The sequence below is a fragment of the Glycine soja genome, chromosome 1, assembly GCF_004193775.1.
Source record: "Glycine soja cultivar W05 chromosome 1, ASM419377v2, whole genome shotgun sequence".
NCBI lineage: Eukaryota > Viridiplantae > Streptophyta > Magnoliopsida > Fabales > Fabaceae > Glycine > Glycine soja.
This window is the reverse complement of record NC_041002.1, coordinates 2160769-2230254: the sequence shown is the minus strand read 5'-3', so window position 1 is coordinate 2230254 and position 69486 is coordinate 2160769. Positions and strand designations below refer to the sequence as shown.

General features: G+C 33.7%; 10 protein-coding genes and 2 pseudogenes across 12 annotated transcripts; 3 read left to right on the top strand and 9 right to left on the bottom strand.

The window, feature by feature from the left end:
- Positions 1 to 181: 181 nt before the first annotated feature.
- On the bottom strand, positions 182 to 2236 carry LOC114409213 (7-deoxyloganetic acid glucosyltransferase-like). The gene is made up of 2 exons (XM_028372578.1): positions 1562 to 2236; positions 182 to 1445 (listed from the first exon to the last, which is right to left on the bottom strand). The coding sequence occupies exons 1-2, from the start codon at positions 2133 to 2135 to the stop codon at positions 502 to 504; spliced, it is 1518 nt and encodes a 505-aa protein (XP_028228379.1). The 5' UTR covers positions 2136 to 2236; the 3' UTR covers positions 182 to 501.
- A 1611-nt stretch (positions 2237 to 3847) lies between these two features.
- LOC114406319 (probable inactive patatin-like protein 9) lies at positions 3848 to 4780 on the bottom strand. The gene is made up of 3 exons (XM_028369007.1): positions 4774 to 4780; positions 4213 to 4552; positions 3848 to 4055 (listed from the first exon to the last, which is right to left on the bottom strand). The coding sequence occupies exons 1-3, from the start codon at positions 4778 to 4780 to the stop codon at positions 3848 to 3850; spliced, it is 555 nt and encodes a 184-aa protein (XP_028224808.1).
- A 1223-nt stretch (positions 4781 to 6003) lies between these two features.
- LOC114409220 (probable histone H2A.3) lies at positions 6004 to 6871 on the bottom strand. The gene is made up of 2 exons (XM_028372590.1): positions 6578 to 6871; positions 6004 to 6448 (listed from the first exon to the last, which is right to left on the bottom strand). Exons 1-2 carry the CDS (start codon positions 6764 to 6766, stop codon positions 6230 to 6232), a joined length of 408 nt encoding a protein of 135 aa, XP_028228391.1. The 5' UTR covers positions 6767 to 6871; the 3' UTR covers positions 6004 to 6229.
- An 8022-nt stretch (positions 6872 to 14893) lies between these two features.
- LOC114409204 lies at positions 14894 to 16596 on the bottom strand (annotated as a pseudogene).
- A 1133-nt stretch (positions 16597 to 17729) lies between these two features.
- Positions 17730 to 18857, bottom strand: LOC114406308 (protein ALP1-like). The gene is made up of 2 exons (XM_028368984.1): positions 18747 to 18857; positions 17730 to 18545 (listed from the first exon to the last, which is right to left on the bottom strand). Exons 1-2 carry the CDS (start codon positions 18855 to 18857, stop codon positions 17847 to 17849), a joined length of 810 nt encoding a protein of 269 aa, XP_028224785.1. The 3' UTR covers positions 17730 to 17846.
- On the bottom strand, positions 18804 to 19502 carry LOC114400219 (uncharacterized protein At2g29880-like). Its single transcript, XM_028362595.1, has 2 exons — positions 19392 to 19502; positions 18804 to 19297 (listed from the first exon to the last, which is right to left on the bottom strand). The coding sequence occupies exons 1-2, from the start codon at positions 19488 to 19490 to the stop codon at positions 19019 to 19021; spliced, it is 378 nt and encodes a 125-aa protein (XP_028218396.1). The 5' UTR covers positions 19491 to 19502; the 3' UTR covers positions 18804 to 19018.
- A 2231-nt stretch (positions 19503 to 21733) lies between these two features.
- On the bottom strand, positions 21734 to 23973 carry LOC114409193 (7-deoxyloganetic acid glucosyltransferase-like). Its single transcript, XM_028372556.1, has 2 exons — positions 23390 to 23973; positions 21734 to 22910 (listed from the first exon to the last, which is right to left on the bottom strand). Exons 1-2 carry the CDS (start codon positions 23889 to 23891, stop codon positions 21967 to 21969), a joined length of 1446 nt encoding a protein of 481 aa, XP_028228357.1. The 5' UTR covers positions 23892 to 23973; the 3' UTR covers positions 21734 to 21966.
- A 2792-nt stretch (positions 23974 to 26765) lies between these two features.
- On the top strand, positions 26766 to 31172 carry LOC114409175. 3 transcript variants are annotated; one of them, XM_028372544.1, is made up of 6 exons: positions 26766 to 27178; positions 27259 to 28013; positions 28358 to 28490; positions 29605 to 29960; positions 30043 to 30158; positions 30798 to 31172. In XM_028372544.1, exons 1-6 carry the CDS (start codon positions 26858 to 26860, stop codon positions 30809 to 30811), a joined length of 1695 nt encoding a protein of 564 aa, XP_028228345.1. In that variant the 5' UTR covers positions 26766 to 26857; the 3' UTR covers positions 30812 to 31172. The 3 variants fall into 3 exon arrangements, with proteins under 3 accessions (XP_028228345.1, XP_028228329.1, XP_028228336.1); XM_028372528.1 differs by having other exon boundaries at positions 26767 to 27178; positions 29593 to 29960; XM_028372535.1 differs by lacking the exon at positions 30798 to 31172 and having other exon boundaries at positions 26768 to 27178; positions 29593 to 29960; positions 30043 to 30416.
- Positions 31173 to 34236: 3064 nt separating this feature from the next.
- Positions 34237 to 37713, bottom strand: LOC114409166 (annotated as a pseudogene).
- Positions 37714 to 41869: 4156 nt separating this feature from the next.
- LOC114409160 (KH domain-containing protein HEN4-like) lies at positions 41870 to 46948 on the top strand. Its single transcript, XM_028372506.1, has 7 exons — positions 41870 to 42698; positions 43612 to 44037; positions 44235 to 44510; positions 44928 to 45122; positions 45231 to 45310; positions 45755 to 45866; positions 46575 to 46948. Exons 1-7 carry the CDS (start codon positions 42120 to 42122, stop codon positions 46713 to 46715), a joined length of 1809 nt encoding a protein of 602 aa, XP_028228307.1. The 5' UTR covers positions 41870 to 42119; the 3' UTR covers positions 46716 to 46948.
- A 6120-nt stretch (positions 46949 to 53068) lies between these two features.
- Positions 53069 to 57384, bottom strand: LOC114409152 (probable glycosyltransferase At5g03795). Its single transcript, XM_028372494.1, has 6 exons — positions 57092 to 57384; positions 56691 to 57008; positions 55814 to 56100; positions 54985 to 55217; positions 53999 to 54156; positions 53069 to 53402 (listed from the first exon to the last, which is right to left on the bottom strand). Exons 1-6 carry the CDS (start codon positions 57206 to 57208, stop codon positions 53301 to 53303), a joined length of 1215 nt encoding a protein of 404 aa, XP_028228295.1. The 5' UTR covers positions 57209 to 57384; the 3' UTR covers positions 53069 to 53300.
- Positions 57385 to 62315: 4931 nt separating this feature from the next.
- Positions 62316 to 68696, top strand: LOC114409143 (kinesin-like protein KIN-14R). The gene is made up of 19 exons (XM_028372483.1): positions 62316 to 62676; positions 63143 to 63444; positions 63555 to 63726; positions 63824 to 63894; positions 63993 to 64176; positions 64421 to 64530; positions 64648 to 64747; positions 64860 to 64946; positions 65062 to 65238; positions 65375 to 65648; positions 65794 to 65955; positions 66075 to 66290; positions 66382 to 66419; positions 66533 to 66696; positions 66799 to 67050; positions 67340 to 67405; positions 67551 to 67625; positions 67733 to 67798; positions 68025 to 68696. The coding sequence occupies exons 1-19, from the start codon at positions 62511 to 62513 to the stop codon at positions 68529 to 68531; spliced, it is 3189 nt and encodes a 1062-aa protein (XP_028228284.1). The 5' UTR covers positions 62316 to 62510; the 3' UTR covers positions 68532 to 68696.
- The last annotated feature ends 790 nt before the right edge of the window (positions 68697 to 69486 follow it).

Here is a 69486-nt window from a genome sequence, read left to right as displayed (position 1 = left end):
TTGCCACCATTCTCCTTCCCATACTAATACTAATTTAAATTATAAATATTTAAATCTGATAAATGATATATATTAGTTCCAACACCATACCAGATTTTATAGATTTTGCAGCTTCTCATAATTAATGTCGTTTGTGCACCCTAATTAATATACCACAATCTGTGTTCTGTAGAATACCATATACTCATGTAAATATTGAACTACCATAATTAAATAAAGGCAAATGTTGTTCCAAACCAAAATAGTTACATAAGGAAACTTACACATGACTAAAAGGAATTCCAAAGATGATGTGGGCAGCACTTTGCAAGCTGCAAGACTAATTAAACCAAGTATAAATGCACATTAAAGCTGATTATAGAAGAAACCAAATAGATACGATTCTGTTCTTTAGTCCTTTTATCATTCTTTACTCTACCCGCTCCTTACATACTCCTAATTGCATGTGGCCACGGTTGCAAGAATAAACCTGAGCATGCAATTGTGCATTATTTTCAAGTATCAAATAATTTCTTGACTAATGGATCTTATGTACTGGATCAAGCCGTCCAAATTGGAATAAGAAGAACCACCGGAACTCACACTACGGTTAGCCAACAAAGCCACTTCCCGAGCAGAATTCAGAAACACCTCATTCCTGTGATCCATGAGATCATTGACCATGTTCTCTACAAGGTTCCTATCACATGCAACATCCTTCATATCCAACCCAACCTTACAAACTTCACTCACAAACCTGCTGTTAACATGCTGATCTCCAAAGCTAGGGCAGCAAATCATAGGAACACCAGCCGCCAGACTCTCCAAAGTTGAGTTCCATCCACTGTGGGTCAAGAACCCACCAATGGCCTTGTGGGCCAGCACCTCCTCTTGTGGGGCCCACCCCACAATGAACCCTCTCTCTTTAGTCCCTTCCTCCAGCTCAGCCGGTACCCGGTCACCATTTTCTTTTGGCCCCACCATGTCAGGACGAACCACCCAAAGGAACCGCTTCTTGCTATTCACCAAACCGTACCATATCTCAATTAGCTTCTCCCTTGTCATGGTGGCAATGCTACCGAAGCTCACGTATATCACCGATTTCAACGGCTGAGAATCAAGCCACGTCATGCACCTCTGATCCACTTCACCGACACAACTTGTGGACGGCGTCGTTTCGGTGTTGGACTCTTTTCTGGTGTTCAAGTGTGCGTGGAGAGGACCGATGGTGAAAACACGGGGAAACTGCAGACGCATCTGTGACAACACGGAACCTTCTAGATCCTCGAACGTGTTGAGTATGAGTGCACGTGCTTGAAGCGACTCACGTGTCTCCAAGGCCAAAGAATTCAAAGCATATACTATTTCGGATCCAGTCCCCCGACTGAAACTCGGGAGGTCTCGACAGCGGAACATGTTTTCCATCCCTGGGATACATGTTATCACGCGATCCATGTCTTCATCCCCTTTCAAACACAATCGATATTTATCAAAGCTATTTCTGAATTCTCATAGTACAAAATGTTGAAACAAAGTATGCTAAAGCTAAAACCAGAAAGAGTTAATATCTATGTTTATGTACCTGTGATTGGAAGTTGGTTAGACTGAAAGAGGTTTGGAACGCAGAAGTAAGTCCAGAAGCAGGAAGCGCTGATGGTGCGAAAATGAATGATGGGTATTCCAACCTGGTGTGCTACGTCTATGGTGAGGGCTCCGAAGACTCCATCGGCTATGAAGCAATTGATCTTGGGCTTTCCGGGGTCTTGGGAGAGAAGAATGTGTCTGATGTGAGGTTTTGCGTGCAAATTTATGGATTGAAAGAGGTCCACTGCGCTTTGTCCGGAACGAGGGTGGTGGTGAGGGAGGCCATCGGGGAAGGTCTTGAATTGGAGAGCGGGGTAGGTTTGTAAAAGAGCTTCCAGATCGCCGAAACGGTGGAGGCGGTGGTGGATGAAGTCTGTGTTGAGGAAGGTGATGTGGAAGCCATGGAGAGCGAGAAGCTGTGCAAGCTTCAACATGGTGCTGACATGGCCCTGCGCTGGACAGGGGAAGATGGCCACGTGGGTATCAGTTGTTTCTTCCGCCTTCATCTTTGCTCTTGTTGCGTTTTCTTTTTGTGCTTTGCTCATATATGCTTCATAAATAATGGGTATCATTGGTTAGAAAAGAAAGACAAAAGGAAAGAAAATGATTAAAAAATGGGGATGACTTTGAATATTGCTGATTAGGAACCAAAGATTCAAATAAGTTGTCACCTCGCCGGCCATTTGATGTTTCACGGATCAAAGTTTCATATATATATATATAAACTTAAATATAAATAAATTTAATTAATTTTATTCTTATTTAATAATATTATTTTTAAAATATTTTTCATTTAAAATGACGTGGTTTGAGTCAAATTCTTAAAGTTAATTTTGTTATCTTTTCTTCGGTAAGTATAGTGTTGACTTGCGTTATTACTTATGCTAATCAATTACATCGATTTATTCAGACCTTGTTAACTCACCACAAAAAAAAAAAAAAAAAATACTAGATTCTTCTTGCCTTAATTTTTTGACAAACCAATGTCACCATGTTGCAGTCGTAGATCATGCATCAATTCTTTTGAAGATTCAAAAATTCATACATGATTCATTAAACAGTAAGAAATGAAACCACATGAAATATTTAATTGAACACCATCCACAAAATAAACGATCTTTCATGCAGAGTGGATGAGACCTTCCAACGCTTTAGAATGATAGCACATCAAATATTTAAGTTACCCATTTACTCTTTATAGTTTCTAAACTTATCTATTTTAGTCCTTATAGTTAATAAGTGATTTTTTTAGTTCGTGTAGTTTACTTTTTAATTTTCAATAGGTGCTAATGTACTTTCATGTGAACCTTGTAGGCCTTGGATCTTCTTCATCAATGGGATCCTTTGCTTCTTGAATTTTAATGGCAGGAGACACCACTTCAAGGAGGTAGGAGAGTTGAGAGGAGACGTCACTTCAAGGAGAAGATGAGTCAAGAAAAAGCTCACCATCATAGGAAGCCATGGATAAGAGCTTGGAGGTAGGAGAAGAAGAATCGAGGGAGAAGGAGAGAAGGAACACAAAATTTGTGCATAAAAAGAGGTCTAAACTTTGAAGTATAATTCTCAAATGATTAAAGAAAAAAAAATGCACACACATGATCTTTATTTATAGCCTAAGTGTCCCACAAAATTGGAGAAAAATTTGAATTTCTATTCAAATTTCATTTAGATTTGAAATTGAATTTGTGGAGCCAAAATTTCACTAATTCACTAATTATGATTGGAGAATTTTAGTTATGGTTCAGCCCACTAGTCCAAGATTCTCCATTAAGTGTACTTAGGTGGCATGAGACATGTAAAGCATGAAAGGCATGCACAAAGTATGATTATATGATATGACAATGTGGTGTAGCAAGCAAATGCTCACCCCCTTTAAAATTTAATTGGATTGGGCTTCTCCCAATTCAATTAAATTTATTTTTCAACACACACATCAAATATTCACTTAATGCATGTGAAATTACAAAACTACCCTTAATACAAAAACTAGTCTAGGTACCCTAAAATACAAGAGCTAAAAAAACCTACATTTCTGGGTACCCTACCTACATTATGGAGTCCTAAATACAAGGCCCAAAAATAATGAAACATTAATCTAATATGTACAAAGATAAGTGGGCTCATACTTAGCCCATGGGTCCGAAATCTGTCCAAAGGCTCATGAGAATCCTAGGACCTTCTCTTGCATCTTTGGTTCAATCTACTTGGAGTCTTCTATCCAATGCTCTTGCGGGGTAGGATTGCATCATGGTCCCTACCGTTAAAATTGCTTAACGTCATTAAATTATTGTTGCCAGGACCGCACCTCGCACTGTCGACGACCCCTGGTCCCTTCACTCCCTTCCACTTCTCCTCCGTCGACAGAAAAAATCTCGTGCGCCGCCGTCGACGGTAGCTTGGTGATGAACAATTCAACAACAGCTTCCGTCACGCACGTCCTCAACAACAAGCGTGATTTCCCATCGGTGAACGACGTGGCAAATCTCCTCATTCTGTCCATCGAAAACAGAGCAAGAAGTAGCGTTCACTTCACTGAGGCCAATGCAATTTACTGAATCTAATTTCATTTTCTTTTAGCGTCCATATTTTTCCCCCATTCTCTAGAGAATCAAACAGTGTGATTAATGGCATACCTAAATCTTGACATACATAGTATGGTTCCAACAAAAGGCGTTTTCTAGCATCTGGTCAACGGTCTCGAAAACGCCTTCGAGCGCAATGTCAACCACCGTCGACGTTGAGCACTCGCCGGTGTTGTTCATTCTCTTCGCCTGAGCTTCGTTTTCGATGGACAGGACGAGGAGATCCTCCACACTGTTCACCGACAGAAAATCGCGCTTGTTGTGGAGGACGTGCATGATGGCAACTGCTACCAAATTGTTTATCACCAGGCCACCGTCGACGACGGCACACGAGGTTTTTTCGTTGATGGAGGAGAAGTGGAAGGGAGTGAAGAGGCCAAGGGTCGCCGACGGTGCAAGGTGCGGTTCTGACAACAATAATTTAACGTTATAAAACAATTTTAACAGTAGGGACTTATTCAGAATTAAAAGATAAGCGACAAGAACTAAAAAAAAACACTTATTAACTATAAGGACTAAAATGAATAAATTTGAAAACTATAAGAATTAAATGAATAATTAAACCAATATTTAATTGAACATCCGCCCTTTTATGATTAAATCAGCATCGTTGAATTTTTACTCTTACCAGCCATGGCACATTACAGGCCTAGGTTTGAGAACAACTAAATTGCTTAGGGTTTATGTACTCTCGGTTGGGGAATATATCTGATGCTAGAGGATTTCTGGTGTCTTATTTGTGACAGGCTTGAGAACAAAGCCATTATCAGAGGACACATACGTTTTCCAATCCTCTTTCTTCCATAAACAAAATATTGCCTGTATCAGAGAGAGCACATATACGTTTCCCATTATCCTTTCTTCAATAAACAACTTTAAATCGTAAAAAGGATATCAGCTTCTATTTAAAAAAGTAATTACAAAGCACCAAAGTTTCCCGCTACATAGTTAGACAATCCTTTTCATTTCCGCCACAAGGTTACAAAATCCTTTCCTTTCCAGCCACAAGATTTAGACAATCCTTTCCATTTCCGCCACAAGTTTACAAAATCCTTTCCTTTCCAGCCACAAGATTTAGACAATCCTTTCACTAGCCATATTCGAGTCCCCAGTTAAACACTTCGAAAACCAAAACATAACTTCTCAATCCCAAATCACACCCTCGTCGTTACTCGTTATATTTTGGTTTCTGAAACGCGACAACTAGTAAGTATGCATCATCTCCATAACCAAATGTTCTGTTTGTTATTTCCAAAATCAATTGTTCTGATAAAAAACTGAACTTATGTAACATTTCAAAAACAAAAACCAACTTTGTGTTTCTACATCACCAATCGAACATTTAAAAAACCAAAAACATAACACCACAAAAGCCCACCTTATACTTTCTTTTTTGAAACAGCCATATCCCGTTATGCACCATTTCCAACACCAGTTAAAACCTCGAACTGTTTAACATGGACCATAAAAAAAAACAACAAAAGCATGTTCATCGTCCGACATTACCAATCAATATTTCAAAAAAAAAAAGCATAAATATACCCCCAATAACACCCTCCTTTGTGTTCTTTGCCTTTGAAACACCAATACAAGCATTAATGTAACATTTCAGAAACTAATTGTTCAGATTTAAAAACTTTTGTACATAATTGTCCAAAATCAAAAACCAATTAGTTGCATTTCCAAATATGTAACATTTCAAAAAATTCAAACATTATCAATCCCACATTTCAGAGTTTCATTCGGAGCCGAAACTAAAATTCAAGCCACCAACAATGCTCATGCAAAATAAAAACCACACCACAAAATCTCTCAAAGCCTAATCAAACAGTTTAAATTGAAGTTTGATAGAATGCAATTAGAAATCAAATGCTAGATCAAGACTCAAAGGTGACATTAAAATAATTTAAATTTTGAACAACCTTTCTTGATGCGTAAGAGCATTCTTTAAACACATCTCTAACTGAAAACCTAACTACTACTACAAAGGGCACAATTATCATAACTACAAATAAAAAGGAAAAAAAAAAGAAGAGCAAACATAGAATCTAAATTCAAGAACTTTGTGAACAGTGAATCCCTATTTAAGAGTCATCGTCAGCAGCGGCACCCTTGGATGAGCCCCCAGCCTTCTTGGGAAGAAGAAGGTTGTGAATGTTAGGCATAACACCGCCGTTAGCAATGGTAACATCTCCGAGAAGCTTGCTCAACTCTTCGTCGTTCCTCACCGCCAATTGGATGTGGCGTGGAACAATTCTAGTCTTCTTGTTATCTCTCGCAGCGTTTCCAGCCAATTCCAAAACCTAAAACAATGTTCCGATCATTCAATTACTCAAAAACAGATACTTGAATCTCAAAACCCTAGATCTAATTACAGGGAAGGATAATTTAAAAAAACAAAGTGAAAATCGACAGGAAATTGCTGCAATTACCTCAGCAGCGAGATATTCGAGAACGGCGGCGAGGTAGACGGGGGCTCCGGCGCCGACGCGCTCGGCGTACTTTCCGGCCTTGAGGAACCTGGCAATACGACCGACGGGGAATTGGAGGCCGGCTTTGCTGCTCCTTGAGGTGGCCTTCTTAGCGGCGCTGGATCCTAGGGTTTTGCCTCTACCCGCCATTGATGAAGTGTGACCTAGTGATCGGCACGAACGAGAGGGTTCGAGATTTGAGAAGTGATGATAGGAACGAGTTCCGGACACCTAGAAGAAGTTATATACTTGAAGACTTTTTGCGGTTGCGAGGATTATATAGTGTGATGCGTGGCAATTCGACCAATGAGAGTAAACGACGCGGATCGATGGTGATTGCCGTTGGATTTCGGTGATTACGGACGGCTCCGATCATGTATTGATTGGATTAAAAGGAGATAGTGAGATACTGTTAATTACGTGATGTACTATTAAAAATTCCCCTCGTCTTATATACACACGTTTTTACAGTATGCAATTTTCAAATTTTAAAATAAATATATTTAATTTTCCAATTTTTAAAATGGCAATTTCTCTATTCAAATTTTAAAAGGTAAAATGTTAAACAGTTGTATGAAGGTATTAGTTAAAGAACTAGAAGTATAAATATTTTTACGAGAGATGAAAAATTGTATTCCTCATAATTTTTTTATGCCCTCACATGATTTATATAATAAATATTTTTTCTTTTAGTTTGTTAAATAATATCCTAATTTTAGTTTTTATTTTATAAATGTTGAATAAATAATAGTATGATTTAATATATATATATATATATATATATATATATATATGTTTAATAAAAAAATCATTTTCCACTTCCTAAAATCCCAATTTGCACCACCACTCCTTCTCTCACCTTGACTTCCAAATCTTTAATTTGTATCTCAGGAGAATACAAAACATAATATTAAACAACATTATCCTTATCATGTAGTACAAGTGACACTCCATCCTCATATGCATTCTTTGTCTCCAACTACTCCCATAAATCACTCAAACACAAAATAAGGTTAAAACTCTTCTTTGCACCCTTTAAGTCCTCTCGTAGTCCTATGCAAAATCTAAAAAAAAAAACACACTTAATAAGCTTTCTTTGTGTTTGAAACTGTTAAGTGTGAAAGTTTTTTTTATCTTGTAGAGAACGACGAGAGAACTTAAGACGTGCAATGTGGAGTTTCAACCTTACTTTGTTCTAGGTAATTTGTGGGAGTTATTAAGGGAATGGAGTGTATGTGGTGCTAAAGTGCCGCTTGTACTACATGATAAGGATAATGATGTTTGGTATTATGTTTCATATCTTTCTCAGATTCAATTGAAGATTTGGAAGTTGAATTGAAAGAAAGAATAGCGATGGTGGAAGGCAATTTTACATTTTTATTTTCGTTAAATATATATTAAGCCATATTATTAATTCAACAATTGAAAAAATAAAATTATATTGGTCAACGTTAACAAATTAATAGTCGATGTTTAAAATACAGTTAGACATAATTTGAGTCTTCTTGGCCATCGTAGCATTTCTAGCCAACTTTAGAACTTGAACATACCAAGTGTAAAATAAAACTTCCAAAAATAATTAATATCGGTTAAAGTAAATTCATCATTTCAATTATTCAAAGTTTATCATTGAAACAAAATTATTAACAAAAATTAGGTAAAATAAGCCCTAATTTCGAAACCCTAGATCCAGTGGCCACAAACACAAAAAAAATAAAATTGAAGGTAGTTAAGGACAATTACCTTGACAACAAGATATTCAACAATAGAAGCAATGTACATGGAGTGTCAGAATCGACACACTTAACATACTTGTTAGTCTTGAGGTATCAAGCGATACTACCAACAGGGCATTGTTGATCGACTTTGTTGCTTCATGAGATACCCTTTTTTGTAGCACTTGACATTGGTGAATTGGGGAGATATGAGGGGGTGAAAGAGTTTTGATGACAAAGGGATAAGCAAAAAGGGAGATATATGAAGCATGCCCAAGAAGTTGCTTGATTTATATAATAAATTATGTTGGAACTAGACCAATAAAATTGAACCACATGGATCAACTATGTATGTTGTTGGATTATGTTTGTAATGGATGACCAAGCAAATCCAAAAATTTGCTTGATTTATAATAAATTATACTGAAACTAGGCCAATGAAATTGAACGACATGGATCGACTATGTTGCTATTGGATTGTGTTGTAATGGATGATTGAGATAGGTTTGATATGAATTGGTTGACAGAGTAAAAAGGGTATCGAGGTATCGCAATATTAACTACGACACTAAAATATGTCACCATGATAATGTATATGGATATTGTCCTTCTTGTGTAATTGATAATAACTATTTTTTTTGGTAAAGAATTTGAGTAATTTGATAATTTTTGCTAAGATTTGAATAAATATAATATATATATATATATATATATATATATATATGTTTGTTATTAATTTTTTAAAATTAAATGATCATTAAGACTATGTCATTTTTTTCCAACGCAATTTAGGAAAAATATTCCTCATTGATGAACTTTGAAGCCTCGTAAATGTTTTCAAGTAAAATCCAAGAAGCTATTGGGTAATTTAATATAACAAATTAACTATGCACTTTTATGTTGAATAAATACATTTGATAAATCAAAAGGAACAATTTTTTTTATCAGCATCAAAGGAACAAATTGATAAACCAAATAAAGAAATTTGAGAAAATACTTCAAAAAATACATTAAAGAAAATACGACATGATTTTAGTTAAAGAAAAGATAAAATATGATAGATGTTATACTTGGATTACTTAATAACCCATTATACACATGCATCGTAGAAGTGTAAAATTCAACCCTTTGTTGTTTCTCTCATCTACCCATATATAGATATCACTAAGAATGGTATGTTTAGATGGGAGAAAAGAAATTAGATGAGGCCAGAAGCAACTGATATATATTTCACTGTTCCTACACCACAAGGATGCAACATTGTAAAGTTCAGTAATTTAAAAAAGAAAATTAAAAAGCAACACACAAATATTAAAATACTTGACTTATTCGGAGGAAGCCACAAATTTTAGATATACAAGTATCTGTAGGGAATGCAAGATATTTGTGCATGTACTTTATATGATTCAGGCTTTCATTAGTTTCATATTAGATGCATTTTTGTTCGGAATGACTTGACTTTCACAGTTTTGTAAGCTTTGGGTCACAATTTATGCTATTCAAAAGACTGTTGAATTGGTGAAAATCATTGCTGCACTGCATAAGGCATGATCTTTGACTAGTGTGGCTTTGGTTCAGCACATAGCAAGTGAGATTTAAGCTGCGAGAAGCGTTGGTGCAGCTGTGCATTTGTCAATCGCGTTTCCAGTCTTGGATATACCATTAACTTTCTCAACAAGATATAAGATTAACTTGATGATTGAGATTGGGAAGAAGTGATTAAGGGTGAAGGGAGAAAGGGGTTCAAATCTCTCTTATTCATCTTTCTAACAAAATTAACAAACTAACATTTGTCGATTATAAAAAAAAATCATCAACTTTGGCAATCCATCTCTTTGGTCTTGTGCCTCTTTAATAGTGTGAAAAAATCAGTGAGGATTCCATTAGTTGAATCTGTGTGTAGTATTATGCAGACGTGACAAAATCAGTGAGGATTGCATTTGTTTAGGTGTCAATTGTAGCTTTGCTTATGCTCGGTTTTGAGTGATATTTGTGGGTTTGGGGGTTTGCTTTATTTCTGACTCTTTTGCTTGGTGAGTAGGCCTTTCCCTTTAGCCTTTAACAACAATAATTTGGTTTTTTCAAAAACTATTAAAATACCAAATTCTACTTGGCTTCATTCTGTGATAAACCAATGTCACCATGTTACAGTCGTAGATCATGCATCAATTCATTTGAAGTGTAAAAAGTTCATAAAATGATAGCATATGAAATATTTAATTGACCATCATCCACAAAATAAAATGATTATTCATGCAGAGTGGATGGAGAGACCTTCCAACGCTAGCAGCCTAACAGAGTAACAGGATAACAAGGTAGAATTGATGATTAATTATGTAAGGATTCACATGTTAGATATTAATTAGAAAAATAATAATAACAAGTTTTATGAGCCTTAAATTGTGGAAGATGAAAGTTGTAAGGTTGTAAGTTACAAAGTCTTGAATAAGCAATTATGTGAGCATTCAGTATTCTTGAATAAACAAATTATGTGAGTGGTCACTCTATTTTAGTATAAATAGGGGATCATACTCTTGTATTTGGTGTGCCAAATGAAATAAAATCTTCTTCTTCTTCCAACAAAGTGGTATCAGAGCTTGAATTCTAGAGTGTTGAGAGAGAAACACTTTGTGAGTTGAGAGAGAAACGCTTTGTGAGTTAAGCGATGGCAAGCAATGGCTTGAGTATGTTTCAATTCCCTCGTCTTACCAAAGAGAATTATGATAATTGGTGTTGTCACATGAAAGCCTTGTTAGGTTCTCCTCAAGCCTATGAAGAAAGGTTCAATAGAAGACATGATGAGCCATTGGAGCAAGTCCTCAAAGCCAAAGCTTCTTTGAAAGAAAATGGAGGAGAAAATAGTCAAAAAGCACGTGGACGTGGTCGTGGACGTGGTCATGGCCAAGGAAGAAGAGGAAGAGAAGATCGTGATAATTTTGACAATAATGAATGGAGGAGCCATCAATCCACTAGAAGTTGTGGAAGAGGAAGAGGAAGAGGTAGAAACAATTATGAAAAAGCATATGAAAGGAGGTATGATAAATCTAATGTTGAATGTTTTAATTGTCATAAATATGGCCATTACTCTTGGGAGTGTAGAACAAATGTTGAAGAGAAGGTCAATTTTGATGATGATAAAGAAGATAAAGAAGTTGAAGAGTCAACACTACTACTATCACTTAATAATGGTGAGAAGGAAGACAAATGCTTATGGTATCTTGACAATGGAGCAAGCAATCACATGTGTGGATGCAAAGAGAAATTTGTGGAACTTGATGAGAAGGTGAAAGGAAATGTTTCTTTTGGAGATTCTTCCAAGGTGCAAATCCAAGGAAAAGGTACCATTTTAATTTCTTTAAAAGATGGTGCTCACAAATTAATCACGGATGTTTACTATGTTCCTAAACTAAAAAGCAATATTTTGAGTTTGGGACAACTTGTTGAAAAGGGGTATGAAATTCATATGAAAGATTGTTGTTTATGGCTTCGAGATCAAAATTCTAATTTGATTGCCAAGGTGTTTATGTCAAGAAATAGAATGTTCACTTTGAACATTAAAACCAATGAAGCAAAATGTTTGAAGGCTAGCATAAAAGATGAATCATGGTGTTGGCATATGAGATTTGGGCACTTGAATTTTGGAGCACTAAAATCCTTAGGAGAGGAGAAGATGGTGAAAGGGATGCCTCACATCAACCATCCTAATCAATTGTGTGAAGCATGTCTCCTTGGAAAGCATGCAAGAAGGAGTTTTCCAAAAGAAGCTAATTCAAGAGCAAATGAGCCTCTCCAACTTGTTTACACCGATGTGTGTGGCCCAATCAATCCTCCTTCATGTGGTAACAATAAATATTTCTTGCTTTTTATTGATGATTATAGTAGAAAGACTTGGGTTTATTTTCTAAAGCAAAAATCTGAGGCATTTGTAGCTTTTAAAAATTTTAAAGCTCTTGTGAAAAAGGAGAGTGGTTATGTAATCAAAGCTCTAAGATCTGATAGAGGTGGCGAATTCACATCAAAAGAATTTAATGAATTTTGTGAAAAATATGGGATTTGTCGCCCTCTAACGATTCCTAGATCTGCACAACAAAATGGGGTAGCGGAGAGAAAAAATAGAACTATTCTTAATATGACTAGATGTATGTTGAAGGCTAAAAATATGCCAAAGGAATTTTGGGCCGAAGCTGTTGCATGTGCCGTTTATTTGTCCAATCGCTCCTCAACAAAGAATGTCAAAGATCAAACACCACAAGAAGCATGGAGTGGAGTGAAGCCAAGAGTTGATCACTTGAGAGTATTTGGGAGCATTGCATATGCTCATGTACCCGACCAAGGAAGATTCAAGCTTGATGATCGGAGTGAGAAACATGTGTTCATTGGCTATGATGCAAGCTCAAAAGGCTACAAATTGTACAATCCAAACAATGGAAAGACAATTATGAGCCAAGATGTCGAGTTCTATGAAGAAGGCACATGGAATTGGGAGGAGAAAGAAGACACTTATGATTTTTTCCCGTACTTTGAAGAAATAGATGAAGAAGCCTTGACTCCAAATGATTCAACTCCAGCACTTTCACCAACTCCTTCAATCAATGAAGCCTCATCATCTTCTGAAGGGAGTTCAAGTGAAAGGCCAAGAAGAATGAGAAATATTCAAGAATTATATGATGAAACTGAAGTTATAAATGATTTGTTTTGTCTTTTTGTTGACAGTGAACCCTTAAACTTTGATGAAGCAATGAAAGACAAAAGGTGGAGACAAGCCATGGAAGAAGAAATCAAAGCCATTGAGAAGAACAACACTTGGGAGTTATCAAGCCTTCCCAAAGGTCATGAAGCAATTGGAGTCAAATGGGTGTTCAAAATCAAGAAGAATGCAAAAGGAGAGGTTGAGAGACATAAAGCAAGACTTGTAGCTAAAGGTTATAAGCAACAATATGGAGTTGATTATGATGAAGTGTTTGCACCGGTTGCCCGCATGGAAACTATTCGTCTTCTTATTTCCTTGGCAGCTCAAATGAAGTGGAGAATTTTTCAGCTTGATGTAAAATCGGCATTTCTAAATGGCTATCTTGAGGAAGATGTCTATGTTGAACAACCAATGGGTTTTGTCATCGAAGGTCAAGAAGGAAAAGTCTTGAAATTGAACAAGGCGTTGTATGGTCTAAAGCAAGCATCGAGGGCATGGAATACTCGCATTGACAAGTACTTCCAAGACAATGGGTTTGTTCGTTGTCAAAATGAGTATGCTCTTTATGTTAAAACTTTTAATAATGGTGATGTCTTATTTATTTGTCTTTATGTGGATGACCTTATCTTTACCGGCAATAACCCAAATTTGTTTGAAGACTTCAAGGAGTCCATGTCTCGTGAATTTGATATGACAGATATGGGACTCATGTCATATTACTTGGGAATGAAAGTGAAGCAAACGGAGAATGGTATCTTTGTCTCACAAGAAAGCTACACAAAAGAAGTGTTGAAGAAATTTCATATGCTTGATTGCAATCCTGTGAACACACCTATGGAAGGTGGCTTGAAGTTTTCAAAGTTTGATGAAGGAGAGAAGGTAGACTCCACGGTCTTCAAGAGTCTTGTGGGGAGTTTAAGGTATCTAACCAATACAAGGCCCGATATTTTATATGCGGTGGGAGTTGTGTGTCGCTTTACGGAGGCTCCTACCTCTCCTCATCTAAAAGCCGCAAAAAGAATTCTTCGTTACTTGAAAGGTACAATTGATTTTGGATTGTTTTATTCTCCCTCCAATAACTATAAGCTTGTGGGATTTTGTGATAGTGATTTTGCCGGAGATGTTGATGATAGAAAAAGTACTACCGGATTTGTATTTTTTATGGGTGATTGTGTTTTTACATGGAGTTCTAAGAAGCAAGGCATTGTGACACTTTCTACTTGTGAAGCCAAGTATGTAGCTGTAACTTCTTGCACATGTCATACCATTTGGCTAAGAAGATTGTTGGAGGAACTTCAGTTGTTGCAAAAGGAAAGCACAAAGATCTATGTTGATAATAGATTTGCACAAGAGCTTGCCAAGAATCCGGTGTTCCATGAGCGAAGCAAGCATATAGATACAAGGTATCATTTCATTAGAGAGTGCATTACCAAGAAAGAAGTAGAATTGACTCATGTGAAAATTCAAGATCAAGTTGTGGATATTTTCACCAAGCCTCTCAAATTTGAAGATTTTCGAAGATTGCGAGCAAGACTTGGTGTGCAGAAGAATTTTCAATTAAGGGAGGATGTTAGATATTAATTAGAAAAATAATAATAACAAGTTTTATGAGCCTTAAATTGTGGAAGATGAAAGTTGTAAGGTTGTAAGTTACAAAGTCTTGAATAAGCAATTATGTGAGCATTCAGTATTCTTGAATAAGCAAATTATGTGAATGGTCACTCTATTTTAGTATAAATAGGGGATCATACTCTTGTATTTGGTGTGTCAAATGAAATAAAATCTTCTTGTTCTTCCAACATCACATACCCCCATTTATTTTATATTTGCTTATGAAGTAGAGTAAGGATAACAAGAGAGATAGATGAGTAACAGCATGTACAACCTTGTTTTATATTTGCTTATGAAGTAGAGTAAGGATTCACATACCCCCATTTATTTTAAACATCCATTAACACCTCTCATTTCTCTCTATCTCTCATCCTATCATATCATAAATTTCTTCCTCCCACATTCCGTGTTTTTGCTTTTACCAAAACAGAACCTAACTGCATTGCAACTACACGTCCTGATCTGCTAGAGTGCTAGTATTAGCTATTTTCCAAGCAAGCTGATTTTATGTACTGAATCAAATCATCGAGACTGGAGTATGAGGAACCACCTGGACTGATACTCTTGTGAGCCAACATAGCCATTTCTTGAGCTGATTTCAGAAACTCCTCCTTCCTATGAACCATGAGATCATTAATCATCTTCTCCACAACTTTTCTATCACACACATCCTTCATATCCAACCCAAGTTTCCAAACCTCACTCACAAACCTGCTGTTAACCTGTTGATTCGCAAAGTAAGGACAACAAATCATAGGCACGCTAGCCACCAAGCTCTCCAAGGTTGAGTTCCACCCACTGTGGGTCAAGAACCCACCAACGGCCATGTGGGCCAGCACCTCCTCTTGTGGGGCCCACCCCACCATGAACCCCCTCTCTTTAGTCCCTTCCTCCAGCTCCGCCGGTATCCAGTCACCATTCTCTTTCCCTACCACCAAGTCAGGACGCATCACCCACAAGAACCGGTTCTTTCTGTTCACCAAACCGTGCCAAAACTCCACCAACTCCTCCCTTGTCAGAACCGTGGAACTTCCAAAGCTCACATATATCACCGACCCTTGAGGCTGTTCTTAAACAAAGGAATATCATTTCCTTTGGCTGCAGATTTTCTCACGTTCAAATGGTGGTGTAGAGTTTGGGAAAGTGAAGACGTATCTGGAGAGAACAGGTCCTCAAATGTGTTCAGTATCACTGCATCTGCTGCAAGTGATTGTTTGGTCTGAAACCAAACCCAGTCCATAGACAAGTTCCCCTCTGTACCTGGTCTGCAGAAACTTGGGAGATCTCTACATCGAAGCAAGTTTTCCATGCCAGGCATATTGCATATGATTCGGTACATGTCCTCATCTCCTTCAACCAGTTACATATCTTAATCGGTCACATTATAATTAACGATAAATACAATTTTCTGATAAGGAATAATCTGTTTTCCGTTCTTTAATTTCTCAGCAACAGAAATTGGTATATTGAAACATGACTTTTAAAATAATTATCACCAAAACCAGCACACTTATATGAGTTGTAATTAAATGATGGTATAAAACTGTTTTACAGTATGGTGGCACAACCTATGTTCTCTTAATATATACTAAATGGAATGCACAAATTTAAAAAAGGTACGAGAATGAATGTATGATGTAGCATCGTAGATATATATAACTAAGTAGGGTGAGAGAAACGAAAGAATTAATTAGCGTGAGTCCATATATACATACATACATCGAATGGGAAGTTCTTTGCACTCAAAGAGCTTTGGAATCCAGAAATAAGGCCAGAAGCAACACGCGTTGCTGGTTCAAAAATGAATAATGGAGCGTAGGGTAGGATTCTCAGAGAGCTTCAGCATGGACCCTACGTGGCCCTGCAATGGGCAAGGGAAGATGAGCGCGTGCGCTCCTTCACCTTCTGTCATTGTTCTTCTCATTTTCAACCATGTCTTTACTGCAATGCAACTCTAGTTAACATTGCCTTTGATATTGTACTATTGGTTAAGTCAGACGTAAAGGATTTTTACACAAATGAGTAATTTACATCATATATAAGTAAATCCAACATCATATTTTAATAAAAAAATATTAAAAATCAAATTTATAATTTTTTTCTTTTATATATATATATATATATATATATATATATATATATATATATTTATCTGATTTTAATTTCACTTCATAGTTGTAGTGTAGTCTACATGTCCTCCAATGTCAACAAATCCAAGACAATTTGTACGGTGCCTTCAATAATTTAAAAGGTTTTGAAATTGATAACTTTTAACATGTCATTTTTTTTTCAAATTAGTATTTAAAAAAGTTATAATTTTAAAATTTTAAAAAATAATAATTAAGAATTAGTTTTAAAAATAAATATAATTAATAAAAATATGATATTTAATTTGATTGATTAAAAAATTAATAGTATTAAATCTTTCCAGATTATTAAAGATACCATAAAAACTGTCCGAATACAATCGGCACAAAAAGACACTCATGTGAGCGCACGGGAAAGCTAATGATGTATATCACTCACGTACGTACCTGTCTTACTAGCCGTGGTTGATTCAACATCACACATTACTTAGCTCTGATTCACGGGACCTGTCACCATTTTCATTGTTAATAAGGTGGTCTTTTGTACTAGTCTATTGTATCGTGTAAAAACATAGCTTTGACTGAATTTAGGTTGAGAAAAATCTTATTTTTGGCAGCTCATGGTTGTGTTATACTTGAAGCAGTGAAGCCTACATTCTTGAAGTGATGATTAGGATTTAGGCCTGCTAAATTTGTGCAAATCAGTGGAACCAATTTGTGCAAAATTTGGACGCAGTGCTTCAATTGTATTGGATTGGGATTTTGAGAGAATATTTTGACAAAAACAATCTTGAAGATTTTAAAAGATTATGTGGGATTGTATTGATTTTGTGGGATTTTAAAAGATTTTTTTTAAAAGACTTTTTACAATCAGGATTCTTAACCCAAGATTTTAATGAATTTCTAACACAGATTTTTAAGATTTCAAAATACTTTATGGATTTTTAAGATTTTGAAAGATTAAACAAAATAATAACGGAAGTTACAAAAGTGAATGAAAAAGATGATAAATAAATTATAATGTTTGAATAAAGAAAATAAAAACGATAGAAATTTTAAACCTTTTAATAACAAAGTCATTATTGCCTAAAAAAATAATAACAAAGTGATTCTCACTTCATGTTCGCCTAATTATTAGCATTTCTCCACATATCTGAACCTATATTAGTCCTCCATATATTAGCATCTTCTCGTTCCTGCTCTTGTGTTTGAACAATGGGTTCATGATCATTGTCTTCGTAATTTGGTAACACTGAAGATGAAGATGAAGACTCGTCAGTAGGTTCCACTGGAAATTCATCAGAACGACATTCTTTGCGAAGAAAATTATGAAGTGCTGCACATGCCAACACAAGCTCTGCTTGTGTTTTAAATAGAAATGGAGGTTCTGACTTAAAAATTGTGAACCGCGATTTAAAAATACCAAATATCCTCTCAATCACATTTCTTAAGGATGCATGCCGAAGATTAAATAATTCCTTTTCATTTTTAGGGTCATTACCGTGACCTGCAAAATCTTGTAGATGATATCGTACACCTCGATATGGGGCTAAAAATTTGCGTCGATTAGGAAATCCACAATCCACCAGATAATACTTACCTTGGGGCACTTTAAGTCCATTCTTCCTTGCCAAAGCATCACTTAACACCTTGGAATCATGTGCTGAACCCTCCCACCCGCTAAGAACGTACATGAATTCCAAATCAAAGTTACAAGCAGCTAATACATTTTGTGATATATTTCCATGACGATCACGATAACTGCTTACATCTCGTCCTTTTACTGATGCAGGAATATGTGTACCATCAATAGCTCCAATGCAATCCTAAAGTGTGTGTATCAATAATCATAAATATTATTATAATAATCACAATTATAATTATAATTTTGTTATAAAATAATATGTTAATAATAGATGATCAAAATATTAATTATTCCCTAACTTAAAGTTTATCCAAGATGAGCGTTCTTCCGGTGATATCTTCAAGAAAAAATCCTTTTTTGCTTTAGTATTTAACAATTCAACTGTCTTGAAACGCGTTATGTCATCCAAATTTGGAATTTCTTTTATAACATCCCAAATAATACCCTCGAGCTCTATATCTCTATCTCTATCTTTTTCTCTTTTCTCCATCATGTTGGATATTTTTTCAAAATTCACAGCAATAGTCCCAATGCCAACAGAAAGATTTTCCAGAACGTTGCCTTGATTGTTGATCCCAACAGCGCTTGAACTCCCTCCATACTCGGATCTCCTTCGCTTGTGACAGTTTTGTTTTTCTATGGGAACCTCTGAATCTAAAGGGGGTGGGATGGTGGACTTGGTTGGTTTGGTGATGGAGGCTGATATGCTGGTTCATAGTTATTTGGTGTTATGAATGTATCACTATTAGGATCATATGAAAATTCTTCTATCCCAACAGTTCTATTTTCTGGCTCAAAAGTTGTTGCATCAGTATCATCTGGATCGACTGATATAGAATTATTCCCGCTAGAAACTCCACCCCCAACAACGATCTTCAAATACTCATAATCAACCATACTTTTTCCTCGAAGTTTGCTGTGACTTGGGTGGGACCAAAAAAAAAATCATTGTTAATATACTACAAATATTATAATTTACTAAATTTATAACTATTAATATATTTAAAAGATTATGAACTTAGCTCACCTTTAAGTAATCTTTCCATACATCCTCATGAGCAGTGAAAGTTTTTCCAATTGGGTCCCATCCAAAGCCAGAGTTGTTGCGCATAAGGGTTGACATCATGTTATACTGGTTTCGAAATCACTTCATCCGACTCAAATAATGACTATAAGTTTTAGGGAATTTAGTTTTTGCATTGAGTTGAGGAAGTATTATTCGTTCTACATTTTGTTTGCTAAGTGACCCATTGGCATCACGCAATCCCCTATTCATAGGATCCACCAAGAGGTGCAACAACTCATTGGTATCCTCCATAGTCCAAGATACATAATTATCTTTGTCTCTACTCTTTCCTTTGTTATTTTCTTGTGAATCCCCCATTTGATCGCTAATATATATATAAGAAACTAGTTATTTGACAAAAATAGTTATTGTTTCCTAATTGTCAAAAGTATAGTGACTATATCCCGAATAATATACAATTCAATAGAAAAACCAATAAAAAACTACCTAATAATAAAATAAGGGTCATGCTAACATGCGCACTTAGGGCACATGTTAAGGATACTTCCAATAGTAACTATGTCTTAAAAACAACAATTTTTGACTTTTAAAAAAGTAAATTGCACAATTTTCAATACAAAATTTCTATACATAATACACTAACAAGTGTCTTAAGGGCACATGTTAGCATTTTCCATAAAAATAATACTCATATATCATAAAATCATTTAAAAAAAAACTATTAACAAAATAACAATAATAATAACACAATAACAATTAAAAAATTATTAACACAATAATAATAATAATAAAACGCTGTCAAAAAAATAATAATAACACATTAATAATTAACATTTTAATAATAACACAAGAAAATAATAATAATAATAATGGACGTTGTAAAAAAACAAGTTGAAGAAACAGAAAAAAAAAGAGTTTTTTATTTTGATTTGCATATACAGTACTAAAAAAAAGCAATATGAAATCTTGATGCATATCAATTGCCATTCTTTTGATGCATATTCATTGCCTGAACTTTGAAAACAATATGAATACGAAATCTTGAGAAGCATATACAACACCCTTTTCTTTTGATTTGCGTAATATACATATAGTATGAACAATATTGACTATCGATTGCCATTAAAAAAATAGGTAAAATTGATTGAAAAGTTGTAAGAAAATGAACCTGGTAGTGGTTTGTGTCTTGTTCGGCAGGAGAAGAAAAAGTCTTTGGAAGATTATGAAAAGTCTCAAGGGTTTGGGTGAGATTGTTGGAGGAGTATTTTATGTGTATTTCTAACTAAAAAGTCTCTCAAAATCCATTCCACAAAAGAATCCATCAAAATCTATTTACTTTTGAATACCAAAAGACATTTTAAAAGTGGTAAGAAATCTCAATTGAATACCAACAGATTTTGTTGCCCTGAAAAAAAAATCTTTATTGTCTTAATTGAATACCACAAGATTTGTTTATATTTTATAAAAGTCTTGATTGAATACCACAAGACTTTTTAATCATAAAAAAGTCTTTTAAAATCCTTTGAAATCTTAATCCAATACACCCCCCTAAATCAGTGAGGACGAAAGAGGCTAAGGAGTTTTTTTCAATTCTAATATTGAAGTTAATACTATAGAATCTGGAAGCTAAAGGATTTGTGGATGAGTCATGTATGTTGTTTTGCTTTAATGTGGTCTATAGCCTTTTATTTGGGTGGCAAGAGACAAGTCATTTTCCTGTGATTCTACTTAAACTGGGAAGAAGTCATGAAGCAAATGTGAGATCCTAGTCTTGAATTGGAGCAAGCATCACTATATATATCTCTTGTATTAGTGGATAATTGGCTCAAATACCGTTTTACATCAACAATGAGTTCCTATTTCTTTTCCTTTCTATATTAGGGGTATGGATATAGGCTTTGCATGGTACTGGTGTAGATCTGCACAATATGCAACAACTCTAGTATATTTGTTCAGTTCCTAGCTGGTGCTTGAATGAGAATTCCTTGTGCTTCATTCTTTAGCATCCTCTCTCATATATTTTGCTTTAAAAAAAAAACTTAGATATTTTGTATGTGTGTGTTTCTCAATTCATGTTGAATCATCCGAAAATTGATTTTATATCTAGAATTAATTTTCAATTGAAATAATTTTAGATAACCTTGACATTGAATCAGAAATTATGTATTGAATTCTACTAGAAACTTATTTTTTTAATAAGAAAATCAAAGCATACACCACACTAAATAGTTATGGGATTTGAATCCATTTTGCTGGTCCTGAACAAACCAATTTTGGTTGATGTTAATTATTAATATTTTTTTACTATGAACGAAAAAAATTAGCAAATGGAATAACCCTTCTTGAAGAACAATTTTGTTGTTTTTGTTTTTTTGGTTAATTTGACTAAAACAGTGCTTAACTGCATTGCCTGCAATGACAAGTCCAAAAACAACTTGAGCCCCATCGCTGCCAAGGTAGACCGAAGCATCAGAAAGTATAACAAAAGAAATAGTGTAGAAACATCTTCAGGATCCCAAATTGGAAGTGAACCGTGCTTACTAGAAGAAATTTTAATCAATTCCGCTAGTATTAATTAATTTTTTTCCTTGCTAGCTGATTTTATGTACTGAATCAAATCGTCAAAACTAGAGTAAGAGGAACCACCAGGAGTAACACTCTTGTGAGCCAACATAGCCATTTCTTGAGCTGATTTAAGAAACTCCTCCTTCCTATGAACCATGAGATCATTAACCATCTTCTCCACAACGTGTCTATCACACACATCTTTCATGTCCAACCCAAGTTTCCAAACCTCACTCACAAACCTGCTGTTAATCTGCTGATCCGCAAAGTAAGGCCAGCAAATCATGGGCACCCCAGCCACCACACTGTCCAAGGTTGAGTTCCAGCCGTTGTGGGTGAAGAACCCACCAACGGCCTTGTGGGCCAGCACATCCTCTTGCGGGGCCCACCCCACAATGAGCCCCCTCTCTCTAGTCCCTTCCTCCACCTCAGCCGGTATCCGGTCATCATTGTCTTTCGCCGCCACAATGTCAGGCCGCATCACCCACAGGAACCGTTTCTTGCTGTTCACCAAACCGTGCCAAATCTCCATCAAGTCCTCTCTTTTCACAATCGTGGAACTGCCGAAGCTGACGTATATGACGGACCCTTGTGGCTGAGCTTCGAGCCACGCCATGCAGCTCCTGTCCACTTGGAAAAGACTGTTCTTAAACGTGGGAATGTCTTTTGCTTTGTTGGATTCTGCTTTTCTGATTTTCAAATGGTGGTGGATAGGGCCAATGGTGTAGAGTTTGGGGAAGTGCTGACCCATTTGGGAGAGGACAGAGCCTTCTAGATCCTCAAATGTGTTGAGCATGAGTGCGTCTGCTGCAAGTGATTGTCGGGTTCGGAACACTGCCCACTCCAGAAAGTTCCCCTCTGTGTTTGGTCTGCAGAAACTTGGAAGGTCTCTGCACCGAAGCAAGTTTTCCATGCCTGGCATATTCCTTATTATGCGGTCCATGTCCTCTTCTCCTACAAATTAAGTTACAAACTTACAATACGCCACACTATAATTTCTTCGTATGTATTTAAACCACATCACTGATACCAACTCCTGTTTTGATAGTTCCTAGTTGTGTCTACAAGTGTTGATTGAATGAATATACTATAATTCCTATTGGATCATCAAGATTGCATTGACCATATTTGCCCACGGGACGAAATCGCAATGCGACAACGACCAATATTTAAAACTACCATATAAATTAATAACATCTTCCGAAATTGACTCTATACTGTATATGTACAAGTAATTCGAGTAATTAGGGGGGGGGGGGGAATTAATTAAAAATGAATACAACTTTCTGCTAAAGAAAATTTTGTTCTGTATTCTGTAATTTCTCAACAACAGAGGTTGGAACATATACTGAATGGAAAGCACAGATTTAAAAATGGCATAAGTAGAGTGAGAGCTAGCGATGAATATTGAATCTAAGTAGAGTACTCCATACCTTTAATGGGAAGTTCTTTGCAGTCTAAGAGCTTTGGAACACAGAAATAAGCCCAGAAGCAACAGGAACTGACGGTTCGAAAATGAATGAGTGGTATACGTAACTCAGCAGCAAAATCAGAGGAAAGGGCACCGAAGATTCCATCCTGAATAATGCAACTAACTTTGGGAATTCCAGGACTGTGCTGGGACAGCAGAATGTCTCTCAAAAAGGGCTTGGCGTGCTGAGCCGTAGATGTAATGAAGTCCCCAACACGGTCTCCGAATCCAGGGTGCTCGCCTTCTTCATCGTAACAATCGGGAATGGTCTTGAAATGGAGCGTGGGGTAGCATTCTGAGAGTTCTTGAATGTCCCCGAAACGAGTGAGGCGAATGTGGATGTTCTCGGTATCGACAAAGGTGACGTGGATATTGTCTAGGGCAAGAAGCTCGGCGAGCTTGAGCATGGAGCCTAAATGGCCTGGCAATGGAAGAGGGAAGATCAGCACGTGTGCTTCTGCCATATTCAACAACTAATATCGTCTTTGTTGCACCTCAGATTACGGAAAAATATATTTTGTTGAGAATAATCCTACATGCTATTTTTAGTAAACTTGATAAATACTAGGTAGTGATTTTTAAGAAGATCTTTTAAATATTTTGATTGCTCCAATATAAAATTTAATATATTTTGACACCCCAAATGTTAGTAGACACATGTTGTCCAATGCCGACAAATAGAAGAATCGACACTACACCACTTACGTATCTTAATGTCTTTCTGGTCCTGTTGTTATCATCTCTCCACTGCAGCCATCCAACCAAATTAATCTTAAAGATTGATTTTATGGGTTTTTTTATTTATTTATATGTTATTTAATTTTTTTATTTATATCTAATGTGAAATTTCACTTACACTGATTATTATTTGTTCGGTGGGACACGTTTCAAATCTTTATATATACGGTGTGAATTATCGTGGCATGAACCGCTGCCAATATCTCAAATCACCGAATTAGGACGGTAAAAGATCCTTTAATCAATACATATGAGAACAAAAGGGATGCCATTTTTTCTACACATATTATTCTTATACGCACCTACTCCTTTTCTTTCTGTTTCTATCACGTAAGCGATCTTATCACACATTTTTCAGTACCTTTTAACTATAAGAAAAAAAGATATATGGAGAAGACATAAAATATATTGATACCATGATAGATGATGAAATGTGATAGAAAAATTAAAATTGTTGGTAATGTGTTTGATATTAAAAAGTGTTTGAAATATAAAAACTCTAATTATAAATAAGGGGCACAAAAGTTATTTATGAATAAAAAAATATAATAGAATTCGGGATCATTCGACTTAAAATACTTTTTACTTGTTAGTTTTTTTCTATTTAAATTCCTTTTTGTCTTAAATAAAGCAGAAGTGTAAGGGTAAGCCATAAATTGCCACGGCCTAATTGCAGGTTAAATATTTTGGATATTTGGGCAAAGCAAAGGTTCAGGCTAATACTTTATAGTGGAGTTTATTTTTGAGTAATAAGAGAAGATATATGAGATTTTCATTTGACATTTAATTAATTTCATCCTGCCAAATTGATTTATTTTGAGTTTATAATTCATCACGTAGGTGTCCAATTTAATTTATTTTTAAAATAATTTGAGGATATAACTTTTTTATTTTATTTTTTTGCTATTATATATATGCTTAAGTCGAAATTGATCTAAGGTGGTCAAATTAATGACAAGCTCAAGCTTACATGTCGTGGATGATTCTTTTGGTGAGTTTTGTTACTTCGATATAGGTTTAACATGGTGGATGGACTTGGAAGTGTTAGCACTCTCGTAGAAACTGCAACTCAAATTAGAAGGGGCATAGCAAACTATAACAACATATATGAACATGAATATACGTGACTATGAGAGCTGCTATAGCTATAGTTTTATATGTGAATGTTTGGCATTGAATCAATAGTCTGGTGGATCTTGATGTTTCTTAAGGTACACAGGGTAGAAAGTGATATTACAGGTAAAGTTTACCACTAAGTTTGGGGTTGAAATCCACCATATTGCCCTAGACCTTGGATCCAAGATTAGCTTATTGCTTTTGAAAAATTCAATATAATTGGGGTGCAGGTGGTATAGTTAGGCCTTTTTGTTTTCTTTGGTTTCTGAATTTCCCTCTTGTGCTATTTCATTCTCTCCTTGGATACTCTTTTACTGACCCTAACAGTAATTCTCTAGTTCCCAATGAGCTTATTGCAAGCATTTTTGTAATGACTTCTTCATGTTTTCAGAAGGAATATTTTTACTTATTATAAAAAAAATAATATTTATACCAATAACAACAATCCTACAAAGATTGCAGTGTAATATTAGTTATATAAGTAGAATGAGATAATCAAATTAGAAGAGCTATCCACATCAAAATGTTTGTTCCTGAATTTTAAACACTTTTTTTTTTCCTATCATTGCATTAGCAAAAAATGTGACGGTGGCACGCCCATTAGAAGCCAACTTTGCTGTACATATAAAACAAAGCACAACTCATATCATTATGTTCTGGAAGTATCATGTCAACAATTGTTTATTTATGATTAGTCCGGAATGTGAAAACAGAAAGTATGATTCTTTTGATTGTTTATTATACTTGTTTTGTTTTTTTTTAAATTAAATTATTTATTACTTGATTTAATTAAAGAATTATTGTGTAACGTGATAAATTGTGATTGGTTGCTTGAGTAAATACTTTTACATTGAGAGCATTTTTTCTCTAAAAGAAAATATGTATGTGAGTTGTGTTAAATTTATCCTATTTGATTATTTCTTAACATAACTGCTCTCCCTAAACAAATGAATTATAGTATTAAATTTTTTAAACATATTATAAGTATCAAATATTTAATAAATTTTATGAAAATTAGCCTCTTTTAGAAAGAAAAAAAAAAGATTGGTGTCTTTTAATAGAATTTTTTTGAGTTATAATCACATTTTTTTATCTAAGATATTTTAACTCGAAATTTTATTTAAAGAATTTAAATCTAATTTCACTTGAATCAAAATAGGATTATATTAATATTTTTTTAATCATATTATAGGTACAAATAGTCATTAAATTTGATGATAATTAACTTAATCCAAAAAAAATAATTAATCTCTTTTAATAGAAATTCTCTTATTAAATTATAACCACATTTTTTTTATCAAAAAGATATTTAAACTCGGGATGTCATTTAAAGAATTTAAACTTAATTTCACTGGATTCAAAATAAGGTTAATAAATTTTAACTGGTATTCTCTAGTTAAGTTAATTATAACATTTATGTACTAAAATAATTGATAATTGATTAAACTCAAGTGCTAAAACTTGATTGGGCCAGCCCAGTTAGATGAAGTAGAGAGAGTCCAGTTAAAGGCGTTTGACCAAAAGGCTTTAGAGGGAGATTACACTACTCCGTTCGGCGGTGGTAGCAGCGGCGGCAATGGCTATGCTGGGGGAGGACGGTCGCGGCTACGAACTGGCACGGAAGCTTGACACGTGCGGCGTGTGGCGAACCTGGCTCGGCGACGCCACCTACGCCAACTTCGCACCCTTCCTCTCTTCCCCTTCCGCCTGGGACTCCTTCATCACCTCCACCACTCACATCCCTCTCCAACTCAGAGTCCGCGCCCTCCTCTTCGACAAAGCCACCGCTTCCCTCTCCCCAAACCCTAATCCCTCTCTCTCTATCCAACGCCTCAACCCTAGTTACCTCCAATTGCACGCCGACGACATCTACTTCACCCTCGACGCCGACTCTAAGGTCCTCCAAACCCTACCTCTTCACCATTCTCTTTCAATTCATTCTCCGTATTTACATTTTGTTCTTTCAATTTAATGCAGAATCAATCCAAGCCTTCTTCCTCGACTGGATCCAGGTATGTTGAATCTGAACTTCCGGAAACGTGGTATAATCTAGTAATTGAAAAGTACAAAGCTAATAAGAACTTGGTTTCCGGCGAGTCGCGTTCGCCGGCGGATATGGCTTCTTATATTAACTACGTTACTAATCATAAGAAGCGGCGCGTGGCGTTTAAGGAAGATGTGAACTCCGTTACGGATCACGCGCTGCAACCGAACGGTGGTGGTGGTTTAGTTGCTGATGATGATTCCCCGGTTTTTCCGGAGATAGCGTACGCGTTGAACTGCGTGCCTGATAGCGCGCTTCCGTTGAGTGAGAGAGTGGAGAATAATAGTAGTAACCAGAAGGTTGTGAAGGTGTTTAGTGTTCTTGATACCTTGCCTCCTATTGCGGCGACAAGGAGTTCCGTTATGATGGAGAGGCTCGGGGTTAGGCCTGATATTGGTAGTGTGGAGCATGGAGGAGGGGTGTCGAGTGGGAAATTTGGAGCTGAAGGGAATGGGAAAGTTATTGGGCCTGAGCAAGCAGCAAAATTGTCGCAGAAGGCGGTGGCACGGATTTTGTTGGGCGTGGGGTTTGAAGGTGCCATGGAAGGTTCAGTTGAGGACTTCTCTGAAGTGTTGAGTAAACGGATAAGTAAAATAGGATCAAATTTGAGAGTGCTTGCTGATAGTTACAAGAAACAGTGCTCGGCCATTGAGCTTCTGAAGATGTTGCTGAAAACAGTAGGGTTTAGGTGAGTTTAAGCACTTTGCTTGTGTTTAGTTTCATTACTAAATGTTTTTAGCATGGATAAATATGTTAATCTTACTGTGCATTAATATGTTCATGGCGATTGCTCTAATACTATAGTATTACTTTGTTTATAAACATTCAAGAAATAGAAATCTGCAAGGGGGAGGAAGAGGGATACATGATGACTAATTGTGGTGCTGTGAACATTTTGGTGGATAGATTTCTTGTGGTTGTGCAAGGATTTTTTAGGCAAAAATGTTACCCTGATTTATATGTTGCATTTAAATCAAGACATCTTAAACATGCAGCGGATGCATTTTAATATTTTCTGCTCTTTGCTCACAGTAATTTTACACCATTAGTGGATGTGGTTAAAGATGGCTCAAAGAATAATGTACAACAGAGTCAGCAACAAATTCATGGAATGCAGCCACAGCTACAGCAACAACAGCAGAGTTCCCTTCGGCTGCCTCAACAAGTACTTACATCTACTTCTTTGACCATTATTTAATCCTTTAAGTTACTTGTGTGATGCATGGACATGAACAAGGACATAAGCAGGGAGACATAGAATGTCCTTGTTTTGGATCCTTTGAGAACCCTTCGCTATTGTAGATGTATTTTGTGTTTCCTCAAAACAGAATTACCCCGTGCCTCTAGTTGAATTGTGATTTATTCTTTGTCTGGCCAGTGACCATTATTTATAGCATCCATCAAAAAATATTTTCTACATATCGAGTGTTATTTGAATAAAATTAGAAACGAAGCTATTAGAGAGAGGGTTGGAGTAGCGCCTATTGTAGAAAAGATGGTGGAAAATAAACTTGGGTGGTTTGGGCATGTAGAGAGAAGACCGGTAGACTCTGTAGTGAGGAGAGTAAACCAGATGGAGAGAAGACAAACAATTCGAGGCAGAGGAAGACCCAAAAAGACTATAAGAGAGGTTATCAAAAAGGATCTCGAACTTAATGATTTGGATAGAAGTATGGTACTTGATAGAACATTATGGCGGAAGTTGATCCATGTAGCCGACCCCACCTAGTGGGATAAGGCGTTGTTGTTGTTGTTGTTGAGTGTTATTTGAATATGAATATTATGAGACTGCGGTTCACATGCCATTTTTTTAATCTGTGGCCGCATATTTTTCAGTCATGTTCAATTTGTAGTACGGGGTGCTATATTTTATATATTTGTTCACGATCATTCATTTTGTTATAAGTTTTGTGATTTATTAGGTTAATTTGTCCTATTTGGGTTGTAGTTCTATGTTTGAGCTTTGGAGAAATACAGCAGACATCCCCCTTTCCTCTTTTTTTACCCTCAGCAGATGGTGATAACAATGATTTGACATTAGCCCTTTTATGCATTAGAAAAATGAATTTGCCATGCCCCTCTCACCAATTATGGTATCATGAGAAGGAAGAGAATTTGTGCTGAATTTTTTTTTGCATGCATCCTTTATGTGATCTTGTGATTGGTTGCATCCTATATTATCTGATTGATTTCGTTCATTAAGAGCTTTTCAATACATTCTCTTTAAGCTTGATTAATGATTCCAGCAATGTATTGTTAATGCGCAGCTTCAAATGCAGAGGCAAATGCATCCGCAGATGCAGCAGATGATTCATTCCCAAAATATGGCTTTTCATCAGCAGCAACATCAACAACAACAGCAGCAGTTTGAGAGATTGCGAAGGCGTGCAGCAGCAGCTACTCCTCGCCCTGCTATGGATATAGATAAAGAAAGACCATTGGTTCAAGTCAAGATTGAAAACCAAGACTTACCACTTGATGGTAATAATGCCTTCACTTCTAGACATCCTCAAATTCAGCAGTTTAGGCAGCAGCAGCAGCAGCAACAGATAGCTGCAATGTCAAATTTCCATCCTCAATCTGGCACTCAGTTCAGACACATGGGTTCCTTACAGATTCCTTCAATTCAGTCACCGTAAGTTACTTCAAATAAATGAATGCTGCTGTTAGGGTGACGTTTATCTTATCTTTATTAAGACTTTATTGTTTGCATATAGGAACACTAGCATGGTTAGAGCCCCGCCTGTGAAGGTGGAGGGCTTCTCGGAATTGATGGGTGGGGATTCTACATCGAAGCATGATCTGGAGGAAAATAGGCTGACTTCTCCCAACGGTAAATAGCCTTTTCTAGTAATTTGGTAAACGAGTGTGTGCATCCCCGGAGGTCCTATGGATTTGGTATGGTGTCAAAAATTGTCATGGCCTTCATTGTAATAGAACTTCTTCAGTTTATTTTGTCTAAGAGCTCTCACATTAGTACATCCCAGGAAATGTACACCATCAAACATCATGGATCAAATATATATTTAACGAACCAATTGTTCTGTAACATGTAAAAAATGGGTACATAATTCGAGTCTTCTTGGCCATCGTAGCATTTCTAGTCAACTTTAGAACTTGAACATGCCAAGTGTAAAATAAAACTTCCAAAAACAATTAATATCGATTAAAGTAAATTCATCATTTCAATTATTTGAAGTTTATCATTGAAACAAACTTATTAACATAAATTAGGTAAAATAAGTCCTAATTTCTAAACCCTAGATCCAACAGCTACAAAACACAAAAAAGAAATTGAATGTAGTTAAGGACAATTACCTTGACAACAAGATATTCAATAATAGAAGCGATGTACATGGAGTGTTAGAATCAACATGCTCAACATATTTGTTAGTTCTAAGGTATCGAGCGATACTACCAACGGGGCATTGGCGATTGACTTTGTTGCTTCATGAGATACCCTTTTTTGCAGTGCTGGCTCCTTGAGTTTTGCCTTGGCTTGCCACTGGTGAATTGGGGAGATATGAGGGGGTGAAGGAGTTTCAATGACAAACAGAGAAGCAAAAGGGGAAATATGAAGCATGCCCAAGAAGTTGCTTGATTTATATAATGAATTGTGTTGGAACTACACCAATAAAATTGAACGACATGGACCATGTATGTGGTTGGATTATGTTGTAATGGAAAATTGAAGCATGACCAAAAGTTGTTTGATTTATAATATTGTGTCGGAACTAAACCAATGAAATTGATTGACATGGATCGACTCTGTATGTCGTCAGATTATGTTGTAATGGACAATTGAGATAGGTTTGGTATGAATTGGTTGACGTGTGTAAAAAGAAAATCGAGGTATCGCAATATTAACTACGACACTAAGATATGTCACTCTGATAATATATATGGATATTGTCCTCTTGTGTAATTGATAATAACTATTTTTTTTAAGAATTTGAGTAATTTGATAATTTTTTGCTAAGATTTGAATAAATATAAAAGAAATATATATTTTTGTTATTAATTTTTAAAATTAAATGATCATGCATAATTTTATTTTGAAGGAAATCATGAATAAATATTTATTTAACCGTAAATTTGTAGTCTCCATTAAGACTATCATTTTTTTTCCAACGCAATTTAGGAAATATATTCCTCATTGATGAACTTTGAAGCCTCGTAAAAGTTTTCAAGTAAAATCCAAGGAGCTATTGGGTAATTTAATATAACAAATTAACTATGCACTTTTATGTTGAATAAATACATTTGATCAATCAAAGGAACAATTTTTTTTATCAGTATCAAAGGAACAAATTGATAAACCAAATAAAGAAATTTGAGAAAATACTTCAAAAAAGTACATTAAAGAAAATTTGACATGGTTTAAGTTAAAGAAAAGATAAAATATGATAGATGTTATACTTGGATTACTTAATAACCCATTATACACATGCATCCTAGAAGTGTAAAATACAACCCTTTGTTGTTTCTCTCATCTACCCATATATAGATATCACTAAGAATGGTATGTTTAGATGGGAGAAAAGAAATTAGATGAGGCCAGAAGCAACTGATATATATTTCACTGTTCCTACACCACAAGGATGCAACATTGTAAAGTTCAGTAATTTAAAAAAGAAAATTAAAAAGCACCACACAAATATTAAAATACTTGACTTATTCGGAGGAAGCCACAAATTTTAGATATAGAAGGATCTGTAGGGAATGAAAGATATTTGTGCATGTACTTTATATGATTCAAGCTTTCATTAGTTTCATATTAGACGCATTCTGGGATGACTTGACTTTCACAGTTTTGTAAGCTTTGGGTCACAGTTTATGCTATTCAAAAGACTGTTGAATTGGTAAAAATCATCGCTGAACTGCATAGAGGCATGATCTTTGACTGGTGTGGCTTTGGTTCAGCACATAGCAAGTGAGATTTAAGCTGCGAGGAGCGCTGGTGCAGCTGTGCATTTGTCAATCGCGAAAAATTTCAGTTTTGGATATATTATCAACTTTCTCAACGAGATATAAGACTAGCTTGATGGTTGATATTGGGAAAGAGTGGCTAAGGGTGAAGGGAGAAAGGGGTTTGAATCCCTCTTACTCATCTTTTTAACAAGATTAACAAACTAACATTTATTAATTAAAAAAAACATCAACTTTCGCAATCTTTAGTCGTGTATATACTAGCAAGACAACCTAAAATGTAAGTGTGTTTGCGATATGGTTTGTTTCAATTTGAATATAATATCGAATATGAACCAAACCAATATTTTGTGGTTTGATTTGAATTGATTTTTGCTATTTTTAATATTTTTAATTATCTTTAGATGATTTAAAAAAATATTTAAATTAAGTAAAAAAAGTTCACACTAGCACTACCAAACAATCAAAACCTCATTTAGACATTATAGTCCAATAGTAGCTAATAGATTCATATACATTTAAAAATTTGATGTGTTTTGACTTCTTGTAAATAAATTATATGAAGTAAAAATTAGAAATTAATGTTCCAGTCAACACACAAGTATAGTTAAGGTCATGAAATTGCACTTAGGATGGATTTGTGTTGTGCATGAAAAAAATAAAATAAATTACACTTAGAATGGATTTAATTCAATCCTATATATTAAAAAAAAAGATAAATAAAATATTTGCGTTTGATTCGATTTCACAAACGTCAACCCGCAATCCGAATCGATTTATTCAAAACTCAATCTGAACAAATTCAAAAAATATCCGATTAATTTTATTTTCAATATTTTTAGGCGATCTTTTATTTTTATTTTAGATCAGTATTTGAACTCCTATACTCATGTGTAACTAACTTTTGCTACCCTTTGCCGGTGTTGGTTGGTTCCTGTGCGTTAACGTTTGTGTTATTTGAACATAAATTTGAAGGAAAATTTTGCTGTGCATCATTATCTTCCTTCCCATTCATTCAAGAAACTAGCCTTTCTTTTAATCTAAAGAGATATTTTTGTACTTTGTAAGGTTAATCAATGCTTGGGATACCAAATGTTCTCTCGGGTTTCCAACCTAAACATTGTAAACTTCTCTCAACTGTAGCTTTCACACTTGTTCTTTACTTGAGTTAAACTTTGTTGGTATAGGGAAAATTAATTATTTTCATTGGTCCATTGGGGGAAAATTAATTATTTTCATTGGTCCATTGGGGGAAAATTAGTTTAAAATAGATGGTTACACAATAGTTCTAGATCCGGGAAAGCACCATGGTGATAAGTGGGCATCACTGACTCAAGGGCATGCTGGATTGCATGCTTCGTACTGTCAAGGAGATGGTATTTTTGGAATCAAAAAAAATTAAAACCACATATTGGTAGCATTATATAACATTGGCCGAATGAAATTTAAATTAGATAGACAATAGCAGATTTTATGATCTGGCCCATATATTACTATTTCTAATGCCCCACCACAAGAGGATACTTTATCATGCAAATTAGTATTCATTATTTTTAAAATTAAATAACATCAATAGATATTAATTTTAAACTATTAAATGTGATTTATCTAAATTAATCATAATTTTTACATTAAAATGTGCATGCAGTGTGAGAAATCAATTCCTATGGTAAAACACAAGGCCATTAATTTATTATTTTAAATTCGAAATAATAAAAGAATCTTGAGAAATTTCTATATGCAAAAATTTTTCTTCAGTTCTTGCAAACTTTTAGATTTACTCCTCAATCACGTTGACAAAGTTGCACAAAAATAAGGTAGGTGTAGTTAGAAGAATTATGATAGTGGTTCTACCTCGCATTAATCCAAAAGGCATTCGCTGATTACTCCAACAGACAAAGGTAGGGTGCTAAGCTCCCAATGATACAGCAACTATTTACCTTTGAAATGGATTTGTTGAAAGAAAGGAATAGATCTGAATTGTATTTCTGACTTGTGTTCAAAGAGAGATTACATATGGCATTTATAGATTTCTTCATCGCATCAAAGAAAATAAAAAATAATGAAAATTATACAAATCAAATCAAATCAGCCTAATTATTAGGAATAAACTAAATTTTCCTAATTACATTTCAACACTCCCCCCTCAAACTAGTGAATTGTATTCCCGCAAGCAAGATCATAAAAGTTTGCTATGCTATGATAAAAGCCACTTGGTGGAATGTAGGGTAAGCTCTCACTGGAAAATGATTTCCTGAATCTTCTGGCAGTGGTTTCGATTGATCAGAGGTGCAACAGCAATGAAGACTACGCTAATTGGCTGTAATGAAGGCAGCCAGCCAATGATGGTGTCAAATGCTGCAAAAAAGACAGTGCAAAACTGGCACAATGAAAGGTAGCGAAAAGGCGGTATAATGAAGGTGCTAAATGCTGCAATAAAGGCTGTGAAAAAGGACCACCATGCCACAGTGAAGGCATCAAAAAACAGGTAGAATAAAGAAGCCAAATGTTGTAATGAAGGTAAAGAAAAGGAGCATATCAAACAGAAACTGAGTAACAGCCAAACCAGTGGATCTTTTGAAAGAGAGATCCAAAGACCACAAATAAGTTCAAAGGAAAACAGCCTGACCCAGAAGTAGCAAATGTCCATCAACAAACAAAATGAAACCAGCTGTGTAGAAGACATGGCAACGGCATGAGTAGGGAGCTCAACAGTGAGTGAAGTAGCGACGGGACAGGTCACAGAGGATTGTACCCCTCTGAGACCATGCTTAGAAAGACTTGAAAGGAATAAATCCGAATTGTATTTGACTTGTGTTAAGAGAGATTACTTATGGTATTTATAGACATCTTCATCTCACCTAATTAAGAAAATAAAATGGAATAAAAATTATAAAATCAAATCCACCTAATTCTAAGAAATGCAAATTAGCCTAATTATAGGAATAAATTAAATTTCCCTGATTACATTTCAACATCTACTTATACCAACAAATCTTTGACTGGAATTTATTGTTGAGCCTGCAATTATAGTTTTAGGAAGTACAGCAGAAAACCAATGAAAAAAATTGAAGGGACAACAATCAGTGGCTGCTTAAGAGAAGGGTACAGGTGCAGCTGCTTTTGGGGCAGACAAGTCTCATCTTTATCAGATATGTCCAGAGGACTGCAGCATAGCTACATCAATAAGTGAATAACTTGCTGTTGTGCCAAAAGCTTACTTATCAACCAAAAACAGTTTTTCCTCCTCTCTTGCCCATTAATACAATCATTACTAGCATTAAGTCATTAACTAAAGAAAAACCTAATAAAACATATTAGTGTTGTACTGAACGAGCTAATAGAAAACACACTTCTCCATAAATTTATATATGTTACCATATTAACTAGCATCCCAACCCCCCAAAAAAACCACTAGCAAACACATCCACCTTAAAAAAAAGGTTTGCGCATCATTAATTGTATCAATAAGTTTAATGACGAAAATTTCCTCGTTTATTTCAAACAAAGATCAATACCCTGGATTGTCACAAACATGTATTTATCTACAATAACAATAAAAACAATTTCATAGTTAATAGAAACTTGAAAACCATAAGTTGATTCTAGTTGAGTAGCAAAGAAGGAAAACACAAGAAATTATCAACACAAAAATAACGCACCAAAGTGTCTGAGATAAGCAGTGAAACTAAATTACGTATCTGTATTAGGGGCATTAGGTGATATGAATAAAGAATGCAATGTAAGAAAGAACATAGACAGTCACTGCCTCTCAAATCTCAATATTCTGCTGTTTGCTCTCAACCTGTGAGGTTGCCACAATTACCATTTGCTGTGACCATGAAAGTGTTACCGCATTTGAGGAAAGAGATGTTTGCAGCTCTCTTGCTGAGACAGAGTCAGTTTATTCAGAATGTATTACAAAATTTCAGGCGTTCCATTTGTACAACCTTATGCAGAGTCAAAAAATATCAATGGGAGCCCCTTTTCCACCAGTTCCATTCCAGGGAAAAATAAACAATCATTTTGTTAAACTCTATTCAGAGCCTGCATTAACATAGAGTATGTCTCAGAATGTAAATGACAGCCATTCTTCTTCATGAGATTCAGAAATTCTGAGCATTGATCAACATACTCTTAGCTAAACCATCAATATGAACTTTCCAAGCCACTTCATCATAATTATACCCACAACGTAGTAAACTACAAAAAACTGCTTCAGCCTTCTCTTTGTTCATTTGCTCAAACATCCCACAAATTAGAAGCTTATAGGATTCTAGATGTGCTAAATGACTACACTCCATCATAGAATCTAACAATGTCACTGCTTCCCCAAACATTCCCAACTTGCAACAACTACTTAGAAGAGAATTATGAATAATTTCAGAGGGAGAGATTCCAGTTTCCCTCATATGATGGTACAGACTGAAGGCTACATCCAAGAGTCCCACTTTGCAAAGTCCTTTAATAAGCTTGCTGTAAGTGTTAAGATTAGGCACACAGCCACATTCTGCCATTTTCTCAAAGAGCACAGTTGTGACTTCGAAATCAATTTTATTCCATATATCTGCATTATCAACAGAGATATTTGTTAAACTTACATTAAGCCCCACAGGATTGCTTCCTTCCTTCTTATATTTTTCAATTACTAGATGCTTCATAAGGATAGAGTATGTTTGATAAGAAGGCTCACAACTAGTATCAAACATGCATTTGAGAATACCAAATGCACTATCAAGTAGTCTCATACATCCATATGCATTAATTAGTAAGTTATAGATAAAGGAGTCAAGCAATATGCCTTCATTTTTAATCTTCACCACCATCTCTTCAGCCTCCTCTGATCTTCCTTGGCTGCAATATGCCTTAATAAATGCAGTATAGGTGACCACATTAGGCTGATATCCTGATGAAATGATTTGGTTGAGAATCTCATTAGCTCGGTCGAAGTCATATTCCTTCAGTACTTCCTCAACAAGAATAGTATAAGTATGAAGAGTGGGCTTCACATCAAACTTTGCCATGTCTTCCACTAACAACATTGCATCTTGCACTTTACCCTCTTTGCGTAAGCCATCAATCAATACATTGAATGTGATAAAGTTAGGCAAACATTCCTCAGTAAGCATCCTTTTGAACATTGAAACAGCATCTTCAATTTCCCCAGCTTTGCAGTATCCATCAATCAAGGCTGTATATACAAGCTCATTTGCTTTGAAGTGTTTTTCCTTGAGGGACTCCAAATCTGACCAGCTTCTCCAACTCTGCCCATTTATCCTCATCGCCTCCTTACAGAAGTAACCAATCAACACAGAGTAAGTATAAACATTCGGCTCACAGCCTCTTTCCACCATCTCCCCGACTCACACAACGCGCCAACGAGAACGGTATAAGTCCTTACCGTGGGAAAACAACCAACCTCCCTCATCCGCGGCCACAACTCAAGAGCCTCATCAAGCTTCCCATCCTCACAGAGCCCGTGTATGAGATTAGTATAAATTAGAGCTAATAATAATAATATAAAACAAATTTTCAATACTAGTATTAAACAATCATGTCAGCTGCACATTAAAAAAATCATTTAAATATTTAATAGAAAGTATACTTAATTATGTATATAAAAAAAGTATACTTAATTATAGATAAAAATAAAATTTTAAGAATTCAATTGACTGAATTAAAATACGTGAGATCAAAATTAATGTGACAAGTAAAATAAAAATCTATTTTTTAAGGTTTTTTCTGGAGTTAAATAAAATCTTCAATAAATTACATGTGCAATGTTTTAGATTTCATAAAATGGGGTCATGATTATCTTTCTAAATGTTAATAAGAAAAGGGAAATAGCTTAAGGATGTTTAGTGGATACAAGTTGCAATAAATCAAATGAGTTGGATTGGTGTGTATGGAAAAATTATTGTGGGGAGAGCGAACAATTTACTTATGAGTGTGTAACGAATTTTTTTTTAATCATATGCACAGTAAATAAATTTGCAACTTATGAAACAATTTTGTTATTATTTTTATTCTAAAAATATGAAACAATCTTGAAGTAAGATATTGGGACAATAAGAGTCACGAATAAATAACTAAATTTTTTGTTACAATTAAAATAACACAATATAAAAATAAAATTAATAATAGTTGACATAAGTGATAACATTTATATTTCTTAATAAGTTATTTAATATTTGAATTATGATATTAGACATGTAATAGATCATGTTTTCTATAATGAACACTTTTTATTAATATCAAGAAAATATTTTAATCAATATTTTAATTGTGCCTTTTCTTTAAGACCATATTGGTTTTTCCATTAAGAATTCGATTTGTTCACATTGATTTTTTTTTTAACTTTGAAAACCCATGATTTTGTAGCTTCAAGCATTAGTAATTACGTGATCAATGGTTTGGAAATTTAAAACTAGTAAACATTTTATCCAGATTGAAGTCGCATATTCTTACAAATTTTGATACATGATAGGGAAACACATCATTTTAGAATTCCTCTAATTTTATTTACCAGCCGAAGACTATAGCAATGTTTGCTGGTTCCTTTATTTGAAGATATTTGTTACCCTTTCTGTAATTGTGTCCATAGAGAGCAAATATATGCGAATCAAATTATTCCTGAAAATACTTTTATAAAACTTATATCAAATACGAGAATATGATATTTTCAAATTCATATTTTTGAAAATCTTTTTTCATAGCCTAAAACACACGCCTCCTTAGTATTTTATAATTGCGAGGTTCTCAATTTTTTTCAAAAAATAAAAAATCGCATATATAAAAGTTGCCAGTCGTCCTGTGCCGACCGTCTCATGTTCACTGTTCGCGTAGTGGTTTTCATTTTCCAACAATCTTCATTTCCAACCCAACTTTAATCATCCTAAACTATTAAATGGTAAATACAGGCTAGGGTACCTAATTTAATATTGTAAAGGAGGTAATGTATTTAAATATAAATGTTAATGAAAAAATTAACTAAAAATATTATATATTCATTTTCACATATGTACTGTAAAAAAAAATAAACTTTTGTAATATTTTTGGCCAACAATTACAATAACAAAAAAAATCACATATATTAACATTATAAAATAATTTTACATTATTATCAAATAATATATTATCATATACGATAAATTTGTTGACTTTATAATATTTTTTTAAAAAATCATATTAATAATGATTGATATGATTGAAAAAATTCGTTGAAATTGTTAGTTTAAAATTTTTCCAAAAAGTTAATCATAGGTTCTTCTTTCCATGAGAACAATAGGGTCATTATGCTTATTACTAAACTTGTTGAAGAGATAAAATAGAATCAAGATATATCTTATATCTTTTTTATCAGAGGTTGAATCAATCATCAGAAGAAGAATTAGGCCAAAAATTAGGATACATTATGAGAAAATAAAACTTCTATCCAAAAGAGGCAAATAAAAGGTTTTCATAAAAATTCTTGTAGAATCGAAAATGAAGTTTTCTTTCTGTAAATTAGTATATTATTATTAAAATCTGTTATTTTACACTTGCGAATTTTGTTTTCTAAAATGCGTTGCTTTCATTAAAGAATTCAAATTTTAGATATAAATAGTTTTTTTAAGCACATTCACTATTATATTGGTAGATGACAACACAATTCAAATTTTGTGTGTGCATAAGTTTCAAGTAAAGAGGTAGTGTCTCAGCGTGTGTTTGGTTACTCGCTAAATACCCAGTTATGTTTCCCAAGAACTGTAGAAGCTAGTTACTATTGTTTCAACATATAATGTATCTAGCTAGTTTTCAAAACTTGCAACCAAATGTATTGTTAGTTTAGTTAGGTTGAAAGTAATGGATAGAGATATCTTTAGATCATTAAGTTCTTATCAATAACATGTGTAGCCAAACTCAATTATCTAAAGATATCTCAATTTATTAAAAATATCATTAAATTCAAAATATACTTGTAAAAACCTCACATATATTTGACCTCAAAGAGATAAATAAAGCCTCAAACTTACAATTTATTAGCTGTGAGATGTTATTTTATTCAACTAATTCCTTAAAGCTATTGTTCAAATAACTAAGTATCTATATGTAGACAGAACATGTATTTAATTTTAAATAGTTTTAGTTTTACATAAATAACTTTAATTTTTGTAGTTAAAATTTAGGAAATGAGATGATGTTCCAGTTTAGGATAAAGGAACTTTTCAAGTTTAAATATACTACTTAATTATATAGAGACTTACATTTATTTCACTTAAAAACAAATGAATCAGAGGTTGAATTTGTGACTTGTCAAATGCTTGTTAAATGCAAGATCTTATTTTATTTCACTTAACCAATTTCCTAGGTATTAATTATCAATTTTAATTAAGAGTGAATATAAACTGTTTATAGCATGGTTTAAAAAAACGTTTATAAAAAAAATCAAATTAATCTAATCCAATTCCCTAAATTTCTTATACTTTTATTATTTCTATAATTTTATAATTTGAAAATATTTAATCAATACCTTTACGTTACCTTCTATATATTTTTTTTAAAATGATTACTAATTCTTCAAAAAAAACATTTGAAAAAAATAATGAAGTTACTATCTTTAAAAATAAACTAAACTGAAGATTATTAATGTCATATATATATATATATATATATATATTTAAAAAAGAAGTAAAAAGAATATACTAGAATTAATAGGATAAAATCATGAAAAACTTATTCAAGTCAAACTTTAAAATCTCCGTCACCCTCGTAAAAAAAAACCCCATGGACTGATTGACTTGTTGACGATTTCGTACAAGTTCGTTAGACAATGAACATAGTCGCACGCATTGGAGATTCTCACAACAATCAGATTTTTATTAACGGTTTCATTTATTTGACGTCCTTCACTTATTTTTATTGCTTAGTACATATTACATTCATCTTTTATTTATTTTTCTCCTCTTGTTACCATATGACTCTATAGTGTATACTTCAAAAGTGTTGTTATTTGATTACTCACTGTACCTTTCTGGTCGAATGATGATGGTCTTCATTGTTTTAATTTTGTTGTATTTATGTACTTTAAGGCCGGGAGACTGTATTTCTCTAGTCAAATATTGATCCTTGTCACTATCTTAAGCCTTGTGCATTTGAGGCATAGGAATTATGTATCTCCCTTTATCTTATTAGGTTGATCAATCTAAAACCCATTAGTTCCGATGCTAAACAATTTGATCTAAATATAACATTGTCATACTAAATCTAAAAAATCAAACAAATGATACTTTTTCACTTAAAAACTCTTAGACAAAAGCTAACCCGATCTAGCTATAGGAACACTCACAAATTACAAGCATTTTATCAATATTTTATTTTTTCTTACATATTACTAATAATATCAATTTATCTTCTCATCTCTCAAGATATTTTCCTTCTTATAATTAAACATCAATTACTATAGTAAGTTAGATGACATATATGAACTTTGCACGGCAGATTCGAGATTCAGATTCGAATTAGTAAAACGAAGCATTTTCCTTATCTCGAGAATTGGGTTTATTATTACAGTACACCCTCACATCATTCCATTAAATAGAAAATAGTAAAAAAGAAAAGAAAAAGTTCCACGAATCCTCAAAGTCACTTCCGCGTTGCTTCCTTTCCATAATTTCCATTTAATCACTCCACACACACTCTCTCTCTCTCTTTCTCTCACTCATCAGTAACCAAAAGGCAACCAAACCAAACAATGAAGAAACCTTAACCTTGTACCCCTCACTCGCTCCCCTTGTTGTCCCTTCCTTCCGATCCAAGTGAGTGACTCCACTCGCGGCGCGTGACATGAAAAAAAGATCCCACGCTGGAACCCACACGCCACGCAATGCAAGACCCCGCCACCTCCGACACCGATCACCAAACGACGCCGTCGCCGAAGCGCAGCAACACCACCACGACTAACCGTTCTAGCAAGCGCCCCGTTTTCAAGGTCCTCCCGGGGCAGATCGCGTTCCGCCTCGTGTGCCACGCGTCCACCGTCGGCGGGCTCATCGGCAGCTCCGGCTCCATCGTGTCGCAGCTCCGCCGCGAGACCGGCTGCAAAATCCACTGCGAGGACTCCCTCTCCTCCGCCGAGGACCGCGTCATCCTCGTCATCGGCTCCCTCTCGCCGCGAAAGGGCCTCCTGCTCGGCGACGGCGGCGAGGTCGAGGTCTCCAGCGCGCAGGAGGCCGTCGTTAGGGTTTTCGAGAGGGTTTGGGACCTCGAAGCCGAGAAAGGCGTTAATTCTAACAGAGCTGTTAACGGCGAGGTTTTCTCGAAGTTGCTAGCTCACACTTCGCAGATTGGTGCCGTTGTTGGCAAAGGAGGGAAGAACATAACGGCCATTAGGAACAATACCGGTGCCAAAATTAGGGTTTTCCCTCCTCCGCAATGCGCCACCAAAGACGAAGAGTTAGTTCAAGTAAGTTTTGCTGTTATTACTGTTAATCTGTTATTGTTAGAAATTGTGTTTTTAACGGTCAACGTCTTGGTTAGTGTTAATTTGGAATCAAAATCTTATTACAATGTGTGTGTGTGACTGAATTGGGATTTCTATTTGAGTAGATTGGATCTGATATGTCACTATGCCAAATGGCAATACTGAATTTGTTTTCATTTCTTAGTATCATTTAATTCCCCTTTAACATGGGAAAGCTAAAGGCTTCTTTATATTGTTCCTACATCTGGATTTCATCTGATACCGGGAGACAACACGTGTTTTTTTTTTTTTTTGGTATATATACGTATTGAATGCTTTCAATTGCTTTATAAAAGCATAAAAAATGATATTTAATTATTTATATTTCCGATATAATAAATTCTTTTTTTTTTCAATAATACTTTCTATTTTTTGTTTTTTTTTTTCTTGTCTAGTGTTAGGCATTTGCCTATATTTTTTATCGGGGGTGTTAAATTGCCTACAAAGGGATATAGGGTGTGTTTGGCCGCGGATATGCAAAATTGATTTTGAGGTGATATGATTTAATGATTTATATTTAGATATTTTTATTCTGAAAACAACTTGGTAGGAAAATTCAGTATAAAATTATTTTGTCCACCGTAAAAATTACTTGAAGTTTCTTCAAATTGATTAATTTTGGACTTAAGATCAGCTCCTCAATGTAAAGCCAAACATGTGAATATTTACCTAAAATCATGTTAACTGATATTTGGGCGTGATTTTTATCATCTAATGTGAATCCAAACATACCTTTTCATAGATCCTAGTTCAATGTTTGGGTTCATGAACTTCAGAAATAACACCATACCATTATCATTGAAAAATGACTATTTGAAATTCTTTTTCTTTATCGGGGAACTTGTTTGATTGACAGATAACTGGTGGAATTTTGGCTGTTAAGAAAGCGCTGATTTCTGTATCTCATTGTCTTCAAGATTGTCCGCCATTATGCAAAGTTCCAGTTACTTCTAGTACACCAACTGTTAGCTCTTCTGATAGGTTGTCCTCTGATCCAAATGCTGAACTTTTCCCTCACCTTAATTCATTGTTAACCTCCATGGAAGGTTTATCTATATACGAACGGACCACAAACTCTAATGAAACCTCTAACCGTGACTCAAAAGGTGCAGAACACGAAGTTGTGTTTAGACTCCTTTGCTCTAATAATGTAGCTGGGAGCGTAATTGGCAAAAGAGGGGCTATAGTCAGAGCTCTAGAAAGTAAAACAGGTGCTTCTATTATCTTTGCAGCTCCTTTAAGCGAGCATGCCGAACGCATTGTCACCATTTCTGCTGTAGAGGTCAGTCATATGAGAATGTTTCCCTATGCCACAACTAACTCATGCTTATAGTATTTTCAGTGTTTTTTGTGCCCTCTTTCATGTGCATATGTTCATGCAACAACATATAGTCACGCATTTGATAGATCTGTTTGAAAACACATTTTGGATTTTCATAATTTTTAATGTTGATTTAGCACTGGCTTTTTTTCATCCAGAGCCTTGAGTCTTGTAATTCTCCTGCACAAGATGCTGTTATTCTTGTCTTTGCTAGAATTATTGAAGATCACATTGGAAAGGGTTTTCTCCAAGTCTCTAGCATGGAATCACCTGTAACTGCAAGGCTTTTAGTTGCAACAAGCACGGTAAATTGCTTTAGTGGCAATGAAGGTCAGTTGATTTCAGAATTGAGAGAAGTAACTGGGGCTGACATACAAATATTGCATGGAGAGTCAGTTCCTAATGGTGCTTCAGATGAGGATGTGGTGGTGCAGGTACACTTATAAATTTATGTAATTCAAGTTGACTTTTTTTTTATCTTAAGGATTTTGTTGCCATATGCTGATGTCCTTTCATTTAAAAAATGAAAAAAAAAATTGTTGCAAAATTTTCAATTTAAAATTCTCTAATATTGAAGACAATTTCAGAAGGCATTTCTATAAAATATGTGGAAAATATCTATTACTTTCAGCAAAAAAAGTATTCATGTGTATCACTCTGCGATTGGTGGATTCTGATGCTTTTGTGTGCCGACATAGGTTAGTTCGTAACTGATAACAAATATCTTATCTTGTTGCACTGGGTTGAGGCATTTGAGCACTCAGAATAGACTGAGTTTCTTGTTATGGCTCCAACAATCTTTTGTTACTGTCTCCTAGTCAAGTTTATACTTAGAGAGAGATTTTGTGCAGATCACTGGAGAGTACAGATGTGTTCAAAATGCCCTATATAAAATTACTTCTAGAATCAGGGATAATCTTTCACCCAATGAGGTGGTTGCTGAAGCAAGACCAAAATCCAATTGGAAAGTGAATAAGGATCCTGTAAAGGGTAAACCTTTTGCCCGTGGAAAATCTGCTTTTCCTTCTGGAAGGTTTCTGCCACGGGTATTCTTTACCTCCTTTGTGTTCATTGCCTTCCAATTTCTTTTATAACTCTTCTAATTCTTCCAATGCTCATAGGATGAGATTGATTAGGAGTTTGTATATTTGTAGAATGCAGGGGTGCATGCTGAAACAATATTACAAAATGGAGAATTACATACGGATTTAAGTGAGAATTTGGAACGTGGGAGGTTAGTATAATGCTGCACGCCACAGACTACAATGGCTTGGCGTTATTTTTCACCTTTTCCTTTTTATTGTTCCTGTCTTGGTAAAGTTGAACATTTGATATATAGTAATTCTTGCCCTAAAATTTCTCTTTAGAGAGTTTTTGTGTTATTTGTGAATTGTGATAGTGATTTCGTGTAAAGAGATTAATATAGGTAGATGTAGAGAAAGGGGGTTGTATAATTAATGATTTTGTTTTTCAATTTTCATTCATTTAAAAAATATTTATATGGGTTACATTATTATATAAATATACAATTAGTAAAATCTTTGATTCCTAACTGCAACTACAAGTCAATAAAATAAGTGAAATTGTGCTGGATAGACAAAATGTATCAATTTGTTAAGATATCTCCTGGCATCTGATCTTTCTCTCATCCTTTGTGCTTGATAAAATCCTTTGACAGAGGAAACATGTTTGCTACGGTGACAAATACTACTGTGGAGATAATAGTTTCTGAACACGTCTTTGGTTCTGTTTATGGTGAAGATGGTGGCAATTTGGATCGAATCAGACAGGTGCTTAATTATTCCCTTAAGAAAGATATGGTGGATTATTAGGTTGAGGATTGTGTTTGGGTTTTCACTTTTTCTTATTAAACGATGTGATTTGATTAAAGGTGGCTTTTGATCAATAATTTTTATTAGGTAAAATACAAAGTTTTTTAAAAATAATAATAATAAATTTTGGGGTAAAAAACTGTTGGGAAAATCCAAGTTCCACATCGGTTAAAGATTAGATCAAGATAGAGTATATAAGTAGGAAACAATCATAATCCTATGAGCTAACATTTAGGGTTGAGTTAGGTCCAAACTCACATCTTAAGAGAAACTTTGACTCCATTTTGTTCCATTTGTTGGGAGCAATATTTTGGTTTGCATGCACTATGGTGGATTAATTGGCCATTGTCAAAATTCAGCTTTGACATCTTTATTTATTAATTGACATATATATATTTTTAAGATTGTAAACAGCAGAAAATTTTGAGTGAAGATGTTTATATCTATATTTGCTTTTGAAGCTTACATGTGCTTGGACATAGTCACCACCAAGATATAAACAAATTCAGATTTGCATTTTAGAACCCTATAAACAATATGAATCTTGTCTGTTATTATACTATTAGTGTCACTCTTCTATATAGCTAGTTGCTCTAAATGTTTCCAGATTGCTGAAATGGTTTTACAATGATGTTGGTATTAATGTGTCTAGTGTTCTGGGACCAGATTTCAGGTGCAATTGTTACGGTTTATGATCCTTCCGTTGGTACAAGTGGAGGGAAAGTTGTCATATCTGGGACACCAGATCAAACCTTTGCAGCGCAGAGCTTGCTTCAAGCCTTTATTCAAACGGGACAAGCAAGCTGATGGAAAGCTGCATTTCATCATCAGTTGGTGCCATGAATGGTGTACATAGATGTCACACGACAACCTTCACCTTGTGAATACGGATTCACTCTTTTTTCTTAAAGATAATGCTTACCTCTTATAGACTATAAACAGATTTTGTTCTCTTTCTCTCCCTCCTTCCCCCGCACATAGTCTCACTTTTAATTTAAGGTTCATCACAATACCATTTTGCTTCAAGACCCATTCATATTCATCCTCACCCCTTTTTCTATATATATATATATATATATATATATATATATATATGCATTGTTAATGTTAATAGAGTTTGCAGAAAAAAGGAAACTAAAAAGACAAGGATGATATTTATTTTTGTTTGGAAAATCAAACAAATGAATAAATAAATAATGAATAGGTAAGCTTATTCTGAAAACAATCAATTTAAAGTAAAAGATAACTTGCGTTTGCTGATTTTTATTGTAGTCATGCTTGTCCTCTATTTCTAACAATAAAGGATAGAGGAACATCGGGGATCCAAGGAGAAATAGGACCGTCTTATTCCAAAGACAACTTTATAAAGTCCTGTTTTTGTGTCTTTCTAGGGAACAATTTGGTTTACAAATTCAATTGAAGTTTATGTATGCTTTGTGAATTCAAATAACATCAATTAGATTTCATTATGAATAATTAAGATTTTTTTTTGAAAGAATGAATAATTATGATTAAACACACAAGTTATGTAATTTAAAAAAAAAGTTATTTGTCTCTTTTAAATGATCATATGAATTTAAATATTGATCATTTATGCATAATTATATAACTCACATTTACCATGCTCATTCATATATTAAAAATGATGATAGTGTAATACTATTTGTACATTTAAATTTTCTCTCACTATATTGAATTTTATCTACTCTAAAGCTTGTTCTAATTTATCTCATTTATTACTTTTTTTTATAGACATTTAATTTCATTGATGCAATAGTTAAATGAAAAGTTTCTATAAGTACATAAAATTGTAGATATTTTAAAGTTATTTAGTATTTTTTGAATTTTTTTTAACATGCCAACACTATTAATTGAAGTGACAAGAAACTTATTTTTCTTATTTAAAGTCTTAAGCTAAGTTATGTGAATACATAAAATTGTCTCCTAGAGCAGGCTTACTAATCCGGGACATAATGGGTTCAAGACCCTCCTCCATCATGGATTGGTGTGGAGTTAGCCTTGGTTTGGTTGAGATCAAATAGGAAGGAAAGAAGAAGAAATTTTCAAATTTTTGCGTGGATCTTACACTTATATGTCTCTTCCTTTAATTCAAATATTTTTTTTTTCATTCTCTTTTCTTTTCTCTAACCAAACAACCTCTTCAAGATTCTACAATTAGCAGTGCAGAGAGTTTGTCTTGTGATTCAATTTCTGTAACTGCTACTACAATGACTTTTGGGATGAAATTTCTCTTCATAATTATAACATAAACTTCTGTCTCTCCGAACTTGGAATTCCTTGGAAGATAGACATTTTATAGTAGGAGGTGAGGATGAAATTTCTCATCGCAATTATAACATGGCATCTTGTCTCTCCAAGCTTGAAATTCCTTAGGAGAAAGACATTTTATACTGAGAGGAGATTTCTTCACTGTGAAGCTTTGAGTCTTAAAAAAAAGGGACTAAAATGAACATTTGTAAAAACTTAAAAGACCATTTTGAACCTTCTTTTGTTGAACTAATTTGAGTCTTTAAAAAAAAGGGGACTAAAATGAACCTACTAAATAACATAAAGGATCAAAGTGAATTCACTTACCAACATTTTCACCATTTCCAGCAAGTATACCAATAGTGTCTTCTGCTGCTTCTGGAGTATGTTTATCAGAACTTGTAGTTCGGTTGTCAACTTATATACCACCCTTGACAGCATCTACGCACTCTTTATTGGCACTTATACAAGGATTCTCATTGACAACATCTAAACAATGTAACAACAATTGGTTGTTACACTGAAAGATAACTATCCTTTTCCTTAACCGGGTAGAAGCAACTACACCATGTTTTTGTCTCAAAAGTTCAAAGTTCGATCAAAGAGCTTTATAATGTCTGATGTAGCAAAAGAATGAGTCTGACTATGCGTTGGTTTAGTTGAAGCAATGGTTTTCTCATTTGACATTCAACATTGTTCTTCAAGACTGTTGCGGAAATGTTCAGTTGTACATACAGAATGCCAACTATATTTAGCAAATGTGAACCAAAACCTCCAATAGAACCCTCTTTGGCATTTGCTATAACATATGGTCGGTTTGATAAAAGAGAAAATGAGAAGAAAGAAAATAAAGAAGGAAGAAAACATGACTTACTAAGTATTTCCTTCTATTTAGTTATAGAAACAAAAATTTAAAATTTTCCCTGTTTTTATTTTCTTTCCAATTCAAATATTAAAATTTTTCTTTCTTCTTTATTTTCTTTTCATCCAATCAAACTTGATCGAAGAAAAATGAATGAATAGAAAGGAAAAGAGAATAATTATTTTCTAAACTATATTGTTTGATTTAATTTTTAAGAAGGACAGCAAAATACCATCTCGATTTCCCCTCCAATTTTGGGGGCTTTGAAGGAGAGGGAGAGTGGATTTAAAATTTTAAAATTTATTTATGTTTCTACTCAATCAATTTTTAGTCAATTTTAATTACTAAAATATTTTATTTTAAAATTGTTGATAATTGCTAAATAATTGTGAATTAATAGTGGTTAATTAGTCAAATTTTGGCCAAGAATTAATTATTTAGCAATTATTTAGAATTAAAAGTTGAGAAATTAATTAAGTTGAATTTCTGGTTGCAGATACGAAAAATGAGGATACATTAAGCAAAAAGGGCAACAGAAATGAAGAGAAAGAAAGAGTTCTGAAGCAAGCCCAGCCCAACACTTACGCTAAGTGCTCGTCAGGCGCTAAGCGAGCAAAGAAGGCACGCGCTAAGCGAGGCGTAGCTCGAAGAAACAGAAACCGTTACCTGCGCTAAGCCCAGCTACGCGCTAAGCGCGCGATTCAACAGAAACATAGGCTAAGCTTGCAAGGCGCGCTGAGCGCGCGATCCGAACGCACTAAGCACGAGGTGTCGCGCTGAGCGTGACTATGAAGACCCAAAGTCCACTTCAGCAACTATAAATAAAGAGTCCGTCCCAGGGAATCAATCATCCCGCCTCAGAGCACTGTTTTCAGCACTCCAAGCCTGAGCTCTCTCTTCCTTCTTTATCTTCTTTGTTTTTATCCTTATTCTTTCTTTCACCCCAGTTGTAAGCCCTCAATGGTCATGAGTGGCTAATCCCCTAGCTAGGGTCTGACAGGCCTAAAAAGCCAACGATGTACGGTGTGCCTCAAGAATTATCAATGCAAAGGGAATTTATTCCAGGTTTTTCTGTTCTGATTCTTTTCTTGTTATCTTGTATTTGTTCTTAAATTTCTTTTGGGTTTTATTCGTTCGGGAGAGGCTATTTCCTAATAAGGATTTAAGATTTAATGCATGCATTAGTTTTAGGGGTTATACACTTGGGAAAGGATAACACCTAATAAAACATCTTAAGAAAAGAATCCTTGGCATAGGAATGATAACTCACTGCCCATGCATTTAACAACATCTAGAACTTAACCTTAATGCATTTTAATTATTTGAATCTTCGTAAAGGCATTTGGGAGATAGGTAGTAGAAAATATCATAATTACATGCATCGTAGGCCAATTGGGTTTGTCCGGTCTTGACATCTTTATTATTGTCTTCCCGTTTAAACTATTTGATTTGGTAATAGCCACCTATTTCTGCATTTATTCTTGTTTTTTTTATTTTACTCTTATTTACAAATTGAGAAGTATTCGATAAAGTGCAATAAAAATCCCTGTGAAAACGATACTCGAACTTCCGAGTTTTACTACTTAAGAGCGATTTGGTGCACTTGTCAATTGTAAAGATAATTTTTTTAAAATCTCTTTCTTTAACAAGAAATGACTACCTCCCCTCCTCTCCTCTCAATCAAACCTAATGTCTTGTCAGATTCCTTTTTTTCCGCCATAAAGGCCCTTCCCCTGCTTAGAACAAATGTAATATAATAATATATCAACGTACAAATTCATTCTTTGGCATCTTAGATTCTAGTTAAGGTTCGACTTCTCATTTCTAACTCTAGAAGTCCTCTTCAATAATTTTTTTATAGTTGAATAGACTTTAGGTTTAATGATAAATTTTACTGCCTACTTTTCATCGATTCACAAATTTTATCACTTAATTTTTTTTATTTTAAATTTTAGTATTAAACTTTTATAGTTTTACAAACTTTATCATTAAAGTTCTCAACTTTTATGCATTTTATCACCACATTAATAACAAAATGATATTGTGTCACAAGAAATTGATAACAAAATGACATCATTTTGTTTTTTTACATGTCATTAGTAGTAAAATGAGTAAAAAATGATAATTTGGATGATAAAATTCAAAAAAAACTTAGGTAAAACTTAGGTGGTGAAATTTATGAAATAATAAAAATTGAGTGATAAAATTTACAATTAAGAGAAAATTATTTTCAATTTAATTCAATATTCTCCTAAATAAAAAGTGAATCATCTTAAAAATAAGGAGATATTTCTTAAAATTGTTCCAAACAGCCAACCTTGTTTTTTTTTATATTTTTTTTTTACGATTTGTTATTCTTGATTTTGAATGATATTTGATGTCATTAAATTTAATTTTATAACTTAATAATTCTACATGTGTTCCTATATATAAGAAATAAATTATGTTTTTTTTTTGTATTCTTGATTTGTTATTTTTAATTTTATTTATTAGACATTTATTAGATTGTAAGTATTCACATTAAATATGACTATCTCTCTTACAATATTTAAACTTAATAACATTTTTAGAATAAAATTTAAATTTATTGTGATATTAATTAAAAATAACTAATTTAACCACTTTTATAATTTTAATGGTTTGTCTAACATTTCTTATATATAAAACAGGAGGAATAACATATTTCATGGGTATAATTCAATCATTCAATTGCACTTAATACTATTAAATGTGATTCGATCTAATTCCTAACTAATAATGGTATTTTATAAGGATTTCATCGGGTTGGGTAAACTAAGTTGTAGAGAAACCAACTATGGTTATTAATTTGAGTATATTAATTTAGATTTTATTTTTTATTTGATTTTTTTATATATAATGCCACAAATTTATCTTCAACGTGATTTGCACGTTTATTTAATGGGACAAAATGAAACAATTGAATAACATTTACTAATAATTTGTTTAAAATATGTAAAATCACAACAACATTAATACATTAAATGTAGTATCTAATATGTGCATAAACATACAAAATAAAATTAAAATGTATTTTTTAACATGTGTTATTAACTTAATGTGATTACTTAAAGTGTGAAAATAAGTATTAAAATTGCTAAAGAGTGTTATAAATTTTACTTAAATTTTATTTTTGTATCTAACTTAAATCTGATAGTCTTTATTTAATGAAAATGAAGTATTAAACAACACTTTCTTTTTTTTTTTTTACAAAGAGCAATGCTTACTACTAATATGTTTAAAATATAAAATGTTATTCACCCAATGTGATTTTTCAAGTGTGAAATTGGCATGGATAATGGAGTGTAACAAATTTTATTTGAATTTTATTTTCTGTATCCAACTGATGCCAAAAATTTTATCTTGAATGTTAGTTCTTTATTTAATAGAAATGAACAATTGAATAACATCTAAAAATGTTTAAAATATACAAAATCACAACATGATTAATACATCAAACAAACTATATGTCTCATGCATGCACATGAGATACATGATAAAAGTGATTGAAGAGCAATATTTAGTTTGCCATATTACCGATTATGATTTGCCTAACTAAATATGAAAATACGATTCTAGTGTGATAATTTTTACTTGATTTTTTTATATATCCTTCTGTCAAATTTTATCCTGAATAGGTTTAATGTGATTGCCTTTAGAATCATTACAAATAAAAATGTGATTTGATCTAATAAGGATTCCATCGGATTGGAGTAAACTAAGCTGTAGATAAATAAACTGTGATCATTAACTACAATTACCACTGGTGCAAACTAAAAGAAAAATAAGTTTTTTTTTAATCCATGAAAATCATAGACATAGTGAAGGAATGTAGAAATAATCCACACTGCTTAACCAATATAATTATATCTATTTGCTAAAGTCAGGCTCAATTTTTCAACAAATGAACTCATTTATTTCCTAAAATATTCAACAAATCATAGCTCAGTTAAATATCATGAGTCAGTTGTTAACTTGTTATAAGCCATACCTACCCATGTTCTAGTTTGGATTTACTCTAACAATTGCACCTGCCTTAATTCAACAGCTTGGCCATGTAGTAGTTTCAACCCAACAAAGAACCTTACCACAAACAAATAACAAATTAACTGAAACGTTCAGGGAGCAAGAATATAGAAAAACATCTGCTGTATAAAAAGCTGTAATTGGCTATATTTACAGTGCTCTCTCAGTTGCTAAAATTGTATTTGTATACAAAATAAGAGTCTCTCAGAGTCTAAATATCAGTATTTGATCGTGTGATGGCGTAACCAGAGGTCATACATAACCAAATGGAAAGCATCAAATCTGATTGGGGGCGAATTCCATTGGAAGTGTTTCTGAACCTGATAAAACATGAAGCAACTTTATGTAAGCTCCAACAGAATTCAATTAGCAACGAAAATTCTACCGACCAAACAACCACTGGTGATAAAATATTTGGGCTCCATTTTCTCAGGGCCTTCTTAATTTATGAAAACATTTCTATTTTACTAATAATTAAAAAAATGCTATCTTTCCTAGTCTTTACTTTGTTTCTTGATTTTGAGGATTTGTATAGCAAGCAATAACCCCATAATGTTATTTTCATTATTTCTAACATAATCAAGAAATAAAAACAGAAAAAAAAATTCTAACCAAACATGCTGTTAATTTCTTTCTTTCTTTATTTTGGTTTACATTCTAAATTTCTCTTCTAACTTTACATACTGATAGCTTTTCAAACAACATAAACAAAGGGTTTTTCTGAACTATAATAAGAATTATAAGAAGTTCCAGAAAAAGAAAAAAAATGAAACTTGTAGCATTCAAAGGGTTTTTCCGAACTATAAACAAAAGGGTACAATACACACGTTTACATACCACACACAAAATAAAGGCAAAAACCTAAAATCTTTCACTAATATATAGATTCCATATAAAGTAATGAGAATATTTATACCTTTACCAAATTATTATGAAGGGTAACAAACTCAGCATCTGATATATTTTTGAGGATTTGTTTAAGCTGGTATACATCACTCTCCTTGAGTACAACAGCAAATTTGTTCCAGTCAAGAATATCATTGAAAGGAAGGTCATAGTAATTAGACAATATCACTGCAAAACAACATCTTCAGGTCAGTTACAAGGTTGTGTCTACATACATCCTGTTCCAAAAGCCAGAACATCATCTATTCAAACCAAGTTACAGTTCAAATTGCGTTCACAATATCATAAATGTACTACTTTTTGAGACCCAGAGTATACATAACAAGCCAAGATGAAGTATATGTGTAATCTGTTCACATGGGTTCTACTGAATTTGACCTTTATTATCACTATCCAATAAAGTATTTCAACATTAGCTATGGTGATTGGAGGGGTGGAGCTTGGGTGGATAGTCTTAAATTTGATCCCTAGGCACTCATGTATTCCACAATACAGCTTCCACTCCCTCCAACAGTCAAACAATATAAACTTCCACTTATTATTATTCATTCCAATGGACAAATCTGCCTTTTCATATTGAACTATATACATATATAGTTGAAGCTTATTAATTATTTGATTATTAAACCACCATATTTCAGACACTCAATCATCATCCCACAATAAAGTTGCAATTCTAGTCTTAGGAGTGATAAAACCAACCAAAGCTTAATCGGCTTATACAAGGATAGGATTTGCAAATGTTTCTTAATAGACACTGTTTAATTCATAGTTTAACACAAGTACAAAGGAATCTGAGCAACTAATGCCATACAAGAAATATGCAAAGTAAATCTACCAATTTCATACCATCCATAAAACCTGACAAAAATCACTAGGCAATAAGTATGCAGTTTATATATACTTGCACTGTCATATAAGTATACAGTTTTAAGAGGCTTAATATGCAACAATGAAATCAAAGGGGGAAAATATCATTAAAACGGATGATCTTACCAGGAATACACCCATAATGGATAGAGTCTGCTATCCGAGCACTATTAACCTGTGATCCACCAGGACATATACAAAACTTACTCCTGTAAAATCTCTTCTGGTACACTAGATGCCCAGTAGCCCTACTAATTCTATTGTTTGAAATATCAAGTTCTGTGTCATTTTCCCACACACGTGCAAGAATAACTCTGATTTTAGAGTTACGATGACCGGCCCAAAATCCAAGAGTAGTTCTGCAAAGCACAAATTTATCAAATTTTCAGAATCAATAAATATGCAAGTAGAATCCTTGTCTGTTGATCTTACAGATCAAACTACATATTATTGCATCATTATCAGTATTAATTAATCTTATGATATAATATCATCTAAGTGTCCCTACTAATTCTGTTGCCTGAAATACAGATTCCATATTACATTTCCATACTATTTTACATGAAACGAATATGTATTAAAAATCAGGTTCTTGGATAGGATAGCAACATTGAAAACCAGAAAAGCATTTCTGTACTCCATGGGAGTTATTAAGATCCACAGCATAGATAATTTTAAACCAGGTTACCAGAAGTCAGAAATTGAAGAGCAACTTAGAATATTATAGAAACTGACGACTTGTGGGTCATGAGTGAGTTTGTGATAAAGGCATTTATACATTCTGAGAATTATCAAGGAATTTCCATCCCTCTCATTAAGGGACCATAAAAAAATTAACACTTCAAAAGCAGGATGATAAGTCATTGAGCAAAATCCAATCCCCAAAACCTAATCTGCACCAATTTTTTCGTACAATCTAACTAAGTGGAGCAACAAATGTCTTAAAAAACTTTACCTGTTTTCTATATCATTCCCCCCAGCAGGAAGAGCAAATGGCTGTAGCACTTGAGGGAGAGCAACATCTTTATGCGGAATGAATCCAACATCATAGCTGGGGGAGCACACAGCTCGAATGGAATTCTTCACAAGAAACTCAAGTCCTTCTGTTGCCCTCACGCCAACATCATGACAAGTGACAAAGAAGTGATCAGCACCCAAGGTTCTGTTCCAATAAGGATATTTGGATATCAAGCTCTCCACATAGTTTTGTACAATTATCGTCATATTCTCATAACTCGTGCCCTGCATAACACGCAAACATGAGACCACATTCCACCCAGAAGCAATCACTTAACCATCTAATCCAAGCTAAAGATTGTCTATCTATCATTTTCATTAATAATTTCTTTTACAATTTTGAGTTTGGGCCAAACTCAACTCCAAATATGGGTTGCCTCCAGTTATATACACATTATTGTGGCCATAATACTAGTAAATGTGGGATTCCAGCGCACACCCCTCATACTGAGGATTGTGATATCTTGTGCGTAAAGTTTGCAAAACTAGACATTTGCAGATGGTCCGCTAACAGGTGACCCAATAAACCCAATGAAAAATTATTTGGATAAGCTTTGATGCCATCTTAAAATTTTGGGTTTGGACCTAACATGCTAACACAACCCAAAAGCTAGCTAGCTCATGAAGTGAGAGTTACCCTCACTTATATTCACTATTGTACCATATCACTAGTTAATTAATGTAGGATCTCCAGCAATTTCCTTTTTAACTAAAGTTCCACATCTACTACTCACTAGTAATGCATGCATCTAACATTGTACCATTCTCCCCAGATCTCAACAAGAGAGAATGCAGAAAGGGGAAAAAAAAAATACCTTGCCACGCATCTTGTGACACGAGATGGGAATGAAGAAGAGGTGTGCCTCATCGGGATTTTCGGTGCAGAAGCGACTCTCTCTGATGTTCTGGAAGAAATAGCCTTCGCTGGCGTACTTTCCGGTGAGCTTCCTCGGCGTCTGGTAGAACGTGTTAGGATCCCCATCTGGGTATATATAAACCTTGAACTTCTTCTCCATTTCCTCATAGTTCAGCTTGAACACGCGCGGCGAGTGGTACGTGTCCGGAACCTCTTCTTTCTCTTCTTTCTCGCTTACCGGCGCATCGTTGAGGTTCTCGACCGAGAGCTTGGCAACCTAGAGCAAAAGGGTAATCGAGAAAACGGTGAAAAATGAGAAATTTCAAAATGGGGTTGGAGGAAAAAGAGAAAAAGGGGTACCTGGGGTGTTGGGGTGGAGTATTTGAGAGAAAGGTAGGTGAAGGAGAGAAGGGTGAGGATTGCGAAGAAGAGGAGTGAGCCTCGCAGAGAGAAGAAACCTTGCTTCACGGTCATCATCACTGTATAATAAGCTTCGATTTTGATCTGCGATTTGAAGGGTTCGATTATAGGGAAGAAGCAGATTGAGATGGGTTCGTTGTTTCCTTGGAAATCTGTGATATGAGGCTTGGAACCTTCCTTACTCGCAGTACTCTATCATTTTGCTATGCTAATGCTGCGCTGCCTCTGCCTCCTCTAATTTTCTGTTTTTAGAGGTTACATGACAGTTAATTCATTAACACTGGCTTAATTTTAATTTTATTTTAAGATTATTTATGACATTAAATAATTTAAGGGATGATTAATAAAAGATTATTTTTAACAAGTATATCTTATTTTATTGATAATTTAATAAATACATCCATTTTTATGAAAATAAATATATATCATTAATTGATAATCACTTCACTATTAAATGTTTACATCAACACAGGTAGGATTGTTGTAACTTAATTAAAGATTTTAGGTTTTAATTTTTGAATATATATTTATATTAAATATTTGAAAAAAATTAACCCTCATAATAATATTATTTGACTGAAATAAAATTGCTTTTAATAGCATGTGTTCAAACAAACAATATATATATATATAATTAATAGACCTTACAATTAAAAAAAAAACCCTTAATGATAAAGTAGTCCTATTTAATTATACTAATTATTTTGAATTTAAGTCTTTAAGATGCGGATAACTTAATTAGAAGATACAAGTAATATCTATCAAATTTTATTTAATTCCAACGAATGATATTCTCTGCTTCTAGATTTGCCTGTTGACATTTTTTTTTTTTTTGCCTTAAAAAAACATATATACCAGTCTTGGTGTTGATTTTTGTTTTTTCCCTCTCCTCTCGGGCGGATAGGTAGAGAAAGGTGTGTATTCTCACTTGAATAAATAAGTATATGAAATTTCAAGTGACTCTAATTCAGGTTAAAATACTAACGAGTACCTGAATTAATCAGTACACGAGTATTATTAAGTTTAAGTATATCCAATAAAAGAAATTAAGTATATAATTATGTTAAATATCTATAAAGAAAATTTTATCCTTCATAATTTTTGTTTACTCAAAACAATTTTTTTTAATAGAAGATACGTATTGTTTATAAAAAAAAAGAAGTTTAAAACAAAAAGGAAGAGTTGAGTTGCATGCATTTAGTAATTTTTTTTAGGAGAAATCCATTAAGTCATTAACCCAATAATAGAAGGTGAAAAAGGAAAATTAAAAATAACTAGTACATGTTAGAAGCGACCCCTAGCCTTTAATGTTACTAGTTAGATAGTGCTCAAATTTGTTTCAAATAGCTTCCACATAATTTCCTCCAATTTTATTCTTGTTGGATTTTGCTTTAAATTCGTGGACATTGGGCATCTTTGAAAATAATTGCTTCTCGTTTTTTCCAATCTAGAGTGCCGAGTCTCTGAAGCAAATTAACACCTCCTCAACTTTGATGGCGAAAAGAAATATAGTAACAATTAAAAAAAAAAAACAATTGTATCTTCAGCACATTAGTTAACAAAATTTAAAAATTAAAAAAAATATTTTTATTATAAAAAAGTTATATTATTCATGATTTTTTATGTTCTTTTGTGATTTATATAATAAATATTTTTTTTTAATTCTTTAATCAATATTCTAATGACATTTATTAACAATATCCTTAGAAAAATGGAAAGGTCCATGAGGCATCTTTAAACTGGGCAGCTTTAATTGCAATTAAGCACAGTGATGAGCAAGTTTGTTGGGGAGGGGTTGATAAAAAAAAAAGGTTTTAACTACCAAGGAGTGTAAAAAGGATCCAAGCTATACATAAAAATTGAAATCATCAGTGGATGATGTCTTTCACCCATTGGTGAAAAATGGCAAGGGAAAAGGAATAAGCACATTGATCCTAGCAAATCTGCATCATAATGTTTCAACCAAAGAATCTGGTATAAATTACTCTTTGAAGCACTAACTGGGTACAATTAGCAATTCAGTACTACGTGATCATTCTCTTTAACCTCTACGGACGGGGAAAAGAAGTGAACAACATGGGTGGAGAATATTGAAGGTCGTCCATTTTCATAATTATAAAATAGAAATATGATTCCAAAACTAACACAAAGTGAACTTGGGATTAGTGGAGAATATTCAAAGTCCATTTTCATAATTGTAAAATAGAAGTATGATTCCTTAACTAGCACAAAGTGAACTTGGGATTAGTGGCAGATCATCAGTAAAATGTTTTGGGAGAGCCGATCACTAGATATTATCTTTTTATTGATTAATTTTAGTTATTAATTTTTGTTAAAATATTAATAGAGATTCGAATCTATATTCTTCCCTCCTCCCCCTTTCAACCCCCTTCCCAACCACCAATCACTAAATACTAACTAAATTGGTTTAACTAAAATTCATATTAATCATATATAATTTTATCAAAGTTTCAAAATAACATCAATGCAAAGTAGCAATAACGAAAAGATGCCTGAAACAAAATGAGCTTTTGGGCTATAATTAAGCTACCTTTTATGCTAAACTGATGAATGTGTTGATACTTGAAGTGTCTTCTGATTATTAGAAGCAAATGAGCCCTGTAATCATATAAGATATGACCAAATGAGCATTCCCCAATGGCAGTTGTCTAGCAATTTTTTATTTAATTTTATAGATTTAGATCCTCTCATATTATAGAGTAACATAATATAGATACGTTGAAGAAAAAAACATATCGTTTATCATATATAAGAACTTATAATGATAGTTGTAGAACCCGCTAACTATATTTTATTGCATAATAAAATATTACTTCAAAAAAAATATTATATTGCATAATAAAATTCTTTATTCACCCTCAACTCTCTAGCATCTAGAGTAGAGTGTTAAAATCCTATTTTGAGTGTGTTTTTTAACAGTGGTCTAATGGTCTATAGAAATTTGGGTATATGACATGAGGCCCAAAAAGAACAAGATCCAACCCAACAAGTACTGTATTCCATAGTAGATGTTGACGGCATCGTTAAAGAAAATACATGACCTAGCCCAAGCAAGCATCCATGAATAATCGCGTATTTAACACTTTTTTGAACCTCATAATTATAACGAGGAGTCATATAAGGTGGGTTTAATATTTTAAATCATTTTATTAAAATTTAGGGAAGAGATGACGTCTTAATTCATGGCAACAAAAATCTTCGGACTCAAAAAGTACTGACAAAAGTATAAAAATAAAAAACTATATATATTTATATTTATCTTACACTAAGATGAGTGAAAACTTATTATATATTAAGTTTAAATACTTTTTTACTCCTTATAATTTAGTATTTTTTTATTTTTGTAAAATTATTTTTTTGTCTTTAGTCATTGTAAATTATGTATTTTGTTTTTTATTCTTATAATATTTTAGATAATATTTTTTTACTGTTTAAAATATTTTAAGGATGAAAAACAAACATAATTTGTAATTACTAAAAAAATAATTTTACAAGAAAAAACATAAAAATGTTAAATTAACTGAAAAAATATTTAAACTTATATATTATATGCAAAATCATATTTTATTTCACTCAACTAATTTCTTAGAGTTATAAGATGGATTTCTTGTTATTGGGTATCAATAAATATATATTTTTTATATTAAAAAATTAAAATTGATCTCAAATCTCTTAAATGAAGTCTAGAATTATAACAGTGTAGATACAAAAAGTAATAATCGAAAAAAGAGAAACTACTAAAATAACATAAAGACTAGAAAAACAAGAGAGATGATTTTTATTTTCATACTTATTATTTCTTTCTTCTTTAATTTTCTTTTTTAATCCAAAAACATCAAAAGTGTGTGTTTAGAATATAGATTGAATTAATTTTATATTATAATCTGTTTAAAGTTTTGTTTTCTATTATTTGGTAATGTTGACAAAAAAAAGAAGATTATAATATATTACAAAAGAAAATTGTTTTTTATTATAATATATTAAATGCTAAAATATTATTTCCTAGTTAAATTTTTTTTTTCTATTTTTATCCCATATTAACTAATTTATTAATTTTAATACAAAATAACTATTAAAAAATTCCTTAAAAAATATTATATAATTTGATAATTTTAGAAAATCCAAATAAATAAATGATCCTAAAACCGGTTTTCACCTAACATATTCAAAACATAAAATTTCTTATACAAATTAACTATTGCAAACATTTGTTTTTGTAATTTTACGATAGAAATTGAATATTTAGAATACTCAAATAAATAAAATCTTAAAACTACTTTTCACCTAACATATTCAAACATAAAACTTCTTATCCATTATAGATTATAACAATATATCTAATTGATTGTGAAATAATTTTTCAAAATAATTCAATTCAAACACATGCTAGTGTCAAATATGTTAAAATAACACATTTATTGATTTTTCTTTTGTTTAAACCAAATTTAAATTTTGACCCATTTAAATAGACCAAATGTACATATTTTTATATAATTTAAAACAAATTAACAGCTTATCTTAGCGTTTATTTTAATGTAAATGTGTTATTTAAAACATAAGTAATTTTTGCCTTAAAAAACATAAGTAATTTTTTATTATTGAAATACATATTCAAATTTTTAAAAATTTCTAATTTGTTATACACAACTATAACATTATTTATAAGATGGATTGATAAAAAAACAAAACTAGACTGTTAAATTCATCTTTAAAGTATTATTTTCGTTCTTAATTAGTTTTTAAAACAAAAAAGTACTTAAATAGTCTTTAGGATATTAAAAATCATGTTAAGCAGTTGCTCAAATATTTTAAATTTGTTCCTAAACTTTACTCTATATCAAGTTGGAAATTAAAGGGATAAATATTCAATATTTTTAAAAATTATTTAAATTATTTTAGAGACAATTTAAGAAAAATGGTAATAATTTAAGGCAAAAATGATGATTTACTCTAAAAAAATTTGTTTAAACGTTATCAAATATATTATTTTTCAAATTTAATACATGGGCTCTAATTACTTTTCTACTAGGAAAAAAAAAAGACTTTACCATAAATAATTTTCGTATTCTTCTAGTTTACCCGATAAATTGGTAGGTTCTGTTCGAATTTCTCTTCAAGCTGAAAGGTAAAAAGGAAAGAAGAAAGGACTATACTTCAACTTCAACGGTCGGTTAATTCAAAACTTATCAACGGTCACCAAATTCAAATTTGAAGGATCCCATTCCCATCCCTCGCCACGGTTCGAAGCACTGAAATTTTCTCTTTGCCACGGAACCAGCCCTCTCTCTCTCTCTCTCTCTAGAAATTCCTTCTTGATTGCCAAGCCTCCATCTTTCACATGGATCCGACTCAATCGAACGACGTTCAGCAATACCCACAAACCCTAATCTCAGAGCCTAAAGATTCTCCAATGCACGACGCCAACGAGTCCTTGTTCGATTCGATGGTTTGCGACTCCAGTTCAAGACTGGTCCCAACTGGGCTTACGAGATCTGGCAACGCAGGTTAGAATATCACAAATTCATAAAATGGGCTTTATGGTTAGGACTGTGACTAGAAATGAAAAATAGATTAGAAAAGGTTCCATTTTTCCTCTTTCTAAGTTGAAATTTAGTGCTGCTACCTTTACCCTTTTCCCAATTACCCTTGAATCACCCCTTTCAACCGGATTTCAAACTCGTTCTGTTTATTTTCTCTAGTTACATAACAGTTGCTGGCAATTGTGTAGTGAAGTATTAATTTTGGGGATTTAGAATTTTGGATTAGGGTTAAGTAAATTGTAGTTGGGATTAGTTTAGAAGTGTAGTGCTAATCTGATTACACGGGTAATTTAGATCAAACTTTTGAATTTTCAGTGAAGTTTACAGAAAAATGCAAAACACTGTGTTCTAAGTATTGAGACAGGACTTGAGGTGTTTATGCTTATGTAGATCGAATGTTTAATTTTAATATTATGTCGTTTTGAAGCAGAAGAGGAGTGTTTCATGTTTGTAAATGCGGGAGGGGATGCTTTTAGTGAAGCAGCTGGTGGAATAACGTTCCTGGGTGACACCTATTTTGATGGTGGCAACGTTATGCGTACCAATGAGAAAATAGTGGAGGGTGGAGACTACCCATTTATCTACCAATCAGCTCGGTTGGGAAGCTTTTGTTATAGGTTTGCTAATCTTCCTCCTGGAGACTACGTTGTTGATCTTCATTTTGTGGAGATCATTAACATAAATGGGCCAAAAGGAATGAGGGTGTTCAATGTATACATCCAAGATGAAAAGGCATGTTTTTCTGTACAAGCTAGAATATTTTTATTTTTATGCATTTATATTTGAAAAATTTATACAGGTAAAGGCTTCAACCCCTTTTTTTTATTGAAATAAAATGGCAGGTTCTATCTGAATTGGATATCTATGCAGTTGTTGGAGCCAATAAGCCATTACAGATGGTTGATTCAAGGGTGTCTGTTAAGGATGATGGGGTTATTCTCATAAGATTTGAAAGTATATCTGGAAGCCCAGTTGTTAGTGGGATTTGCATTAGAAGAGCAACGAAGGCGTCAGGTACTGTATTTCTGTTTAATGTGCTTGAATTGTTTGCCACTGGCCTAGATGGTTACTCAGCAATTTGCTGTCTTTTTTTGTAATATTTTTCAAACAGTTCCACAAGTGACAAGTGATTACATTAAATGTAGCTCCTGTGCTGCACAGATTGAAATTCCTTCATCACAGGTTAGAGGTGTAACCTAGTTGATAAGTGGCAGTTTGAAGTGCAAGTGTCACTGACTCACAACATTTTGCTTTTTCTGTTTTTCATTGGAATGTTTCAGATGAAAGTTATGCAGGCAAAGTCTACAGCAAAGTACAAGAGCAAGATAAAAGAGCTCACAATGCAGTGCGATCTCAAGGCAAAAGAATGCTATGAGGCATGGATGTCATTAACAGCAAAAAATGAGCAATTGGAGGCAGTCCAGATGGAACTTGACAAAGTGACATTTAAGTTACTCACAACTGGTAAGTTTTGCAGGGTTCCCTTCAAGAGCATGGAAAATAGAGTCTTAAAAATACTTAATTTTTAACTCGTTTATGAGATTCATTAACATGTGTTTGTAGTAATTTCGAGATCTGATGATTATTTCATTTTCTATTTGCTATGCATAGTTTATGGTCTTAATAAATGTAATGCAGTAAGATGCACTTGCATCAATGGCATCACCTTATATCTGATTCCTAATTCTATTGCCAATTTCCTTGGCAGATCAAACTGTAGAGAAACAAGCTGAAAGCCTGAGGAGTATTTCTAATAGGTATGAGCTTGATAAGAAGAAATGGGCAGAAGCAATTAACAGTTTACAAGAAAAAATTAAGGTAATTGATGAAAATTCAGGAAGGAGTTAAACTTGAAGTTATTATCAATATTATTATTATTATTTTTTATTCTCAGAGGATAACTTAACTTACATTTATGCTAAATTTGTTTTGCAGTTGATGAAGAGTGATTATTCAAAACTTTCCTTTGAAGCGCATGAATGTGTTGATTCAATCCCCGAATTAAATAAGATGGTTTTTGCAGTTCAGGAATTGGGTATGCTTTAGTTATATTATTTAGCTTCCAATTTTGTCAATGTAAGTTTGCAGATAATTTATTGCTTTGAAATAGTACAAATAATCTTATCGGACTAAACTTCTTTCTGCAGTTAAGCAGTGTGAAGATCTCAAAGTGAAGTACAGCGAAGAGATGGCAAAGAGAAAGAAACTCTTCAATGAAGTTCAAGAGGCTAAAGGTATTTCCTCATGTCATGTTTACTTATTCTACATAGTATATATGGACTTTTTTCTGATATAAAGAAAACTATTTTAAGTCAAAGGCACTAATGACACTTCTGTTATGAATAATAGGGAACATTAGGGTTTTCTGTCGATGTCGTCCATTGAATAAGGCTGAAATCTCAGCTGGAAGCAATACAGTTGTGGATTTTGATGCAGCAAAGGAAGGTTGCCTTGGAATTTTGACAAGTGGCTCCACCAAAAAATCATTCAGATTTGACAGAGTTTATACACCAAAAGATGATCAAGGTATCTGAAAAGTGTAACACAATAGCTATTTGCTTGAGCCTTGAATGTCATCGCTCTTATATATTTAGTACAAGATTTTTATTATTTATCATAATTGGAACTTTTCTAAACAACAGTGTTTTCTATGTTTTAACAGTTGATGTTTTTGCTGATGCATCATCAATGGTAATCTCTGTACTGGATGGCTACAATGTTTGCATCTTTGCTTATGGGCAAACAGGAACAGGGAAGACATTCACCATGGAAGGAACACAGCAGAATAGAGGAGTAAATTACAGGACTCTTGAGCACTTGTTTAAAGTTAGTAAGGAAAGGAGTGAAACATTTTCATATGACATATCTGTTAGTGTGATAGAGGTTTACAATGAACAAATCAGAGACTTATTGGCTACAGGACAAACATCAAAGCGGTAATTTGTTATGTTTATCACTGCTTCCATTTGTAAGATAGTCTGATATAGTAATGTGGTTCCAAGCATGCTAGAATGTGCAATATCACTAGTCTGAGCAGGAAACTGAAGTAGCTAGAATGATTTATCTTGAAATGATTATCAGGTTGGAGATAAAACAAGCTTCTGAAGGATTTCATCATGTTCCTGGTGTTGTAGAAGCCAGGATTGATAACATAAATGAAGTGTGGAATGTACTGCAGGTCGGAAATAATGCTAGAGCAGTTGGAAGTAATAACGTTAATGAGCACAGCAGTCGATCTCACTGGTACCAAGCTCTTGTATTTTTTCTTCATTTATCATACTAAGAAGATTTCTTGTCTAGAACCTCTGCATCAATATGCTTTTTTTCCTACAATTTTTAACAATTGCTTATATCTGTTTCAGCCTGCTTTGTGTAACAGTAAAGGCTAAAAATTTGTTGAGTGGCGAATCTACCAAGAGCAAGCTTTGGCTTGTGGATTTGGCAGGTAGTGAGAGACTTGCAAAGACTGATGTGCAAGGGGAACGGCTTAAGGAAGCACAAAATATCAATCGATCTCTTTCTGCCCTTGGAGATGTAATATCCGCTTTAGCAGCGAAAAGTAGTCACATTCCATATAGGTATATCTGCACCTCTTTACTTCTACCGCATCTTAATTTATAAATAACTAAATATAAGTTTTATTCATGCTCTTTCCTTTGGTGGTTTCAGGAACTCTAAACTGACACATTTACTTCAAGACTCACTAGGTATGTCTAGTCACTTCAGCTTTTTGTGTGTTTGTGTTTTTGAGGAGTAAGATCCTGATTATGCAAGAATATATTGGTAACATTCCTTGCTTATTTTTCGTAAAACATTGCAGGAGGTGACTCCAAAACTTTGATGTTTGTACAAATAAGTCCATCAGACCAGGACGTAGGTGAGACACTGAGCTCACTTAATTTTGCAACTAGAGTGAGGGGTGTTGAGTTAGGTCCTGTTAAGAAGCAAATTGATACAAGTGAAGTTCAAAAGATGAAAGCAATGGTAGGTTGCTGATCCTACTTGAACACATTAAAAATTATTTTCTATTTCACCATGTTCTAGAATACAAGTTAATGTTTTCTTCCTTTTACACTTTGGCTTTAGCTTGAAAAAGCACGGAGTGAGTGCAGAATTAAAGATGAATCTATGCGAAAACTTGAAGAAAATTTGCAAAGCTTGGAGAGTAAGGCCAAAGGCAAGGATCAAATTTACAAAAATCTACAAGAAAAGATTCAAGAACTTGAGGGACAGATTGAGTTGAAAAGAGCCATGCAAAATGACTCAGAGAAAAAAATCTCTCAATTATCTGCCAAATTGAGAGGGAAAGAAGAAACCTGCGGTACTCTTCAACAAAAGGTTGGTTTCGGTTTGACATTGCCATTTGAACTTTTTTGCTCATCTACACATTGTTTTAGTAATGACAAGGGGATGTCTAGCATGGTGTTTTGGTCTTGGTTTTTGAGCTCCTACATTAAAAAAAAATTTGACATCAATGCCTATATTGATGGGCCATTTGGCTAACTCCACATATAAACATACCACAAAAAACAATGTGCTTGTTTGATTTTGTCATTAAATAAAATGATATCCTTGGTTACTCTGTTACTCACATTCATTTCTGACAAAACACTTGTCTCTATTGAAGGTGAAAGAGCTAGAGAAAAAGATGAAAGAACAACTGCAGTCAGAGTCAGCAAGTTTTCAACAGAAGGTTTGTCTGTTACTTGCGAAAACTGCTTCCTTCCACTCATCTTTGTGATGAATTAACATGCATTATCATGTGATGAATTATTCCTTGAAGAAAAAGTTTACCATTTTTTCTCTCAATCAATAAATCAGTTCTTCTTCGTAAGCAGGTTTGGGATCTAGAGAAAAAACTGGAAGATCAGATGCAAGGGTCTGAGTCTGAATCTGCCATTTTGAAAGATAAGGTTGTCAACAATTAGAGTTGTTTGTACAATTAGATATTCTGCTAATTTTGATAATGGAATATATTTAATGACGCCTCTTTTCATGTTCATTGCTTCATATTCTTCAGATCAAGGAGCTTGAGAGAAAACTGAAAGAGCAGGAACAAAGCTCAATGTCCTTGCTTCGTCAACAGGTACTTTGCACATCTCAAATAAGAAATTTAACAATTTGTTTCTGTTGTGCATTTGATCACAGTCATTTAAGAGTAATATCCTAATTAATAACTCTTTCACAGGCTGACAGTAACCATTATCAGTGTTCAATTTTCATCATTTATCGCACTCGGCTTTCGTTGCCTCTTTTAAGTGGATTGTTTTAAATTAATGCACGTGCTCATGTGTCAATATATGTCATGACAGATGAAGGAACTGGAGGACAGGTACCGAGAGCGAGAGCAACAATGGCAACAAACTCATTCTTTTGTGGATGCAGTAAAAGCAGCCACACCAGATGTATGTAAAAGCTGCATGGGGGAAGAATGTCCAAGTGAGATCGAGACTGGCATTTTAAGGTGTTCAGACTCGGTAAACCGCCAGATAAGTCAAGGTTCTTCTTTGTTCAAAGGGAATGATTCCACTCATAAGATAAGCCAAGGTTCTTTGTTCAAAGAGAATGATTCCACTCATAAGATAAGAAGCAAAAGAAGCAATGATGAAAACAACTTTGTCATGCCATCATCATTATTACATGATAGAAGAGTCGCAAGGAAATCTGATCCACCAAAAATAGTAAGGGGTGTGAGGCCAACACCAAGGCCAGTCACTGCTAATCCAGCCCCAGTGTCTCACAAGAGAGGTAGCACAAGCAGAGATCAGGTTCAAGGAATCAAAGAGAGGGACACTAAGAAGAAAATTTGGTCAAGATAGTAGATCCAACATAAAAAAAAGGGGCTGCTCGCTCCTGTAACAATTCATATTGAATATTGTTTTTGTGTGTGTAGTTTTTATAATTTAGAATTCCAACTCTTGTGTGTAGTTGCAAATGAAGTTTTCTGTTTAGAAAATGCAATATATGAAATCATTGTTATCATATTTATTATTTTGTACCAAAATAATTTTTCTCATGATAATTTTATCATATAAGATGATCAATTGTTTAACTGGATTTTATTACTGGCTATTCAGCATAATTTAGCATAATTCACACTTCTCTTTAAACTCTTTTTAAGGTTAGTGTTAATTTTACACCTACAATATTTGTTTGAAAAGTTATACGAAATTTTATTACTTTATATTTTATTCTTATTCTTATACGTTTACTTTTATAACTACACATATGTCTTCTTTTATGTGCTGATTATACACTATGTATAGTTTTCTAAACAATTAGACTACGAGTGTAATTGATGTTAGCTGAGGGAGTTTAGTATAATAAATTTTATAATTAATTTAAACTAGAATGTTGGAATTTCTTTACGAATTGGTTGTTGCCAATAGTTTGTGAGTGGCATTGGTAACAGATTAGAGATGTGAGTGCGTTTGCTTTTCTATTGGTAGAATGATGTTCCTTCTCAGAAACACACCTTTTTATTGACGTTACTTCTCGCAAAACGTGTTAAACGAAAGTATTAAACCAAAAAAACAATATTTTTTTCTCGTGTAAAACCAATTTATTTAATTTTATACAAAAACATGATGTTTCTACCAACCCTACCATGCAGAAGCAGATTATTCAGACTCGATTCATTTTATCGCCTAAAAAAAATTCAAATTTAGTGACACTAAAGGCTGTAGAAAGATAAAATATCATTAAGAGACACTTTCAGGACATATTGTTCACCATTATTAAAAGATTTATTTATGTTGAAGAGGATTAACACAA

What these genes read in the sequence shown, in the direction of transcription:
- LOC114409175 (XM_028372528.1), top strand. Translation starts at nt 26,858, where the DNA reads ATGGCTATGCTGGGGGAGGACGGTCGCGGCTACGAACTGGCACGGAAG. An exon ending in CCCTCGACGCCGACTCTAAG is followed by an intron (nt 27,179 to 27,258) that starts GTCCTCCAAACC and finishes AATTTAATGCAG; the next exon opens with AATCAATCCAAGCCTTCTTC. An exon ending in CTGAAAACAGTAGGGTTTAG is followed by an intron (nt 28,014 to 28,357) that starts GTGAGTTTAAGC and finishes CTTTGCTCACAG; the next exon opens with TAATTTTACACCATTAGTGG.
- LOC114409143 (XM_028372483.1), top strand. Translation starts at nt 62,511, where the DNA reads ATGGATCCGACTCAATCGAACGACGTTCAGCAATACCCACAAACCCTA. An exon ending in GCGGTACTCTTCAACAAAAG is followed by an intron (nt 67,051 to 67,339) that starts GTTGGTTTCGGT and finishes TCTCTATTGAAG; the next exon opens with GTGAAAGAGCTAGAGAAAAA. An exon ending in CTGCCATTTTGAAAGATAAG is followed by an intron (nt 67,626 to 67,732) that starts GTTGTCAACAAT and finishes CATATTCTTCAG; the next exon opens with ATCAAGGAGCTTGAGAGAAA.
- LOC114409152 (XM_028372494.1), bottom strand. Translation starts at nt 57,208, where the DNA reads ATGATGACCGTGAAGCAAGGTTTCTTCTCTCTGCGAGGCTCACTCCTC. An exon ending in ACTCCACCCCAACACCCCAG is followed by an intron (nt 57,009 to 57,091) that starts GTACCCCTTTTT and finishes CTTTTGCTCTAG; the next exon opens with GTTGCCAAGCTCTCGGTCGA. An exon ending in TTCATAATAATTTGGTAAAG is followed by an intron (nt 53,403 to 53,998) that starts GTATAAATATTC and finishes ATGTTTTATCAG; the next exon opens with GTTCAGAAACACTTCCAATG.
- LOC114400219 (XM_028362595.1), bottom strand. Translation starts at nt 19,490, where the DNA reads ATGATGTCAACCCTTATGCGCAACAACTCTGGCTTTGGATGGGACCCA. An exon ending in TATGGAAAGATTACTTAAAG is followed by an intron (nt 19,298 to 19,391) that starts GTGAGCTAAGTT and finishes TTTTTTTTTTGG; the next exon opens with TCCCACCCAAGTCACAGCAA.
- LOC114406319 (XM_028369007.1), bottom strand. An exon ending in TTTTGTTGGAACCATACTAT is followed by an intron (nt 4,056 to 4,212) that starts GTATGTCAAGAT and finishes TTCGATGGACAG; the next exon opens with AATGAGGAGATTTGCCACGT.
- LOC114409193 (XM_028372556.1), bottom strand. Translation starts at nt 23,891, where the DNA reads ATGGCAGAAGCACACGTGCTGATCTTCCCTCTTCCATTGCCAGGCCAT. An exon ending in CAAAGAACTTCCCATTAAAG is followed by an intron (nt 22,911 to 23,389) that starts GTATGGAGTACT and finishes CTTAATTTGTAG; the next exon opens with GAGAAGAGGACATGGACCGC.
- LOC114409220 (XM_028372590.1), bottom strand. Translation starts at nt 6,766, where the DNA reads ATGGCGGGTAGAGGCAAAACCCTAGGATCCAGCGCCGCTAAGAAGGCC. An exon ending in TCGAATATCTCGCTGCTGAG is followed by an intron (nt 6,449 to 6,577) that starts GTAATTGCAGCA and finishes ACATTGTTTTAG; the next exon opens with GTTTTGGAATTGGCTGGAAA.
- LOC114409213 (XM_028372578.1), bottom strand. Translation starts at nt 2,135, where the DNA reads ATGATACCCATTATTTATGAAGCATATATGAGCAAAGCACAAAAAGAA. An exon ending in TAACCAACTTCCAATCACAG is followed by an intron (nt 1,446 to 1,561) that starts GTACATAAACAT and finishes TGTGTTTGAAAG; the next exon opens with GGGATGAAGACATGGATCGC.
- LOC114406308 (XM_028368984.1), bottom strand. Translation starts at nt 18,857, where the DNA reads ATGATGGAGAAAAGAGAAAAAGATAGAGATAGAGATATAGAGCTCGAG. An exon ending in ACATAACGCGTTTCAAGACA is followed by an intron (nt 18,546 to 18,746) that starts GTTGAATTGTTA and finishes CACACACTTTAG; the next exon opens with GATTGCATTGGAGCTATTGA.
- LOC114409160 (XM_028372506.1), top strand. Translation starts at nt 42,120, where the DNA reads ATGCAAGACCCCGCCACCTCCGACACCGATCACCAAACGACGCCGTCG. An exon ending in ATGAGGATGTGGTGGTGCAG is followed by an intron (nt 44,511 to 44,927) that starts GTACACTTATAA and finishes GATTTTGTGCAG; the next exon opens with ATCACTGGAGAGTACAGATG. An exon ending in GAGAATTTGGAACGTGGGAG is followed by an intron (nt 45,311 to 45,754) that starts GTTAGTATAATG and finishes ATCCTTTGACAG; the next exon opens with AGGAAACATGTTTGCTACGG.